Source organism: Nicotiana attenuata, chromosome 7, assembly GCF_001879085.1.
Source record: "Nicotiana attenuata strain UT chromosome 7, NIATTr2, whole genome shotgun sequence".
NCBI classification, from domain to species: Eukaryota; Viridiplantae; Streptophyta; class Magnoliopsida; order Solanales; family Solanaceae; genus Nicotiana; species Nicotiana attenuata.
The window spans coordinates 112038546-112100986 of NC_031995.1; the positions used below are offsets into that span (position 1 = coordinate 112038546).

The 62441-nt window shown below is 39.0% G+C and overlaps 3 protein-coding genes across 3 annotated transcripts; 1 reads left to right on the forward strand and 2 right to left on the reverse strand.

The window, feature by feature from the left end:
* On the reverse strand, positions 1605 to 4290 carry LOC109230367. Its single transcript, XM_019395872.1, has 6 exons — positions 4285 to 4290; positions 3577 to 4175; positions 2950 to 3443; positions 2828 to 2830; positions 2168 to 2772; positions 1605 to 2036 (listed from the first exon to the last, which is right to left on the reverse strand). Exons 1-6 carry the CDS (start codon positions 4288 to 4290, stop codon positions 1605 to 1607), a joined length of 2139 nt encoding a protein of 712 aa, XP_019251417.1.
* On the forward strand, positions 4744 to 19378 carry LOC109230368 (tryptophan aminotransferase-related protein 4-like). Its single transcript, XM_019395873.1, has 4 exons — positions 4744 to 4773; positions 6707 to 6999; positions 7565 to 7845; positions 19161 to 19378. Exons 1-4 carry the CDS (start codon positions 4744 to 4746, stop codon positions 19376 to 19378), a joined length of 822 nt encoding a protein of 273 aa, XP_019251418.1.
* Positions 23563 to 32650, reverse strand: LOC109229720 (probable S-adenosylmethionine carrier 2, chloroplastic). Its single transcript, XM_019395256.1, has 12 exons — positions 32452 to 32650; positions 31191 to 31298; positions 28732 to 28818; positions 28324 to 28396; positions 27253 to 27343; positions 26818 to 26871; positions 26647 to 26742; positions 26349 to 26438; positions 25632 to 25683; positions 24778 to 24839; positions 24606 to 24686; positions 23563 to 24044 (listed from the first exon to the last, which is right to left on the reverse strand). Exons 1-12 carry the CDS (start codon positions 32480 to 32482, stop codon positions 23940 to 23942), a joined length of 930 nt encoding a protein of 309 aa, XP_019250801.1. The 5' UTR covers positions 32483 to 32650; the 3' UTR covers positions 23563 to 23939.

The following is a 62441-nucleotide window of genomic DNA, read 5'->3' on the forward strand; positions in this document are numbered from 1 at the left end:
AACGATTGAGGGAGTTGCCTTCAAGCCCTGATTCAGAATCTAATGTAAATGCCCCGGCGCCAGAAGTTGATGATTTTGATTCTGCTGCTCCTCCTAAAAACTTGCAACCAGAGAGCAGTCGGATGACTCGTTCTCAAATGAGAAATACTCCCACTCCAGTTAAATCTTCGAGTGACTTGCCCTCACCCTCTTCTTCTGAAGCGAATAAGCATGTGCAGGCTGCCGATGATGATGATTTTGAGTCTCCTCCTCCTCCAAAAATGTTGCAACAAGGGAGCAGTCGAATGACTCGTTCCCAAACAAGTAATAGTCCTACTCCGGTTAACATCGTTAGACTAAGGAGTAAGAAATGCGGCAGACCTGCAAAATCAACAGATAAGCTGAAAGATGATTTGTTTAATGAAGATGATGTAGTCCGCAATGTTAAACGGAAAAGGAGAAAGATGAAGGATGATGGTGAGAGTTGCCTTGATTTACAATCGAGAGAACAAAGGGTCGTTATTCGCTTGAAATTGAATAAAAGAAAAGCTAAGTTGAAGGTATTCCCTGTTTTGCTATTTATTTATACATGCTTATACAGTTTTATACAAAGTTATACATCAGTTTATACATCTTTATACAAGCACTGCTATACTTGTATATACAGTCTTATAAAATGTTTTAGTATATTTTTTGTTCTTGATCTATTTCTTGTTATTTTCCTATATCCAAGGTTGGGGACTTCTATATACAACCAGTTGATTATTTCCACAACAGGATTAGTTCCCATACCGAGCCTGATATTGTGAACATTTTGAAGCAATGTTTGACTGACACGCAACTTCAAATGTTCCGTGCTAGTTGTTTTGGGTACTTCCTGGACCTCCCTCAATTTAAAATTCAAAATCAACTTATTCATTGTATATTATTGAGGGAAGTCGTCCCAGGACGTGAAAGGGAGTTGTGGGTGATGATTAATGGTTGCTTGCTGCGTTTTGGCATTGGAGAGTTTGCTCTTATCACTGGTTTGAAGTGCGTAGACGACGACGCCACTTTCTATGACAAACCAGATGTTAATAGGTTGCTGAAAGAGTATTTTCCAGGAGATGGAAAAAAGGCCATAACAAGGGGGGAGCTTCTTGATCGCTTCAAGCAAAAGGAGTGGAAGTCGGATGATAATGCGTTCAAGATGGCCTTGATGGTGTTTGTCCATCATTTCATCTTCTCTGATGCCAATAATCATGGTATCACCAANGTCCTGTTAACAAGTATGTATTTTCATTATGGTTGCAGTTTTGTTAATGTAGCAGGTTTTATACATATGTATACAATAATATACATAGTTATACAAATTTATACAAACTTATACTCTCATTTATACATCTGTATACATGTAATACCAGTGATTGTTTGCAGTCCTGTTTTGTATTTCTACAATCTATCAATATATTTAGTACCATTAAAAACAGGAAGACACTATTATTGGATAAGCAAACACATGTATAATGAAACATGTCAATTGCTTGTGAAACTTAACTAATCAACATTTGTAACTCTATTGTTTGTGAAACTTAACTACTCAACATGACAACAAATGTAATAGGAAGCGTTTTGTTTCCAACTATTTATTTTGGTCGATTCCTACATGTTTTCCTATTGTGACTACCTTGTCCACACACAGAACACGAAAATGCCCTCTTAGACTCTTTCTCTGAAGCAGGCTTGAGTCTTTCCTTTCTTGGCCTTCCTGCATTCCTTCTCCCTTTAGGTGGTAGGACCACATCTTCCATCACCTCTGTTGGGATTACCCATAAACTCTCTTCTGGCATCGGATTCACTGGAAATCCATAAGTGCTAAGGAGTTTATCCTTCTTGTAGTAAAAAGAGCAATACTGGCCAGGTTTCAGCTGCTGGTTCTTCAAAACAGCCCAAGCATGCGGACATGGAAGTTCATCCATTTGAAATTTTCCGCAACTGCATGTTCCCTCTTCAAGGCACACTATGTTTCTCCTTACCCCTTCAAGCACAGTATATAACTGATTCGTAGCAGGCCTCACCTGCAAAAAAAAATTTTGAAAAAAAAAATTTAAAGAACATTATACATTATTATACAGAGTTATACATCCTTATACAAGCAGTAAAATGCAAGTCAGAAGTGCCAGGATTCATTATATTTGATTCATTTTACCGTCATTTGCTCCGATGCAATCAGATTTTTCCGAAGGAGTTTGTTTTCGCCAAGCTCTGTAGATGTCTCCATTGCACTTTTTCTGTTTTTGTTGTTCCACTGTTGTAGCAAATTTGTCATGTACTCCAGCAATCGCATTACTGGTAACTCTCTAGCATCCTTGTTAGCTGCATTAATTGAATCTGCAATATTGGAAGTCATTACCATCGACCTTTTCACTTTGGAATATGCTCTAGACCACCTTTCGTACCCAATTTCGAACAAGTAAGGCTGCACCCTTGGATCAATTTTGTACAACTCTGTCATATGGTACTCAAACTTCTCTATCGTGTAAGCTCTTGCCAAAGCAAAGAAGATATCCTTCAATTGTTTGTGATTTTTCTTGAATGTGCGCTTTACATTCTGCCACAAGTGAAACATGCAAATACAATGTGGTACTTCTGGGTACACAACTTTTGTGGCATTGAAGATGCTTTCATTTCTATATGAAACTATACACATCCCTTCCCTAACTCCAAAAGTACCCTTTATCTGGACAAAGAACCACTCCCAAGATTTGTTATTCTCTGAATCCATAATTGCATACGCAAGTGGAAGGATTTTTCCTGTTTATACAAAAATAGATATTAGGATTCAGACTGCAAATTAGTCTGCAGATACCAACTGCAAATTTTATACAAATCTTATACACAATTATACAGATTTATACCAACTGCAAATTTTATAAAAACAGCAGCTGTGAAATCCTATACACTTTTATACATGAAACTAAAACATTATACAAACTGCAGAAACAACCATTATCGGTCTGCAATGCTCCCAGCCCTTGATAGATGCATATAGCGTAACATATGCATAAAGAAAGCATCCATCTTCTGATTTGTGCAACTTTGTAACCGTTCCTGAATTTGTTTGCTCCAACATATAAAAATACTTCGGCAACTCCTTATATGAATCACTCGGACTCCCTCTTATCATTGCCATTGTTATTTCTTTAGCTCTCCATGCTTTCATGTAGCTCACTTCAATCCCGTGTTGCTTTTGTATGTCCTCTATTATATCATTTGCGGTGTAAACTTTTTTTGGATTAACATACTTGTCCTTGACTATACTAGCAATTATACCCGAAGTAGCTTGACGTTGTGTTAAGTATCTTTCACCATAGCCGCATGTGTGATTATTATTGTAACTTCTCACTTTGAATATGTTTGCCTTGAAAACGGCAGAAGATTTGAAACTCCAAGCACAATTGTCATCCAGACATGTAAGGTGATACCTAGTATTATACATCATTCAACTTCTAAATACACTTGTATACAAACTGCATATATACTAATTTTAATACCTATATACAAATATATACTACTTTATACATATTTATACAACAGAATATTCAATTAATGACATACCTTGTTGCGCCTGATCTCTTCACCTTGAATTGGAACCTCTCGCGTACAACCAAGTTCTTCATCACATTCATAAGTGTCTCTTTATCCTTATAAACTTGATCCTCCTCAACAAATTCGTTCAACATATTATCTATTATACCCGTATTTTTACTAAATTTCGTGTTTTCAATCAATTCAATATCAATAATCTCAGTGCTATCAGTTGTTGATACATCTCTAGAATTTGAATTTGTAGCAACCAAACAACTGGAACTTGAAGCAACCACAGAACTTGTAACAACCAAATGATTTTCATAAATCTCTTTCACTGTCACAAACAGGGGATATTCAGTGAAATTCAAGTTTTTCTTCTTTAATTCTATATACACCTTAACTCCTGTATCGTTGTAAATCATGATCGGTGGCAAACCAGCATTTGGGACAAAGTTAATCTCTATTGTGTTTAAATCACTATCGATCCTAATATGTTCCGAAATAGCTGCAACTAAATTGTTGTAGTTGAATGTGGACTCGATTATTACACAATTACTGACGAAATTCACAAACTTGTTTTCTTCCCATTCACCACTATGAAGAAGGTAAACAGGAAAAATCTCCATCTAAAAAAAAGTTGAAATCAAAATTGCAGCAAAAAGGAGAATTGCGCTGCTTCGTAGCAAAAAAATTGAATAAATTCTAGATGAAGAAGAAATGCTAGGGTTTTCGTACCTGCATTTATCGCAAGATCTCGTTTTTGAAGTATTTGGGGGAAGAAGATTGGAAAGAATCTGAGAAAATCCAGCTGAATGAGAGAAAATCGCATTTGGTAGTCTCAAAATACCGGAAATAACGCCCCCTTTTCAGATATGGGCCTCTAATTTGTGGGCTACTCAATTGTAAAGTTAAATATGGGTTATAAAATTGAAAAGGAGGCAGCCCACTTGTTTTAATGTGAAATTTTCCCTAACTAAAAGATACTAAATATCACTTGAATTTTATATCTTATACTGGGATTATGACGTGACACTCTAAAAAGTAACTATTTAGCTTAATAAAACATATCAAATGTAACAGATTAATTTTAGACCCCCTTCTCCCAATATTTCTCTTGGTAACATTACTCTCCCTTGTGGTTTATGGAATTATATTTATCTCCATATTTTGATTTCTTTATAACAACTCGTAGCCATGGGAAAATATCGAGCTCGTTGGTTTTGTGTTTGTTATGAATTGTTTGATGCTCTCACAATGACTTTTCCGCTAATTCAAAAAGGTGTTTATAAAATTCATTAAACAAATGAGTATAAATTAACAAGGGTAAAATAGTCCAATTATATATTTTTTGCATTAAAGATAATGAGTTTACAAAATTATTATAAAGTAATCAAAATAAGAAAAGCAAACATGATACAAGGGCGGCCCGACCAATTTCGTGGCCTAAAGCCAAACTTTATGAGAGGCCTTCACTTGTTTATTAATAAAAATTATTTTAGTTTTATTTGAAGTCTGTTTTCCTAACTTTTTTAGATGCAAAGTTATTATTAATTTTTTATAATCAATTTCTGCTAATAAGTCTTTCTCAATTGACAATATAACTAATTCATTTAATATCCTTGAGACATTATTGATCTTAGGTAAGATTTTATCAATTTTAATTTTGAAACACTTTTTTCCGTTGAAGCAACGGTAATAGGAATTATTAACATTATTCTATAAGCAATATAGGCATTTGAAAAATAATCCAATCTTTTTATTTGATTGAGTATATCAATTAAATTGTTATCTTCTAATTGTACTATTTTTTAAAAATATTTTTAATTCAGAAAATAAATCTAAACAATCAATATCGGATCGATTATTATGATTTAAGGAGCATTCAAGATAAATGCAATATTTTTACAAATTTCCATCATATAGTCATTTTAGTTTTTACCGCTAAATAGAAAACCAAAAATATTTTCATATGCCTCTAATTGTTCAAATCTATTTTCAAGTGAAAAAATAACCTTGTCTACTACTCTCTCACGTCCATAATAAGTGACTTTTTTGGCTTTTATTTGGCCCAAAATAAGTGTCTTTTTATATAATCGAGAAGGAATTAACTTTATTTTTTCAAAATTTGCCTTTATTTACATATCTCAATGTGTTAAGTTAACAACATATACATTTTAATTAAGGATAACTCAGTCAAAATACATTTTTGTTCTAGGAGTCAGTACGTATTTTCTTAAGGGGCACAACAAATGTTAAAAAGTCATTTATTATGGAGCAGAGGGAGTATGTGTAAAAGTAATCAACTCTAAAGGACTCTTCGAGAGATTTTGAGATTTCACTATTAACATTCTCCTCAAATTGTTTCTTCCTATATATTACAGGTTTCTCATGAAATTTGGGTTCGACATTAATTTCAAATGCAATTTCCTTGGCAGAAATCAAAGCAGTTGCAAATCCTTCATCTCTTTATTTGTTAAATAAAGAAATTAAATTTTTTCACTTCACTTGAAAAAAATTAAAATTTATCTATAGCCTATTACGTGTAAAAGAAAATGGGGCCTCCACAAATGTGGGGCCTAAAGCAATTGCTTTACCTGCTTTATGGACGGGCCGCCCCTGACATGATATTTACTTTTTAGTTACCTTGGCCAAAGTTGAAAGACTTTTATGTCACAAAAAAGGAAAAGTAATTTTTGTATTACAAACTCAAAGTTGAATAATTTTTATGTGACAAAAATTAGAAAAATGACTTTTCTGTAAGAAAATCAAAGTTAAACGACCACCGGCAAAATTCACTCCTATTTATCCATTGATGTTTTCGATCCCTCTTCTATGTAATTATCTTTCTATTATATAAGATAATTTATTTTAGATAAAGTTGGAGGGGAAGCATGATTTTCACCCATTTTTATTTACATTATACTACAGTTTAACTAGTTATAGTATATTACTTGTTCTCTAGGTTAATAATATAGATGGATATTTAGTAGTTACCTATTAAGTGATATGAAAGTAAAAAAGAAAAATTTAACTATCAAAACATAGTTAAATTATTGAAATAATTGTTGTCGTTGGTAACCTTGTGTTTTCCCAATACACTTTACAAACAAAATTATTTCTTGAGTGCACTTGAAACTGATCTGTTTAATTTTCTCAGCCCTATAAGCTACAAACAGAGTTCTTTCAAACATTCCATTATGAATTTGAAGGAGATTCATTCATTTTAAGAAACAAATCTGATTTTGCTGGGGATGTGATTGAGTTTGTGACTTCACCAAATAATCCAGATGGGAACTTGAGAAGTCCAGTTTTAAAAGGAGCCAATGTGAAGACAATTTATGATCATGCTTATTATTGGCCTCATTACACTGCAATTCCAGCTCCTGCTCACAAAGATCTCATGCTTTTCTCAATATCTAAGCTCACTGGTCATGCTGGAAGCAGATTTGGGTAATATATATTCAATATTTAATCTAAATTACTTTTTGTTAATAGAGGCAACCAAATTTATGGATATTTAATCCACATATGCAACTATGTGAACGTTGGACGTGTTCAGAAGCGGAGCCAAGATTTGAAGCTTATGGGTTCATGATTCTAATTCTTTTGATTTTTTTCTTTGGGTTTTCCATCCGGTATCTTTTTTGGTTTCCATCCGGTACCCGCATTGGGACCCGAGTAAATCCAGATTTGCGCCGGGAAGTCTCACATTGGAGGGTAAAGCACTCTCTAACAAAGACGACTCCAAACCCAGGGCTTGAACCCGAGACTCTGGTTAAGGATGAAGGAGTATTTAACCCTCCATCCATCACAACCCTTATGGATGAGTTACTTAGTTCTAAATTAACAATTTATAAATGGAATTCATAAGACAAATACATACTTTGGACAAAAGCTACTGAAGTCTTTGATCCGCCCTCTTCGGCTCTCCCTCCATCATGGGCACATTTTCTATGAAGCGGCTAAAAACATCTCTATTTTTTGTTTTACCTCTCACCGCTATTTAATAATGTAGGTGGGCTATTGTGAAGGACGTGAATGTGTATAAAAGAATGATGGACTATATTGTCCTGGCTGAAATGGGGTTCTCAAAGGATACCCAATTGAGAGCCTTAACTCTACTGAAAGTTGTTGCTGAAGGAGATGGCAAGCAAATCTTCAATTTTGGACATGAAATCATGAGGGATCGTTGGGAAAAAATGATTCACATCTTCTCTTTATCTAAACGTTTTAGCCTCCAACGCATTCCAACTCAGTATTGCACATTTCTTGACGGAGTCAGAGAACCATCTCCAGGTGACTTTTTTTAACTCAAGAAAACTTATACATAAAAAAGATTTTTATTTTACCTTTTTTTAACTCAAGAAATGCCATAATAAGAGAGAAAACAATTACCAATATGTGTGTTTACTCGTAAAACGGTACAGTTGAATTTATAGCGTGATCTATAGACAAGCGAGTCGATTTGATCCCAAAATGACAAATAAATTAAATAAAATGCAAGACTTAGTATTGAAATCAAGATAAAATAGCAGACAACTTGGTTCCAGGAGTAAGACTTCCGAAGACAATAATAAGAATGATGTTAGACAGAAAATAAAATATTATTTAGCTTGGAATGATGTGTAGCATAAGTTTGTCCGAAATCTTCTCCCTTACAATGGCTGTTGAAGTCACTATTTATAGCTATACCTAGGGAACACGGTCCCACGATCAAACCCCTCTTAAATTACAATAATGGGGGCATTGATGAATATGTAACGATAGGTTATGAATGCCAAAATTCACTATAACGGATGTGTATTTAATATTGAAGAATATTCTTCATTGAATGTCATCTGGTGGCAAATATTTGTTTGCCCTCGTTGATAATGTTCCCTTCGGGGTCTACCTCAGGCCAACCGAAGTTGTTGTCCTCGGTCTTGGTTTCCACTCGCTTCGTCTTCCGTCTGTCCCCGGTTCCACGTGTCACTCTGTCATTCGAGTATTTAATGTGAACTGATTTCGCCCTATACAGATTGTCCCCCTGCTTTCCGGTGGCACATCTTTGTGTCACTGGGAAGTTGGTGAAAATTCCTTTCTTCGAGAAAAATTTTCTAAACCCTTCTAAAAAGCTTATGACGCTTGATAAGACGCACATCTCTTCATATTTAATACCCCGAATACGTGTTACTCCACGATTTAGTAATATTTTTGCCGGTTCTTGAAGTAATCATGGCCATGATTTTAGCCGCCTATTCCTTTACTTATACGCCTGATATTCTTTTACACTTAACAGTTTTGTAAACTCTCTCAATTTCTTTGCATTCAAGTCTTTGCTGCTTTCATCTTTCTTTAATCTTCTTCAAAGAACTCTTATCATCTTCTGCTGATCATGGTTTCTTTCACTAACTCTTCCAAAAAGTCTGGTCTTCTCTTCGGTGGGTGCCCGAAGAAGAGCAAAGACAAAGAAATCGACATTGATGCTGACCCTCCCACGGTGAGCACCATTATCCCCAGATATCTCAACACAGCCAAGGACTTCAAAGAGATGTTCCTTACTTCAAACCCTCGTACTTGGGCTGTTGGCAAATTCCCCTCTTCTATTCGCCCTTCCAGCATCCCTGCTGTGAAGGAGGACTACGATTTCCATGACCTCAACATTATTTATCCTGATCTGGTGGAGCGAGCAACCTTTACTAAGAAGGGTTTCACATACGTTTACACGAACCCATTCACTTTGGGTGCTTTTTCTTTGAGCGGGGGACTTGACCCCATGATTTTGGAGTTCTGCCACCGATACCAGGTTCTTTTGCCACAGGAGGGCCCTTTGGCGTGGCGAATGGTGGCCTGTCTATAGCGGTTGTGCCAGGAAACGAAGGAGGAGCTCACCTTGGCTTGTATGATGAATCTCCACTCCCCCAAGATTTTCCGTGGGGGAGTAATAAATTTCATCAAACATGGCCACCATGCTTTGCTCACTAGCATGGATGACAACAATGATCGTGGGTGGATGAAGCGGTTTGTCTTCATTGCCACTAGGGACATCATCCCGGCTACAACTCCGTCTTTCTCTGAATCATGGACTCGTACACGTAAGTTCAAAGTGTATCTCTTTTTTTTTTTTGAAGAAAAGGATGTTGCATGTTGTTCTGATCCCTTTTCTTTCATTATTTCGGTACTCAGTGGACACCACCAAAAGTTGAAGGCCTGGACCAGTGGGTTCAGAAGATTCTGGACATCACGACGCCTGAGACTTGCCGGTGGAAAGAGTTGGCCCCCAAATACAGATGGAGGCCAAGAATCATGGTAAGGTGACTCGTAAAACTGATTCTGCCTTCATTCCATTTTTATATATAAGAAAACGGGTTAACCTCACCTTTTGTTGGATTCAGGTCTCCCGCAGGGTTCTGTTACCATCCCTGAGGAGGACGTATTGGCACATTCCGTAGAGGTTGCAAGGTTATTGAAGGAGGCTCTCACCCAAACAAGCGACGTCGGATCTGCTTCCGGTGCAAGGACATTCTCTCGTAGTCCCCGGCCGGAGAACAAGAAAGCAAAAAGGCGGTGTTCTTCCTCGACCGAGGGCAAGAATAAAAATGTGAAGAAAACCGCAACCGAGCCAGCCGCAGCCACTGTGGTTATTGACAATAATGGGGAAGCCAATTATGAAGGGCCTTCCTTATAATGGAGATAACGATCTTCATTGGCTCAACAGAATGCTCAATCTGAAGAGCTTATAACCCCAACCGAAGACGATGCCCAAGCGCTCTAGGGAGAGTTTGACTTGGTGGAGAATGCCAATTCTCCCTCTCCGGTCCTAGTCGTTGCCCCTAATACTATGAGGCCGAGTATCGAGCCTCTTCCGTCTTCAGTTGGTGAGCAACCAACAAACAACACTACCTTTGTCGCAGATGCTTCTCAACCCATAACACCTTCATCTTCATCTCCTTCCACGCCGGCCACACCTTCATCACCAGCAACAGCTATATCACCCCCACTGGCTGCAGACGCCCGAAAGGAGGATTTCCCTCCTCCCTAGTTCCCAGACCATGGGAATTTGGGGCACAACTACTCGTCCCTTTTTACAGATCCCCAACGGAGGAGGAATGCCTCCCTCTCGATATCTACCGAATGCCATCTATTGTCCCGGCCGGTGGAACTCGTCAATTATCTAAAGCCGTTGCTTCAGAAAAGGATAAAAAGAAAATACACTCTCTTTCTGGAGAGTATTTGTTAAATAACGCCATGCATAATGCGGCGGCAGTAACGTACTTGTTCTCTTTATTGCTTGTTTCTTCTTAACTTGCTATGATAGGGTTTCTAACTGGGGTTTTTGCTTCGCCGGCCAACTTCCTTACTTCTGAGGGCCTTCAGAAATTGATCCCCGATAAAGAAGGACTCCAGTTCGAGCGGGACCAGTATTTGGCCGAGAGGGATCAAATTTCTTCTCGCCTCCCGATGTTGGAAGAAAAAGCTGCTGAGGCGGGTGAGTTAGAGGCTCGGTTGCAACATAGTCAGCAGGAAGTGGTGACCCTCAGCCAAGAAGCCTCTCAGCTAAATGTACAGTTTCAATAAGCCAAGGCTAAATGGTCTGAGGTCCAAAATGATGTGCTCGCTACTGCCGAGCGCGAATCTGCCTCCATTGAGAGAGTGAATAACTTGGAGGCAGCCTTGAACTCCAAAGCTCAAGAGGTTGTTGTTGCTGAGGGGAAGTGTGCCTAGATGGAGGATAGGTATGAGAAGATCATGGAACATAACAAGGTTCATATAACCACTATCCGTAATCTTGATCTTAGCCTTAGCGTCACGAGATCAGAGTTGGATGGCCATTTTATCGAGGTTGATCAGCTTAAATCAGAACTCCAGCATCGAGCGGATTACCTCATCCTTGAAAAAATATATTCTATGTATAGCTTGAGGAGAAAAACCTTGGAAGAGGCCAAAGCGGGCATCATTGATATTGACGATGAAATTGCCAAGGCCCGAGAGCTGGAGTTAACTGCTCAAGATGCCTCCTGGATCAGTCTGATGCAACGGACTCTTTTGGTTCTGGTTCCGAGTTCTCATGAACCGAGAAGGAACTTGAGAAGAATAACGATGAAGGCCAAGATCCCGAGCTGACGGCAGATCCGCCTACTTCTCCCGGGGGCGCTGATGCTTCTCTTCCCCTGAGTTCTGGGGGAGATGCTTTTTGGTTTCTTTTCCTTTGTTGTTTTATTTTTGTATTTTTGTACTTGTGCTGCTTGGCATGTTTGATAAATAAAAGTGGTTTTTGTTTAAGCATTGCGCAAAGTTTACTTTTTTGCGTCGAATTATGCAAGGCTTCAGGTGCATTTTTCCTCGATACCATTTGGGTTCCGGACATAAATTCTTCCGGAACCAACCCTTTACTGTGAGGGTTTCATAAGAGAGGTCCCTCTTATGTTTACGGTACTCTTGAAAAGGACGTCTCCTGTTTATTCCGGCATTATTATTTGAGGTACTTGATTAACTTTCAATTGATAAAATTAATTCATCGTTTGGACAAGAAACAAGATAAAAGTAAGAGGACTTTATTTTATTCCTTCTATCTTCAAAAGTAAATAAGTATTCGTTTAGCTAAAAGAAAAGAAATTACCATTACATGTGGCTAATTTGTACAACTTATTTTTACGGGGCTGGTTGTGCAATCCCCGATCTCGATGAGACATTTTTGTTCCCGGACTTCGTAGTCCCGGTTTCTGTGGCAATCATGCAATTAGGTTGTCGTATTCTCATATCATTTCCCCCAGTATTCGAATGCGAAGAATGCGAATTGGAACACTAAAAGTCTTGCTCCTTTGAGGATTCCACTAGTGAATGATTGGATATCATTGGTTCGATAGCAAACTTCGTTTCCCGTTAGGAACGTTTCTATCGAGCCAAAGATTAACTAACCACCCCTAGTGGCTTGTAGGGAAAACACTTGAAAATGGTTGAATAGCCTTTGGTCTGGTAGCAAGTTTTGCTTCCCGTTAGGAACTGTCCACCGAGCCAAAGACTATTGAACCATCCTGCGGTGGTTTATCGTTTTGATGCCTTGTCGTTTAAAGGTCTTATTTCCGCTGATGGTGTTTCCTTCGTAGAATGCTTTCCGTTGCTTCCTCATTAAAATCATTGGCAACAAATCTAATTGGGACAAAAACTGGACGAAGGGAAAAAGAGTCCAGCATATATTTTCAGTACAAAAGGTGCTCATCAGCAATAATACCTTTTGAGGTGCGTCACATTACAGTTGCTTGGCAATTTGACTATGTCTTGGTTCTCTAGTTCATATGATCCTTTTCCGGTGATGACTGTAACCCGGTATGTGCCTTCCCACGTCGGACCCAGCTTTTCTGTGTTGAGCTCCCGGGTGTTTTGAGTCACTTTTCTTAAAACCAAGTATCCTACATTGAATAATGGAGATTGGCCCTTCGGTTGTAGTAACTTTCCATTCTTTGTTTTTGGGCCATCATCCTTATGTGCACTAAGTTCCTACGTTCGTCAAGTAACTCCAATTTTACTAGCAATGCATCGTTGCTTGTTTCTTCGTCCGCCCAGAAGAATCGCAAGGTCGGCTCTCCTACTTCAGCCAGGATTAGAGCTTCTGCTCTGTATATGAGAGAGAAAGGTGTCTCTCCCATGCTTGACTTGGCCGTCGTTCGGTTTTCCCACAACACTCCTGGTAACTCTTCGGGCTACTTGCCTTTGGCTGCTTCCAACCTCTTTTAGTAGTTTTGACTAATTACCTTATTTGTTGATTTCGCCTGCCCATTTGCGCTCAGATGGTATGGAAAAGATGTGACTCTTTTAATCTTCAATTCTTCAAGGAATTTTGTGACCTTTGAGCCTATGAAATGTGGCCCGTTGTCGCAAGCAATCTCCTTTGGTGTTCTAAACCGGCAGATTATGTTTTCTCATAGGAAGTCGACCACTTCGCACTCATCGATTTTTTGGTAAGGACATGCTTCAACCCACTTAGTGAAGTAATCAGCTATAATTAAAAGAAACATTACCTTCCCGGGAGTTTGTGGCAGCAGTCTCACTATATCCATGCCTCATTTCATGAATGGCCATGGGGAAAATATCGAATGCAGCAATTCTGCCGGCTGGTGAACTAATGACGCATGTCCTTGACACTTATCTCATTTATGAATGAATGCCTTAGCGTATTGTTCCATCCTGGGCCAGTAGTATCATGCCCTAACTAATTTTAACACCAATGAATCTGCACCTGAATGATTTCCACAAATTCCTTCGTGAACGTCTCTTATGACGTAATTAGCCTCGGAGGCAACTAAGCATCGGGCCAACGGGTCTTGGAACAAACTTCTGTATAACTGTCCTCCCTAGAAGCTGTAACGGTCTGCTTTGGTGTAGAGTGCTCGGAATGCCTTGGGGTCTTTGGGCAGCTTGCCGTGCTCAAGGTAGTTGATGATCTCATTCCTCCGGTCCCAAACCAGGTTGGTTGTATTTACTTCATAATAACCGTCCATATCTCGTACCGAGTGCAAGAGTTGTATGACCGTATCGAAATCTAATCCCTTCATTTCCGTGGAGGAGCCCAAATAGGCCAATGCATCTGCTTCTGCATTTTCTTCTTTCTAGATGTGGGTGATGGACACTGAGCAAGAAGAGTTAGAACTTTCATCACATATTATTGCATGCGTTCCTCTTTGTTGTCGAAGATTTCATATACTTGATTTACCACTAGTTGGAATCACGTTTGATTTCAATGATCTCGGAGTCTAGTCCCCGGGCCAGTTCAAGTCCTGCAATCAAAGCCTCATACTCGGCTTCATTGTTAGTCGAGGGAACAGTTTTAATGGCCTGCCTCAGGACTTCTCTCGAGGGTGTGAGTAAGACTACCCCGAGCCTAGACACTTTCACGTTGGAAGCTCCATCCGTGAACAAGGGCCAAACTCCTGATATCGTTTCTGACACCATCATCGCTTACTTTGTGGCCAAGGCAGCAGCCCGGGACTAAAATTGGCCAGAAAGTCGGCCAAAACTTCTGACTTGATCGCAGTCCTGGGTTTTTATTCGATATCAAATTCACTAATTGCGACTGCCCATTTGGACAATCGACCTGACAACTCAGGTCTGTGAAGGACATTATGCAGGGGAAAAGTTGTCACCACAGCTATCGTGTGGTACTGAAAATAAGGCCTAAGCTTTTGAGCAGCGACCACGAAAGCTAAGGCCAGTTTTTCGAGGTGCAGATAACGAGTTCCGCTCCTAATAAAAATTTTCTAACATAATAGATAGGGTATTGCATATCATCGTTCTCCCGGACTAGAACGGTGCTTACCGCTACCTCCGAGACCGCTAAGTATATTAGCAATTGTTCGCCTTCCTCCGATTTTGATAGTAACGAAGGGCTCGATAGATACCATTCCAGGTCTTTTAGAGCCTGTTGGCATTCTAGAGTCCACTCGAAGTTGTTCTTCTTCTTCATAAGTGAGAAGAAATGAGGACATTTTTTCGAAGAACGAGAAATTAACCTGCTTAGAGCGACCAGTCTTCAGGTTAGTCTTTGGGTTAGTCTTTGGACTTCTTTCCTGTTTGTTAGTTGGTCTGGATTGACTTTGATCCCCCTTTGTGACACCAGGAAACCTAAAACTTTACCGAAGCTAACTTCGAACGCATACTTTTCGAGTTGAGCTTCATGTTGTGCTTATTAGGATATCAAAGGTTTCTTGGAGGTGTTTCAAATGGTCACCTGCATTCAAAGACTTAACCCGCATATCATCTATGTACACTTTCATTGTTTTCCCAATTTTCTTTTCGAACATTTTGTTCACGAGCCTCTAATAAGTGGCTCCGGCATTTTTAAGCCCGAAGGAAATCACATTGTAGCAATATGTGCCAAAGTTCGTTATGAACGAAGTTTTTTTCTTGATCCTCTAGGTTCATCTTAATTTGGTTATACCCGGAATAAGTATCGAGGAAACTCATCAACTCATTTCCGGTCGTTGCATCAATCATTTGATCAATATTTGGCAATGGGAAAGCCTTTTGGGCATGCCTTATTTAGATCCTTACAATCTACGCACATATGGAATTTATTATTCTTTTTTGGAACTACGACTACGTTACTTAGCTAGCCAGTCGGGATACCTTACCTCCCGAATTGAACCGATATCGAGCAATCGAGTTACCTCATCTTTAACAAACTTGTTTCTGACCTCGGCAATTGGGCACTTCTTTTATCTTACCAGCAGGATGCTTGGGTCCAGGCTTAGCTTGTGCACGGCCACCTCTAGTGGGATACCTGTCATATCTGCGTGAGACCATGCAAAACAATCAATGTTAGTATTAAGAAATTCAATAAATCCTGACCAGAGCTCGGGGTTTAGCCCTGTCCCCGAGTGGAACTTCCTCTCTAGAAACTTAATTCGAACAATGCCACTTGTTCGAGTTCTTCCCCCCTGGACTTGGTCGCGTCCGTTTCTTCCAGTACCTGAAAATATCTTGGTACCTGATGGGATTCTGACTGCTCCATCCCTTTGTCGTCTTCATTGGGTTCGGTAGAAGGCGTCGGTTCCTGTAATTGCTATACCGCATCTCCCTTGCCGCCAATTGATCTCCTCTTATTTGTTTGATTCCCTCTGGAGTTGGGAATTTCAGAAGTTGGTGATATGTTGATGGTACGACCTTCATCTCGTGTAGCCATGGTCTACCAAGAATTATATTGTAACCCATGTCTCCGTCTACTACTTCAAATAAGGTAGTCTTCATGACCCTATTGGCGTTCGTGGGCAGCAAGATCTCCCCTCGGGTTGTCACACTTGCTAAGTTAAACCCGGCAAGGAGTTTTATTGCCGGATGATACTTCCGGTTCGCTTGGCTTGCTCCAGCACCCTCCATTGAATGATGTTGGATGAACTTCCTAGGTCCACCAAAACACGTTTAATTTTAAAATCTAGAACGTTAAGAGAAACTACCAGGGCATAATTGTGCGGTAGTAGAAGTCCATAGGCGTCTTCTTCTATGAAGGTGATATCGTCCTCAACGACTTCCAGAGTCTCTTGCTATGAGTTACCAAAACTTTTGTCTTTTTTGTTGCCGAAAAGGTTACACCATTGTTCTCGTTTCCCCCAAAAATCATGTTGATTGTTTGTCGGGGAGAGTCTTCACCTATCTTCGAGGACTTTGCGTTGTCCCGGCTACGTCCGTAATTGTTTTTAGTCCGGTCGCTTAAGAACTCTATGAGATGGCCGTTTTTCAACAACGTTGTTACCTCATCGCGCAGATGTCGGCAATCCCCAGTTCGGTGGCTGTTAGTCCCATGATACTCGCACCATAGATAAGGATTCCTCTGGCTGGGATTAGATCTCATCGACCTCGGAACCGTGCTTCCTCGATGTTCCTTATCGCTGATACCAAATTACGCTGACACTGAAACTGTACTCGGATAGCCTGGGATAGGTGGAATCCCGAGAACCCGATACCTCATTATCTTGCAATGACCTTCTATTCCGGCTGTGATCAGTTCTTCTACCGGGCGCGAAACTATCTGCCGAACGGAACCCTCTGTTGCATCCTTCGCTCCTTTCATAGGGTAAAAACTGGCCCTTAGAAGATCGTCGATCTGTCTCAAAATCATTCTTCGACTTATCCCTATTCTTTTCTTGATCCCGACCATTAGTTGATGCAAGGAACCCGAGCTGATTATCTTCTATTCTTATCTTTCGTAACAGTTATGGACATCTACCCATGTAGTTGCCTCGAACTCGAGCAAGCTTTCTTTTAGTTTCCAGGAGGCGCCGGAGCTCCTTAGGTTCAACCCCTTAGTAAACACCTCATCTGCCCATTCATTTGGCACGACCGGTAGCAACATCCTTTCTTTCTGGAACCTGGTCACGAACTCAAGCAGCAACTCGGATTCTCCTTGTGAAATCTTGAATATGTCTACCTTTCGGGCATGGACGTTCCTGGCCCCGTCATGGGCCTTGATAAACGAGTCCGCGAGCATCTCAAAGGAATCTATTGAGTGTTCGGGTAAGAGTGAGTACCATGTCAGGGGCCCCTTCGTGAGGGTTTCTCCAAACTTCTTTAGCAGGACCGACTCAATCTCATGTAGAGCCAAGTCATTTCCTTTCACTGCCGTTGTATAGGTGGTGATGTGTTCCTGAGGGTCCGAAGTCCCATCATATTTTTGTACATCAGGCATTTTGAACCGCTTTGGAATTAACTCAGTGCTATGCTCGGTTTGAATGGTAATTGGGTGTATTTCTTTGAGTAGGGGCCCTTTAGCACTTTTGATCCATTCAAGCGTTTATTTCCCTCATATACTGCATAAGCTCGATTTGAAGGGATCATTACTGTTGTTGTTACTAGATCCTTGCCGATCCCCCCGGCCCTGTCGAAGCAGACCTTACCCATCGAGTGTTGTTATCAACCCTTTGCGCTGTTTGATTTGCGGGAGCACCGTGAAGAAATGGGCATCTTCCATTCGCGTTTTTGGTAGCACCCGACAACGCTTGCCTTAATTCTATCATGGCCTTGTCTTGCCGTGAGAGATGGACCATAATGGCCTTTTGCAGTTCTCTTAAGATCCTCACCATTTCCGCAACGTGCCAGTCCTCAGCATCATCAGGAGTCGCCTCCTGTAGGTGTCGGGGATACCGTCCGCCATGAACCTGCGTGGCTACGTCCTCCTCATTGCGAGTGTCGCTGATCTAACTCTCGTGTTGAGGCAGATTTTCTTGTGTGTCAACGTTGTGTGCGATGAAATCATTAGCTGCCATCTTTAAGAATTTTGCTAAGAAACAAAGTATAAAATAGATTAGTAATATATGCAAGGATCAACTCATTTACACAAATGTGTAAGCCCCACGGTGGGCGCCAAACTGTTTACCCGTAAAATGGTACAATTGAATTTATAGCGTAGTTTATAGACAAGCAAATCGATTTGATCCCAAAATGACAAATAAATTAAATAAAATACAAGACTTAGTGTTGAAATCAAGATAAAATAACAGACATCTTGGTTCCAGGAGCAAAGCTTCCGAAGGCAGTAATAAGAATGACATTAGACAGAAAATAGAATATTATTTAGCTTCGAATGATGTGTAGCATAAGTTTCAAAAATCTCCTCCCTTACAATGGCTGTTGAAGTCTTATAGCTATACCTAGGGAACACGGTCCTAGAATCAAGCCCCTCTTAAATAAAAATAATGGGGGCCATTGATGAATATGTAACGGCAGGATATGAATGCCAAAATTCTCTGTAACGGATGTGTATTTAATACTGAGGAATATTCTTCATTGAATGTCATCTGGTGGCAAATATTTGTTTGCCCTTGGTTATAATGTTCCCTTCGGGGTCTACCCGATGCTAACCGATGTTGTTGTCCTCGGTCTTGATTTCCACTCGCTTCATCTTCCGTCTGTCCTCGGTTCCACGTGTCACTCTATCATTCGAGTATTTTATGTGAACCGATTTTATCCTAGACAGATAGTCCCCCTGCTTTTCGGTGGCACATCTTTGTCCTGCTTAATTGTGAATTGTGACAATATATAGGCCAACATCATTTCCACAAAATTATTCTACAGCACTATGTGCTTCCCTCAATATGTGTGTTAGATGTTTTAAAAGACAAATCATTTTGGTTTGATGGCAGGTTATGCATGGGTGAAGTGTAATAGAAAAGAAGATAAAAACTGCACAAAAGTTTTTAGAGTAGCAAAAATCATAGGTCGTCCAGGTAGCAACTTCTTTGCAAAAGATCGTTATGTTCGACTCAGCTTGATAAAGAGTCAACATGATTTTGACATGTTGATTCGTCGGGTGAAACAATTGGTTGATAAAGAAGGTGCACAAGCCATGTCAACTTTGTAATAGGTGATTTATACATTTCTTCTTCTAGATTTCATCATGAAATAATACACCGCCTATATCATTTAATAATTTTAACTGTCAAGTATTAAATCTCCCTAGACATTCAAATTTTCGTTAATAAAACTATGGTTTAATCTACAAGTATACTGATGAATCTCTAGATTCTACTCATAGCTATGACGATGAAAGTTAAGAAGAAGTAGAGGAAAGCAAAGGAGTAGTTGTGCTCATGGTACTGCGTAACTGCCATAACAGAAATATGGAAAACTACTGTACATTTATACTAAACTACTAAACCGCCTAACTCTCTACTGTTTAACTTCTAACTAACTAGCTAATCGTACGACTAACTTATTACATATAATTAGTTGTACACAGCTGTCGATTGCTCTTAGTTCAACACCCCTCCTGAAGCTGATGGTTGAAAGATATTTTTCAACCTCAGCTTGGACATTAAGTAGTCATGCTTCACTAGACCAAGGCTATTTGTTAGAAGATCAGTCTGCTGCTCTTTGGTGGGCACATGATGTGTTTTGATCAGTCCTTGTACTATCTTCTCGCAAACAAAATGACAATCAATATCGATGTGTTTTGTCCTTTTATAAAATATATGATTGGCTACAATTCCGGTAGCAGCTTTACTGTCACATTTAAGGATTATAGGCAGCTCAATCTCCATACCTAGCTCCTTGAATAGCCCTGTGAGCCAGGTAAGTTCTGCAGCTGCTGAGGCCATGCTTCTGAACCCTGCCTCAGCAGAACTCCTAGCCACTGTCTCTTGTTTCTTTGATTTTCAAGAAATCAGTGCATTCCCAAACTTCACCAAGTAGCCTGTAACAGATCTTCTGATCTGCAGACATCCTCCCAATCTGAGTCACAAAAGGCTTTTAGTTTTCTTGACCCTACAGATGGCATTAGAAAACCTAGTCCTGGAGCACCTTTAATATACCTCACCCCTCGTAATGCAGATTCCATGTGTGACTGCTTGGATTTGTGCATGTATTGACTAAGGACTTGTACTACATATGCACTATCAACTCTAGTTATTGTGAGATAGAGTAACCTGCATATTAGCCTTTGGTATTTTCCAGCATCAGCAAGTAATCTGTCTTTGAAGAGGATTGATCATGAACAAACATGTCATATTCTTCAGATGTGAGTTTCACATTTGCTTCAAAGGACTGCAAGCTGGTTTTGCAACTCTGAGCCCCATTTCTGCAATGAGTTCCAAATCATACTTCCTTTGGCTTATCACAATTCCCTTAGCTGATCTAGAAAACTCAATTCCAAGAATGGAATTAAGTTCACCCAAGTCTTTCATTTTAAACTTGGGTTTCAAATTATTTCTGGTCTAAATAATCAACTCTTGGCTACTCCCAGTTACAAGTAAATCATCCACATAAACAAGCACCACTATTAACTCAGACTTCACTGTCTTAGTGAATAGTGAGTAGTCAAAATGACCCTAAATGAAACCAAGCTGTAGTAAAGCATTTGTTAGCTTTTTATTCCATTGCCTAGGAGCTTCCTTGAGTCCATATAAGGACTTATGAAGTTTGCCGATACTGAGTCTACAATCCATTTAGCCATAATTTTAGTAATATCACCACGTAATGGCATACCTGCTTCCATAGCAAAACCACTGCACTCAGGTTTCTTTCCTAGAAGTTGAAGAATCTGACTGTACTGCTCTTGAGTGAACCGAGGAATTCCAGCTTGGAAGTTCTGACTTGCTTGCTGTATCTATGAGGCTCCTGCAAAGTTAGCAGTAGATCTAGCTTGTACAGAGACAGTGGAAACTTCAGACACATAGTTGCCTATATTGGTCTGAGCATAGTTTACTCTATTACCAAATCCACCTTTCTTTGAAGCTTCAGACACATAGTTGCCTACATTGGTCTGAGCATAGTTGACTGTATTACCAAATTCACCTTTCTTCTTTGGCTTGAAATCTGGTGGATACCCATTCAGTTTTTAACAAGTCTCTCTGGTGTGGCCTTTGAAGTTACAATAATCACAATGCAGATTGCTCTTTCTAGATCTGTAGTTGGGGCCTGATTGATTACCGCCTCCAAAATGACCATAGCCAGCTCCTGCATTCCCTTTGTTATTGAACAAGGTTGTCACCTCATTTCCCAAGAAGTTCTGATTTTACCCTAAGTTTCCTTTTGGATTTAGCTGAACCGGAGCTCCAGAAGATGTTCCCTTGTTACTGGACAAAGTTGTTCCTTCACTGATTTTAGAGACTTGAGAAGAGTGGGACATTGCTCTTCTGCTTTCTTCTGAGATGATCATTGAGTGAGCTTTGTTTATGGAAGGCCTTGGAGACATGTTCAAGATCTCACTGCTCGACTGAGGGTATGTCTCATTTAGGCCCATGAGAAATTGAAGTAGCATTTGGTACTCAAAGTGCTCAGCATATTTCTTTGACTCTTCACAGCCACACCTAGTGCAGGGGATAAGAGCATCAAACTCTGCCCACAACTCCTTCAATTTTGATAAGCAGACACATATGAAAGTCTTTGGGTCAAGGTAGCAATTTGTTTATGCAGATATAACACTCTAGAGCCATTAACTTTGTCAAATGTCTCTTTGACATCCATCTACACCTTGTGAGCACTCGAAGCATAGACCATGCCACTCAGCACTCACAGAGTTCATAATCCAAGACAAAACTATAGCATTACAGTTTTGATAAAGTTCGTGAAGAACAAGAGGAAACTTCTCTTTAGGATACCTTTCATCTACAAACCCTACCTTACTTTTTCCTAACAAACTAACACGCATAGTGTTACTCCAGAAAGTATAATTCTCGGGTCCTGTGAGCTTGACAGAGATGAGAGAACTACCCGGAGTGTCGCTGGGTTGTAGAAACAAAGGATGATGTTGATCAATCACAGGTGTTGCAGCTACAACTCCTGGAGTCGATCCACTGTCCTCGTCAGTAATCGCCATTATCACTAAATCTAGTTCACACAAATGTTGTACACAGCAGATATCGATTGCTCAAAATCGATCTAACCCAAAGTTTTGGGAATCAAAGCAATCACACAGCTATAAAGAGTGAATAACAGAGAGAATTGGAGATGATGAATCTAGAGCTGAAATCGCGCGATGTAGATCATTAACACTTGCTCTGATACTATGATGAATCTCTAGATTCTACTCATAGCTATGGCGATGAGAGTTGAGAAGAAGTAGAGGAAAGCAAAGGAGCAGTTGTGCTCTTGTTACTGTGTAACTACCATAACAGAAATATGGAAAGGTACTGTACATTTATATTACTCAACTACTTAACTGCCTAACTCTCTACTGTTTAACTCCTAATTAACTAGCTAATTATACCACTAGCGTATTACATATAAGTAGTTGTACACATCTGTCAATTGCTCTTAGTTCAACATATACAAATCCGCATGTCATGCTTTCATTTTATTCCTGTGTAGCAAAACCAACTTCGTACTTTATTGGATCATATGTCTTATTCTATCATCCTCTATTTAACTTTTTTGAATAATTTTTGACACTTAAAAAGATACATAAAAATGGGTAATACAAACATAGGATTGCTAATTTCTTTGTCAATAAGATCTTAACATAGAATAGATATAGTTTCTATTTTTTTTTTTTTTTGTAGGTTATGTATTATTTTTTTTCATTTTTTGTTTTTCATCATTATTTGTGTAGGAATATAATTTAAAGATATAAAAACAAGGAGGGCTTGTGTAACATCAGTAAGGTATATGTTACAACTTACAAGTAGAAACATCATAAGAGGAGCGCGTAACTCCCCCTTGTATTTATGTATTCGAACTACTTATCCCCAAATTTTAGATTTATGTTAAAAAAAAGTTAATTTTATGCATAAAAATTTATTTTGGAATATCCCTTGACAAAGGGTTCCATTTAACCACAAATTTAAAATATCCAATACCATTGCTCATGTTGCATATTTCCACCAACATAACCTAATTCTTTTTGGAGTCCGGAGTTCGATTTTGTTTGTCCGTCCCCTTTGCTCAAGATATTTTTGGAATAAAAGGGTTTGTTTAGAAGTCAAGTAACGTTAAGCAGTTTTTACTATCAACAACACTAGTAATAATATTTCGCACATAAAATGCTAGGTCACACCTAGCGGCCATGAGAAACCAATTATTTCACTGCTACCATCTATAACACAGGAAGAATTTAAAATGAATAGATTTATGGAGAAACTCAACAAATACAAAATCCCCGATAAATGACAAAGTGAATGGAAGAATACACCAAAGAAAAAATACAAAGAATATTGAAAAAGGTCTGAGAATAAAAATGTGGAAGAAAACGAAAAAGGAAAAGGCAAACTGCAAAATGATCCAAATTTTCCTGCATTACACTAATCCCATGGGCCGTGGCTCAACATTCCCCGGCCCATGTTGCGTCGCCTACAATTTCATAATGCCATACCCCTTTGTTTTGTAACAGGGTTCAGCCAACCATAATTTTCAAGAAAACTATTTCTGGTCTTGTAGCAACAATTACCTTCCACAAAAAGATAGAACAATTTCGAAGGATTCAAATTTTAATCAACACGGTCTTTAGCAGCAACTAGTTGCTTTACCCTTTCAAGAACACCAAAAAATATGGATCCTCCAATACCTATCCAAAGTACTCTTGGTCCCATTCCCTGCAATATACAATGGACTAGAATTAGCTTAATGTCTAATTAGCTTTTGTTTGGTTGATTATCACAGCTATGTTAAATTAATTATCAACATTATTTACATAGATATCATTTCGCGTGAGAATTCCAGGATAATTCTGTTCCCACATAAAATCATTTCCTGTGAGAACTCCAGGCTGAACCACATTTCAACATTAAAGTCCTGGTGCTTTTTACATGAAATTGTTGAGGAGATTAGAAGGTTCAAAGGAACTGGTATTGTTTTGGAACTTCTTCCCCACCCCCGAGATGAAAGATGTCAGGTATCATGTCACTGCTCATTAGACAAAGCTTTGGATATCAAGCGCAAGAAAAAGAAGAGGGAATGACTGAAGATGATGCTTCTATTACATACAGCTAACATGGAGACTATTCTGAAAATTTGTAGCTCAATCAGTATAAGAAAGTTTATGTCAATCCATCATCTGAACTCTTTTCTTTGCGGAAGGACAAGATAAAAATAGACATTATAGCCACTCTGTTCAAAATCAAACATACAGAAAACACAGGATGCAAAGTGCTGACCTTAAAAAGAGTGGAGGCTCCTTCTTCTTTTACAATACTGCTAACACAATGCAAAATGCCTTCATACTGCTTTGCTGAACCCTGCACGCAATATAAATAAACAAAAGCAGGTGTCATGTTTTCAATAATGAATAAGAGAAGTGTAGTTAGAGAGATGTGAAAGGTGCCAAACCTGAATCATCAATCTGGTTTTTATCACATCAAGGGGAGTAGTTATGGCTCCGGTTATTGCACCTGCAATTGATTTAAGACTCAAATGTAACAGATCCCCGAATAGAAATTATTGCCATGATATTAATGCATAAAGGGTTTTACAATCAGAAGCAAATTGATGAAGGCTCTTTATATAGTCTTGGATAATCCTCGCCTTATAAGCTAACTGTTATGGTAGAGTTAGGCTTAAAGCTTATCTTTTTAAACATAGTATCGGAGTCAAACTGATCCCTATCTTGGTTTACCCAGTGTTGGGCCCCATGTTAATGCCAGCTCCGGCCTACAGTAGCTGAGAATATGTGATGTTGTCTCCTTATATGATCTTGTACAATTCTTACATTGAGCTAGTGATTCAAACAGAGGGAAGAATAAGGATCTCTATAAGGCGTGGCAAAGATAGTCTTCCACTTATAGAGCACATAGATTGTCTTATACCAAAAAAAAAAGGGTAGTTCTTGCAGGGCAAGCATTTTGCTTTCAATAAGGGCCAAAAAAGTAAGAGCTCGCTAGAAGGTAAAGTAAATATGTTTCTCTAGACTTTCAAGTCTCAATTAACACAATTTTTTTATTAATTTTTTTTATAAGCATCTGTCACATAGATTAACCCGTAGGATTTTCCATAGATTACAAGAGCCTTATCCTAATATGTGCCATGTTCATGTTTGTACACATATGGACTATTTCACTCTTTTAAAAATTACAGTGAATATACATGGATTGGTTCTTGATAAAGATTTCCGCATATCACAGGGTCAAGCTCAATTATTAAGATGATATCAGCGAGATTGGAAGTGATATAAGACATGTTGTTACCTGCAAAGGCACCAATCATTGCATTCTCAGGATCTTTAAGGTCCCTTCTTGCCTGCATAAAAACAAAATTATGTCTCTTTTCCGAGAAAAGTATAAAAAAATTATGACTTTGTAATTTTCTTGATAGAAAGAAGTTTTTATATATAATCCTTGGGAAAAAATTAATGTAATCTCTCTCGTACTTTTAAGCCGAATTTAATTGAGCAGTTCTGCTCAATGCATACAGAAAAATATATAAATGGATGAAATCTTCATGATACGCTACTTCACTGGTGCTTCAATTTTGGACAGTTAATGGGATCTTTACACAAATAGCAGGCTGGATTCACTGTTTACTTTTTTCTAGCTGATTTACATAGATTATACACTGATTATATACGGTTATACACATATTGTACATACATACATACATACATACATATATATACATACATACATACATATATATATATATATATGCATTCACAGGCTATTTTTAGAGCAACTATTTAGGTTAATTTTTCTCGCTTAATTACACCATAGAAAGAAAGACTGAGAAGTTTCATTGTAATTGCCAGCTCCTAGTGGTCTTTGTTTTCAAAGATAGATGGTGAATTTTGTTAGTATAGACCTTGGACAACATAATTATGATTTGAATTTGTCGTGAATGACAGAACCAGAAACTTTTGTTTTGATTGAAATTGATGAAGTGTAAGAATCAATAAGCAGCCAACTTACAGCTAACTTATATCCGATCCGCAGTTGCTCGTATAAACAAAACTGGATTGCATCAAAAGGTAAATCTCGTAGTAGAAAAGAACCATAACCCTGCACTCAAGCAAGAACACAATGGAGCTTTCAAAAGGTTGGACAAAGAAATCCATCATTCAACTAGTGAATTTCTCTATCAGATTTCACATATTTATCTTTTATCTTTTTTAAAATTTTGCCTGAAATGTTCCAGATTGTAAATAAACAAGAGTGTTTTAAATGGATGTCAGTTTCTAATAAATTCACCAAAAAGACACCTCCTTACAGCATAAAGGCCTCTAAACCCTTCCTTAGCAACGATTAGCCGGACTGCATCAGGGGCAGTAGCAAATTGGCCAGTCTGCATCCTTTGCTTAACTACCTGTAGGTTATTCATATCTTAAATCTCTGAACCAACATCAAAACCTAAGGATGTGCAAATTAAGGTTTCAATTACCTCAGTGGGTACACGGACAATAGAAGAAGCAGCTCCGCCTATAGCACCTGCAGTCTAAATTAAGTGTAAGTAAGCTTTTTTGCTTCAATATATTTGAAATATGGACTATTTTATTGCTGGCTGTTCTCTTAATTTATTAACTGAAACTGCACAGTAGATTCGAAATACAGCAATGGACAGTTTAAACTTATCATTATCATCTAAACTTGCGTACATGTGTTAATTGCAAAGCTACTTCCAGAAATAAGAATAATGAGTGTCAAGGAGTTCCATTCCATCTTCAGGATGGTATTTTAACCCAGGATTTAATAGTCTAGTAGTAGACAATAATTCGCAGTGCACAGATTTCCTGGCCCAGATCACTGAAAATCTAAAATAAAGTATGACTAAATAAGAAGAAGGTTTGCCTAACAGTTTATCAGTCAAAATACTTACCAAATGAGCCAAGGCACTAAGATTTTCAGGGAAGCTCTCCAGCAATTTTCTCTTGGTAGATTCATATACACCAACAAATATTGCCGACGCACTGAAAAGAAGAATTTTGAGTGACCAATCTACTTTGGTGAGCAAAAGTAATTTATTCCAAGGAAGGCAGTTCAAGATTTCCCAAAGAGTACAACATTTGAAAGCTGTAAGTTGGCTTTAGAAACCCATGATATATAGAAGATTAATTACACAAACAAAGATCTAGCTACCATTCTATTGAAAGATACAAGTGCAGCACAGTAAGTTTTCAGGTTCTTCGTCCACATAAATATTAGAAGGTTTTCTATAACCTAAAAGGTAAATTTTCATCATCATTAACCTGATAGTCAACATACAGCTTACTTTATTCGTTGCCACTATATCACTGAAAATAAATCAAACAATTAGAATAACATGAGTCCTTTCACATTTTCTTCTGCTAAATTGTAGATAACAATCATGTCACATGGGTTCAACAGCAGAATTTGATTAAAAGCGGATAACATAGCAGAGACATAGTCATCTGTTTTGAAAAATAAATTTTAGTCTGTTTCTCCCTCCCTCTCCCTCCCCTTCCCCCCCCCCCCCTCTCTCTCTCCTCTCTCTCTCTCTCTCTCTCGTCGTCTACGTGCGTACGTGTCGGGTACGGGGGGGGGGGGGGGAGGGTTCTGGAGAAGACAACTAGTTTGACTTCAGCAGGCAGCTGGCACTAAACTGAATTAGTTTCCAGCCCTTATATAGCTTTCTGTCAAGTGCACATCCAAACTACTCGTCATTATCCAAATTACTATTTCAAGCAATTGCATACTATTTAGTGATGCTGAAGCTGAATGCATAACCTGTCAGCAAACAAGTTTCAGCTTCACAGTTCAAGGCCTTGTTCAGTTCAATTAAGTCTTGGGACAGGATAAGATTTTGAACACATAACGTGTAGAGTAAGGACCTCAGTGTAATTTTATAATGCAAAATGTGCATTGAAGATAAAGTTCATCCATGTATTCAGATTCATAAAGTGAAGTATTCAAAATCCAGACTTCTTACGGTAAGACACCAGCAAGATTTCCAGCCAATCCTGAATAAAGACCTTTAAAAACGATTTGTCCCCCACCACGAACTGCCTAACATTAAACCATGAACAGCTGGTCAAATCAACTATACTATAAGAGCTGATGAGCTACACTGATCTGAAGGTCAGCAGATACTTGGAGAAATAAAAATAAACTTGAAGAAATTGACGCTCCTGTATGACAGTTTGATGGATGATAAATAAAAGGTTGCAAAGCTGTTAAATTTTTTGTTAAAAGCTAACCTTATCAAAAACTACTCAGAATATCAAGTGAAAAACATCCAGATAAAGAGTCAGTATGTGCTAATGCCTAATGGAGAAAGTAGTAGGAAGGAAGAAGAGAAATTACAGATGATATTCATGAAATGTTAAACAGTATAAACCTGCTTGTAGTCGAGTTTTAATTGTATCAATTGGATACAGAACAGCTTCTACAACAACACCAGCAGCAGCTCCAGCTATAGCTCCCTCTACAAGAAGATTTAACAATAAAAAGAGAGAACATGCACATTTTATTAAATTTATCATTTTTAATGTACACAATCTCTAAATCAACACAGGAGAAGGCTTCGGAAACACAAAGCTGTATAACTATCAACTGCACTACTTAGAAGGTATAACGTCAACCAAGTTCATCTACAATCCACAAGTGCACCTAAAGGTGCCATTCAGCAATAACATGTCAGTCTAGCACAATCATTACTGAGACAAAGCAACCAAAAATATTTACAAGCTATTGCTGATTAGTACATTTGTACTATATATCTAACATTATAAGAAAGAGTATTTTCAGTATATATTTTGAGCAGCCAAGTATGGAGATCAGTTCTTGTAAACTTCAATAATTATTAATAGTCGCATCCCTTTGAGTTGGTAACCCCGTGTGACTCTATATAACATATTGATGACAATTTAGTACTGTTATTCAACACCATTAATTACAATGGTTTTAGAAGACATATTTTGTATTTCAGTACTGAACATAGAAAATAGAGACTTAATGTTGTCCATAATTTACAAAGAGACCAGACTAACAAAATCAAATCAGAGAGAAGGTAAGTGCTAATTCTCAGTAGGTGGAAATAGTTTTAGGCTTTTAATATAATTGTAAGGGGAAAGAGAGTGATGCAATTTCAGTTTAAATGGATATAGTAGGGATGTTTATAGAACACACATGAAGGTCCAGCAAAAGTATGTACCAGATGGTTAATTCCCAGCTTACTGATGATAAATATGTGTTTGGTTCTACTTTCACCTATTTAAGTTAATGTGAGTTTCTTGATCCAATAAAATGTGGCAACTCCGCATGAGAGCACTCATGAAATATTCTTACTACCGTTCTAAATTTGATATTTTTCGTTTCAGATTTCAGAAAATTCTTTATAGTTTCTTCAAGTGATGCCTTTTTACTCACAAAGTAACTGGAGTCGATCTTTACATGTTGAAATCTTATACATGGAGGATATTAGTTCTGGCAAGCAGTAGCTCAAATTAGTGAGAGCCTTAAGAAGTGCTATTTCCAGCCAAATCGGAAAATTGGTGCAACAGAATTAGATGAGAAGCATAAATTATCATCATTTACCCCAAGTACATGCGGAAATAAGATGACAAAGAAGACACAAAGATACAACAACAACAACAACAACAACCCAGTAAAATCCCACCAGTGGGATCTGGGGAGGGTAGTGTGTACGCAGACCTTACCCCTACTTTGAGATGAATTTAGTCTTCTTAAATAGGATTTCTTTTCATCCTTTATTTTCTTAGTCCTTTCAAAAAACATTCCAACATATTCTGGTCAATAAATAAAGGACACAAGTTAGCTTCCCAACACAATGTGCTCTGCACGTGTTTGTATGATGCCTTTGTGCATGTCGGTGACCTAGTGCAGATACTGCAGACAATGTAAGTATGACAAGTCTGTCTCACTTGGAAATTCATAATTTTGTATCTATTCTTGCTATCATTTTGTATCTATTCTTGCTATCATTTTCATATTAAAAGGTTCAGTCGCTCTTTTAAAAGGTAAAAAGGCTTGATCCCACCGGAACTCCAGAAATTACTGTGGTAAGATCTTGCACAAGCTATCAACCCAAATAATTTTTATGGTAACACAGTGTTGTGAAAAGGGCTCGCTTCAGCGCTTAAAGCGCGAAGCGAAGCGAGACCTCGGGCGCTTCTGTGATGTGAAGCGTAGCAGGTTGAATAAAGCGAGCGTTTCTGCGAAAAAAGCGAGAAGCGTAAAAGCGACAGTAGCGACAGAAGCGAGCGCTTCTACATATTAAGGGCTGCCAACGTTAAAAATTAAAAAAGTTCATCAAGTTCAAGCCCAGGTACGTGATTTCTTCCTCCTCCTCCTGCTTCTTCTTCTTTTTCTTTTTCTTCACTGTTTCAGTCCCAAAATAGTAGCAAATGCTAGCAATTTTTTTTTCCCTTCAATTCTTTTTCTTTCACTTTTCACTATATTAGTGATAAATTGCAGCGAAATGCTGCCCAATGTTTTTCGTTTCAGTTACTGCTATTTTTTTGGCCGCTCTTTTTTACATTTCATTTAATCTTGTAGAAGAATAGGATGCTCATTTTGTGCTTTAATTGATGCTACTCTTTAGTTTTTACATTGAAGTATTGAACATTTGCTTACAGTTACATGTGTTGTCTATGCAGTATTTATTTTAATATTTTTAAAAAAAATTCCGCTTCACTTCAAAATAGCGAGGGCTTCGCTTCTCGCTTCTCACTTTAAGCGAAAAGGGGCTTGTTGCTTTTCCTCGCTTCACACTCTTCACAACACTGTGGTAACATCTTGCACAGTCTATCAATCCAAAGAATTTAGAGAACTTACCATATAGTATGCGTAAGAGATCAAGTGGAGTCTGTTGTTTGCTGATTGATGCAACAGGTTTCTTTGACATGTTGTGCAAGTTGAGTGCTCTCGAATTCAGTCTATCTCCTGCAAGAAGTATTATTTTATCATCAAAAGTGGCAAAAGAAAACATCAATTATCTGATTTATCTAAGTGTTTGTACAGGTCTAAGGAATCATTTCAAAACCTGTGGAAGGTATAAGGAAAATTAAATACGCAAGCAACGTAGTCAAGTGAAAAAGGAAAGCAAAGATGCAAACCTAAAGGCACTTTCCAATGCTTTGAAATATATATTTTTTTGATAACCGAGAAATTCCCCACAACCATGGCGCACGATTACTAACTCGGTGAATAATGGGCACGTCCCTCTACCCTTCTCCACTTAAATATCAGGCTTTTGTTTGCGACAAGGTTCAAACTTAAATATTTCATATCACGCGCTTGAAATATGTTTTTTTTTTCCTGTCTTTGTTTTCTACCTCCTAGCAAGGCAGATTATATTTGTGAACTTCATAATAATATACAGGTACATGGCACAAGCATAGATAGAAGGATATATCAATGGAGTTCTTTTTCCTTCTTGTATGCACCTCAGTATACCCCTATATTTCTATCTTTAGAATGCAAATCTGGAAATACAAAATTTAGAACAGCAAACAAGACTTCGTGCTATGGTGATGATTCCACAATCAACTTTAATCATTCTTCAGATACTTTGTGAAATTTCCCTAATAGTGCTGCCTCTAAGTTGTGAAACTGCCTCAACCCTAAATAACTAATACATTACAACAAAAAGCACCAAAATGAAATAGAAAATGTTTGGTCACCCAGAATATTATTCAAAAAATGAGATTCACAACTTTCATAGGGTTAATATAAAATCCTCATCACACTGAACTGAATTGGAACAACGTCATTTAACCTTTCGAGTAGGTGATGAAAATTTTCCTAAATTATATGTATAATCATTGCATATAACAGTAAAACAGTCAATTTAACTCTAATGACAAACATGATTTACATGATATTCGAATGTCAGAATTGAGCAACTCACTGTTACCCAAACCTGGTCAATTTTGTGGGCCAGCGGGAGTTTAAAATTCATTTTTCAACACTTGAAACAGAATGGATGGAGCACAACTAAAAAAAAACAATTTGAGATGCTTTAATTAAGCAAACAGATATAAGGTTCGTCTTAATCCTAAAGTCTAAGGCTAAATTAACAAATAGAGGAAATTACCCGGCAATTCCGTCTTCGAGTTGATAGCCATTCTGTATCCCTGAAGAATAAAAATCAGTTAAATGAGTCTGAACTTCCTCTTATGAATTAAATTATGAACACCTATAGTGCTTGTAGTTGCAAGAACTTTGAGGGGTTTATTAGAGAGTTTGAAGCGCAAATGACCAAAAACTATGTTTCTTTTTCCCAATTTCCCTCTTTGTTACATCACTCTATTTAAACACACTTATTACTTATTACACTTTAGAAAAATTAACCTAAATAGCCGTAATGGGTCAATATACATATATATATATATATATATATAATATATATATATATATATATATATATATATATATATATAATTTCGTCATGACCATTGGGGTTGAATTCAAGTAATAGAAGTAGAGGGAGTGAACAGTAATAACCGAAAGAGATGGAGGGACACGCTCAATTCGCTTTTAATGAGACTCAACGCCTTAGATTAAGCCAGTCTAGTATATGTAGCATAATTCACAGGGAGAGGGGTATGCTAAAGTTCAGGTAATCTAACAACCTTCTCTCTTCTTCATCTCTTAAATTCTCTCTCACACTTTTGGAATTCTCTTCTTCTTCTGCAGATTCGAGCTATAAATGGAGACTCCAATTATTTTCTAAATTCATAGTTAGTTTAGTTCGTTGTAATCGTTTTTCAATTTTATCAATATACAGAAAATCATCCCAAAACTCTTGCAATTTCCATTTCAATTATTAATTTTGTTTTGTGTGACTAAGGTCATAAGAATTGGTATCAGAACCTTTGATTCTGCGACTCTTCGGCTCAAATCATGGCGGAAGGAACGAGAATGAAGTTGATGGATGAGAAGTTGGCTCACTATAATGAGCTACTGTGTGAATTGCGAGATGGCCAACAGACTTTGCGTGATACACAAACTGGAATATAGGGCACCTTAGAGCAGTCATTAGATCAGTTGAGCACGATGGAGAGGAGGCCTAACAGAGGGCTTGAGCAGGTGCAAGGAATTGGGGATGCATTGCTTCCCTTTCTAGTTCCTGATGCTCGACACCCTAGACCACAACAAGAAATTGTTCCTAATCCTAAATGAGAGTTACCCAACTTTGATGGAACAGGCCCTAAGGTATGGATTCAAAAGTGTGATAGATTTTTCAATTTGTATAAAGTTTCTGAAGAACAGAAGGTGGAAGGTGTTGCTCTATATATGAATGGAGATGCTGAGACTTGGTATAGCTCCTTAGTATTGAGTAAAGGGGTGGTGTCATGGGCTGAGTTTAAGGAGGAAGTATGTAACAGGTTTGGTGATGTATTGATGGAAGACGTTGTGGAGGAATTTAACAAACTGGAACAGTCGGGTAGTGTTGAGGAATCCCTAGTGAAATTTGATGACCTGAAAGCACAGATGATAGTTAGGAATCCTACATTGAACGAAGCACATTTCATGTCTAGTTTTATTGGAGCTCTCAAATAAGAGATTAGGTTCTCTGTGAAGATTTTCAAACCAATCACACTGAGCTATGCCATACGATAGGCCAGGGTGCAAGAAAAGGCCATTGAAACTGCCCAGAAGAAGATTAAGGTTATGCCTAATTCTAGTATTAGTTCAGGAGTATCAACAAGTATTAGTGTCCAAAAGGTGGGAGGGGTGGCTGCTTCTAAGCCTAGTCCACTTAGACTAAGCCCGGAAGTCTATGATATAGGAAATCTAACCACCTGTGTTTTAGGTGTGGAGAAAAGTACACACAAGGTCATGGATGTAAGATGAAACAGCAGCAGTGCATAGTTGGTACCACAGATGAGTTGCTTCAAGACCAACCTGGAGAACTGCCTTAGTGCCAAGAAGAAGTGATTCCAGATATTGAGATTGAGCTTGTGGAGGGGGAGGATGTACAAGAAGCTATATGCTGAAGTGCGCTCTCTGGGAAAAATAATGGGGTCGATACCATTTTGGTTAGTTGTATCATTAAGAAGAGAACCTTATGAGTATTGGTGGACTCAGGTAGTACACATAGTTTTATCAATGAATTGACTGTGCAGAAAACTGGGTATCAGGCAACTTACACTAACGCTACTCCAATAAGAGTAACTATAGCTGATGGTGTGAACACGTAATTTTTGCCCTACAAAATACTTCTATAAAATCCAAAAAAATAAAAAAAAATTAATTGTTTTGAATTTTGTAAAATTTCTAGTAATTTCTTTTCAATTGTTTACGTGCATTTAGTTACATTTTTTCTGCATATTAATATTTTAAAATCATAGAAAATACCATGAAATTTTTTGAATCTTCGTTTCATGTCATTTTAGGTTCAATTACATCTTAGGAATTAATTGCTTGTTAATTGTAGAATTAATACACAAAAAAATTATAAAAATACCATAGTCAACTTTTTTTACATTTTTTTAGCTTTTAGTTTTAAATTAATAGTTTTCTTTTATTAGTTTGCATTTTTAAGGTAATTAATCAACTAATTGGTAGATAAAGTAGTAAGAGGGTCAATTTTGTAATTTTAGTTTATACATTAGGTTAGTCTAATTATTGGCTAAAAGTGAATTTAAAAAAAGAAAAGGAGAAGCCATGGCTATTGGGGCTTCATTAGCTCGAATTGGGCCAGTCTGACCCCATTTCTGCTAAATCCAAATCAACCCCCTAGCCCAAACCCAGCCTCATCCAGTCCAAAACCCCTTAATGAACCAAACGGCCCCGTTTTGACTTGAACAATCCCGTCCGTTGATCACCACAGATCGAATAGATCGCAACTAACCGACCCCGTTCCTTATAATTTTCTGAACAAGATTAACCCCCCCTCTCCCAAACGAAATCCCTCATTTTCTTCATCTTCTTCACCCTCACCCCTCTCCTTCAAATCCTAGCCGCCACAAGGTCCACCCCGGTGGAGCCACCCCAAACACCATTCCAAACCGCCCCAAATCCACACCCCGCGATCATCATCTTCCCCCACTCCCAATATCTTAGTTTTAGCCTCCAAAACCCATCCGAATTCACCTAGTAATAGATCTAAAATCCCAGAAAACTTAGTTTTTAGTTCCCTTCTGATTTGTCCAATGGTTTTATTCTATTTGGCTCATAGCTCACGCTTGTTGATTGCTCTTGACATGAGCAATCCATTGACATTAGTTTTGGGTCATGTCGAAGTCGCGGAATCCGGTCGATTTACCCCTAATCGGTCAGAACACTCACGAGCCCGAATTTTCCCATTTTAGTGCCGGTAACCTTTTCTTTCTCATCTTCATTTTCTACTTAATTGTTTAGCTAAGTGATTTTTTAGTTTAATATTGCATGTTTAGGTTAATTCAGGATTAATTGTTAAAATCATTTCATTCTTGATTACTTCCTGTTTTGGTATTTATTTTAATTGATTCGAATTCTTTTTTTCTGATGTCTTGGCCCTGCTTTGGTCAAGTTCAGATTCTGTGGGTTATGGGCTAAGAAGCCCAAACCCAGGTTGATTACTATAGGTAAATACAGGGGTCTTGCATGGTAGTTTAGGAATTGAATTTGAGGGAATCTTAGATAGGCATATAGGAAGCTTTTAGATAATGGACAGCTGTCCAAAGTTGTTAAGAAAAAGATGCTGAAAATTGGATTAAAACATTTGGAAAGGACAGTTGTACAAATTTGGTTAAAAAGATGCTCTTTTTCCTTAATTTTAGGGAGGGCACATGTGAAGTGAGCTCTCAGATTTTTCCTTATAGGAAAGGGCTCTCCTTCTGCATTTTGGGAGGACAGAAAAAGACTCATCTTCATTGATTTTCATTGAACACACTGTTCCTTTGAAAAATTTCCTCATCCTCACTCTTCTTTTTTTCACAAGAAACACTCTGAAAAACGAAAATCAGTAATTGTCAACACTGTTTCATTGATTTTGGTCTACTGCTGGATTTCTGGAGTTGAGGATTAAAGCTATTGTGTGCTGTTTTCTACTATTGTTTACTGTTGTTATCAAGCTGTGTTTGAATTAAACTTCTTGCTGCACTTCTCAACTTCAGAGACTTATTTTCCATTTGATTAGTTCTGCTGTAAATGTTGATACCCAATTTTGCTCAAATATTTTCTCAAATTGTATATATACTCTCAAAATAGCATGTTTGCATCATTATTTAGTTTAGAAACCTATACAAGCATTTTTCATAATTTTTAAAGGCTCTAAATTCATTTCTTTCTATATTTTTATTATATAAACATCTAATAATTATCCTTTAAAATATTTTGGGATGACTTAATCATCCAGACTTATTATTTACACCAACATGTATGTTTTATAATATATTACTTTATTTTTCTATAATTGCATTTGCATTTTTAGGCTAAATGCATATTTTTGCAATAATAACCTATATTCATGTATAATTACATTACTTGTGCCAAAATAATATTTTATATTTTTATAATGTTAGGCTATTATTTTCAATCATTTTAGTGCATAGATAATATTTTTTTTAATTTTATTAATTACTTTTATAAATTATTTTTGATAAATGTTGGGTATTTAAATAACAACCCATTTTTAACCAATTTTCGGACCAAATAAACGGCCCAAAACCCCATACCTCTAGCCCAATAACCCTAGCCCAAACCAAACAACCCCTGACCCAAAACCCGGTCGGTGCTCCATTTCCATGACCCGCACGTTCCAAATTTTTAATCTTGGTCGTTGATCTCTCAAGATCAACGACCTTTATTCACCCTTCCCTTTTAATTATCCCATCACCTATCCATACTCTAATCCATTTCCCCTTTGCCCCGCCGCCTCATTACCCTCTCGTCTCTCCACCTCTCTGAAGAACCCTAAAAACGCCGCCCTCCCTAAATCTTCTCCTAATCCCACCAAATATGGGATTCAATGGATGTTTCTTGCCATATACGACCCCCTTTCTGGTACTGGCTATTCTCCTACAGTGCTTGCCTAAACATGGCAATGAGATCTCTCCGAAATCGAACCAAAAATGGTTCAAATCCCTGATTTTTGAGTGTTATTCTGTCTATTCATCCTATGCTACTGTGAGTCCGATTTTTGTTTATATTCTCTTGATATTTACTTTCCCTAAAACTAGGGTTTACAAATGTCTTCAAAATCGAACCAAAATCGGTTCAAATCTCTAATTTTGAGTATTATTTTTGTCTATATTCGTTGTCATGCCCCAACCTCGGGAGGCGCGACCGGCGCTCAATCGAGTGAACCCAACTGAGCAAGCCTTTTTAACACTTTCTACCCAACTCAATACGATTAAGGAAACCATGCTTTCGTTTATTTAGTCAATTGGAAAGATAGTACATTCAACATTGTTAGTTCAATTCATATCACAAACCTTAAACCATGGTTAAGTTTTCAAGATTTCATACAGTTACAGTTTAGAAGAACTAAAGTTTAGAATTATAACACGGTTCATTGACCCATCCAACACCCATACATAACCCACACAAACATCTACGGAGCCTCTAAAGATACAAAAGACAGTTATGATAACGCTGGCAACAAGGCCCCGGCTATACCTCAAAAGTGAAAATCTATAACAAAATACATACTGCATCACCCCTGAAAGAAGAGGGGCTCACCAAGATTGCTGAATGGAGGATGCTCTGCTATCTACGATCGGCACTGTCCGCTATGGAGCCACCTACATTCATGGAAATATGTAGTGCCCCCGGCAAAAGGGACGTTAGTACCATGGAATAGTACTAGTATGTATAACTAAACACCATCTGATTAAAAGAACTATCATACAAGAATAGGAAAATCACAAGTATAAATCAAAAGCTTTAAACGATCACCACATCATCAAATAAAAGAATCATATAACTTTCACATAATTTCCATAGCTTTAGTTTGGGGCATTTCATACTGTTCATCATTATTCGCAATACCACCGCTATCTTGAGCGGAGTCCGATCACGACCCGATCGACTAGGTTGCCTCATTTGAGACATATACCTCAATCACAATCTCATTCTCCTTTCCCGGAATTAATATCAGCACAATACCACCATGTGTGCGGCATGGCGTCCGATCACGGCCCAATCGGCTAGGCCGCCTTACCAAGGCGTTGTTCCTTTCTCATTAATCATCTCGTTTCATTCTTTATTTCACATATATCAATTCATAGGCACTTCGGGCCACAATTATCACATCATGTTCACTTTCAATACTAACCTTGCATTTAGGACAATAGGCACATACAAAAGCGATTCAAGTTGTAAGCATAGATAAGATTTCACATAGTTGGTATGACAATCTCAATTTTAATCTTGACTTGAGGTCTAGGCATTCCAACACATGGTTTATATTCTTCGCACGTCTTTAAATTATAAAGAATAGTATATTGAACACATTGAGGCACACCTTTGACATATAAATAGTCGCAAAACCAATTCATGTGAGATAACAATCAATTCATCAATCCAATTTCAGCCTTACCACATTTGCACATACACCAACGGAGCTCAATTTCTAATAAGAGGGGTTTTTAGCCATACATACCTCAATAGAGCTTTCCTTAAATTCTTACAAAATTTCGGGACTCTTAGCAACTTCAATCTATTTTATGGGAATTACAAATTGAACCAAGAATTAGAGACATGATTAAGATTCTAGCTCATTTGAGCATATTATCAAGCATTAAGTGTGCATTGTGATTTTAGGACCCTTTTGTGAGAGATTTTCATCATCTTACACCCCAATTGATATCTTTTTAGTTCACAACCTCCCCATACCCTATTATCTTTTATGCATGCAAGAAAATCCATTTTTATACCCATGAACCCACAAGCTAATTACTCATTCTAGTGTGAATTTCGAAACCAAAGGTTAGGGATCAAGTTCTTACCTCTTGGGGTGAAGGCCTAGCAGCTTTACTTGAAATTCTTCAAGGGTTTAGGCAAGGATTGGATGGGGACATGATGAAGATCACTCTCTCTCCCTCTAGAACTTCCTCTCTCACTCTATTTGCAGTAAAATAGCATAAAAGAGGTCTGATGGGATGTTTTTAATGGGAGGGGGTCAGGTTTTAAAAGTTAGAAAATAGGATCCCCGACACAATCTGCGATCGCATATGCGATCGCATAATGGACATGCGGCCCGCAAAAGGGACCGCAAAAATGACTCCAAAAACCAGAACAAACTGCCCGGGTATGCGACAAGAATGTGGTCTGCATACCTGTTCTACAGTCGCATAATGCACCGTAGAACTGCCCCTCGCAAAAATTTCTAGGGGATTATGCGATGATTATGCGGCCCGCATATTGATTATGCGATCGCATAATTGGCTGCATAGTTGACCTCAAAATTAACCATCAAACTGTCTGACTCTGCGGCGACTATGCGGTCCGCATAGCTATTATGCGATCGCATAATGGACCGCATAAATGCACTTTTCTGGAAAACAATATTCCTTAACTTTTTAATGCACAGATCAGTCCAAAGGGTCCGAACCGCGGCGAGCAAGCTCACCACGAAGAATTTTACAAATTTCTAACACATATTCCTAACTTGGCACTACGAGCTTTCGGGTTTTGAGTAGAAATTTTCACGGGGCCTTATATCCTCCCCCACTTAGGATCATTCGTCCTCGAATGAGGATCAAGGTTCACTCATTAGAAATCTTCATGCAACCCCAGCTTTTTACAACATGAAACATATCAACAGCCCCAAATTTGGCTAACTCCTTAAATTGCCAAAAGTTTTGCCAGAGTTTCCTTTGTAACTAGGCCTATCCACCTGTCAGAGAGCCCCAGAAACATATCCTAACAGCATATACACAATCCATAGATATGACATAACTTATAACGACACCAACCATGGCCGCATAGGCAACATATAACCAAAATAGAACAGTTTTTACATAGGCCAATTCAAAGGATACAGAATTCATAGGAACCAAATGCATAAAAGCTATTACATGGCTATAGAAACAAATGTGGGTACTTCTTTCTCATTTCCTCCTCGGCTTCGCAAGTGGCTTCCTCAACCTACTGGTTCCGCCATAACATATTTACGGAGGCAATTTGCTTATTTCTCAATTTCCGGACTCGCCTGTCAAGAATGGCAACTGGAACTTCTTCATATGACAGTTCTTCATTAACCTCAATAGTTTTAACTAGCACAATAGTGGACGGATCTCCCACTACCTTCTTCAACATAGACACATGGAAGACTGGGTGTACCAATGACATCTCGGGTGGCAGCTCGAGCTTGTATGCAACCTGACCAACCCTCTGAATGATTCTGTACGGTCCGACATACCTCGGACTCAATTTTCCTTTCTTTCCAAACCGCATGATACCCTTCATGGGGGAAACCTTCAAATATACCCAATCATCTTCTTTGAACTCTAAATCTCTACGATGAATGTCTGAATAACACTTTTGGCGACTCTGAGCAGTTTTCAACCTCTCCTTAATAATCTTGACTTTCTCCATAGCCTGATGCACCAGGTCCGGCCCTATCAATTCAGCTTCTCCGACTTCGAACCACCCAATGGGAGATCTATATCTCCTTCCATACAATGCTTCAAATGGTGCCATCTGGATACTAGCATGGAAGCTGTTATTATAAGCAAACTCTATGAGTGGCAAATGATCATCCCAACTACCCTTGAAATCAAGAACACAAGTACGCAACATGTCTTCGAACGTCTGAATAGTCCGCTCTGTTTGCCCATCGATCTGAGGGTGAAAAGCTGTGCTAAGATTTACCTGAGTGCCCAAACCTTGCTGAAATTTCTTCCAAAAGTTGTCTGTGAACTGAGCCCCTCGATCTGAAATGATTGAGACAGGAGTGCCATGCAACCTAACTATTTCTCTGATATACAACTGAGCATACTGTTCCGCTGTGTCGGTAGATTTAGCTGGCAAGAAGTGCGCTGATTTCATGAGTCGATCCACGATCACCCAAATTGAGTCGAACTAGCACGGAGTGCGCGGTAATCCTACAACAAAATCCATGTTGATCATTTCCCATTTCCACATCAGAATTTCTATGTTTTGAGCCAATCCACCGGGCCTTTGGTGTTCGGCTTTCACTTGCTGACAGTTCGGACACTTAGCCACAAAGTCCGCTACATCCCTTTTCATGTTGTTCCACCAATAAACTTCCTTGAGATCATGATACATTTTTGTAGAACCTGGGTGCACAGAATACCTGGAAGTGTGAGCCTCTGCCATGATCCTTTCCCGAAGACCGTCAATATCCGGAACACATAGGCGGCCTTGGTACCGTAGGGTACCATCATCCATGCCCAAGGAAAAATCTATGGTCTTGTGTTTACGAATCCCCTCTTTCAGCTGTGCCAACAATGGATCATTGAACTGCTTCTCTTTCACCTCTGCCACAAGCGATGATTCAACCCTATTCTGCACAATTATTCCTCCTTCATTAGAGTCCGCAAAGCGAACTCCCAAACTAGCCAACTGGTGAACCTCTCGGGCCAACGACCATTGACATGCCTTCAAATGAGCCAAAACTTCCCATAGATTTCCGACTAAGAGCATCCACCACAACATTGGCCTTTCCCGGATGATAGAGAATATCGATATCATAGTCCTTGAGTAACTCTATCCATCTTCTCTATCTCAGATTCAACTCCTTTTGCTTGAAAATATATTAAAGGCTCTTGTGGTCCGTAAATACATCCACATGGACCCCATACAAATAACGTCGCCAAATCTTTAGTGCGAACACCACTGCCGTGAGCTCTAAGTCGTGGGTTGGATAGTTCTTTTCATGATTCTTGAGTTGCCTAGAAGCGTAGGCTATAACCTTGCTGTGTTGCATCAGCACATACCCAAGCCCGATCCTTGAAGCATCTCAATACACCACAAATCTCTCTGTACCCTCTGGCAGGGTTAATACCGGTGCTGTAGTCAATCTTGATTTCAATTCCTGGAATCTCCTTTCACAAGCATCGGACCACTGGAACTTAACTGCTTCCTGCGTCAATTTAGTCAATGGAGAGGCAAGAGTAGAAAATCCCTCCACAAATCTTCTGTAGTACCCGGCCAAACCGAAGAAACTGCGAATCTCTGTTGGGGTGTGATGATAGACTATAATTACGTATTTTAGTCGATTATTACATGCTAATTTACTGCACTTTAGTTGAGTTTGCGCTTTAATCGCTAGTGTTTTGCACTAAGTGTGTGTTTTATGCCTTGTAGGAGTGATTCCGAGCTATATAGATGTTATGGAATGAATTCAAGTGATTTGGAGCTTTGAAATCTGAGTAAAAGCCCAAGAAATTAAGTCGGGATCGTATTCGGGGATCAACGGATGATAGAGCAACAAGACGAAGAATCGAGTAGGCATATTGCGCACTGTCTAGTAAAATGCACATAACTTTTTTCTCAGAACTCTATTTGAGCTCCACAATATATGATTGGAAAGCTAACTCAAAGGTATACAACTTTCATGTTTTACGTTTTCCCAAATTCCAAATGGAACAGGGTGAAAAACGCGGTCGAAACCGCAACCGCGGACCTGAGGCGGGCTGAGGCAGTATACTTGCCAAATACCGCGTTCGTACCACGGTTGACCGCGGCCGCGGCTGTTCAGATGTGAAAAAATTGTCCTTTTTTGCGTAGGAGAAGGTATAATAGTTTGGGCCCGACCCTACTTGGTACATATACATGGAAAAATGTTATTTTAAGAGGTTGGACACACTTTTGACATAATTTAGACCTAAGGAGGCTAAGGAGACCGGAGATTCGACCTAAGGAGGCAGAGACACAATAGGAGCAAGGCGGGGAATTCTTCAAAGAGTTTTTCCTTCCTCTTCCTCTTTTTCATTGTTGGTTATAATTTTTAGTATTGTAGTTTTACATACTATTATGAATAGCTAATTCATTTTCTAGAGTTTTGATAGAACCTTTTGTAGGATGAATTCTTGTTATGTTTTTATATAATTAAGTCGTTGGATCTCTCTACTTGTTCAACTATGTGTTTGTTGTTGTTGATTGAATGGCCATCAATTGACTGTGCCTATTTAGTGTGTACTGCTCGAGAGAGTACATATTTAGGTAGTTGTTGAACAACGTCACTCCTAACGTATGTGAGAAATCAATACATTGGGTTTAAAGGTAGGTTTAGAAATAACAAGGCCTTGACGTGGTCATAGTGAGCGGTTAGATGAAGCCAACTAGCGTAGTTCGAGAAAATATGTCTAGTAAATTATTGTAGTTGCTCGAGAGAGAATTATGACACCTAAAGTGCTCATGATCAGTAGAGAATACATTGGCAAAATTGTAGGGAACATAGCTAGAAGGATTCCGACAATTGGGAAAATCATAACTCTAGATCTCCTTAATTTAGTCTCCAACTCTTTGTCTCGTTAGTTGATAATTTTACCGCTTTTTAGTATTTGCTAGTTAATTAGTTAGAAATATAAATCTCAATCTTTAAAATTTAGGAAATTGTTCAAACTTGTCTTCTTAGTGATATTAAACAGATACAGCTAAGCCTTAGTTCTCTGTGGGATTCGACTCCGGACTTTTAGACCGGATTATATTTGCAGCGACCGCTTATCCTTTTTAGGACTAGAGTTGGGAGTGATCAGGGTAGTAGGTCTAGGCCAATTTTTCACTGCTGCAATCTTTTGAGGATCAACCATAATTCCTTCCCTAGAGACGACATGACCCAAAAACACGACTGATTCAAGCCAAAATTCACATTTCGAAACATTCGCATACAATTGGTGCTGCTGAAGAGTCTGCAGAACTGCCCTGAGATGTTTAGCATGGTCCTCCCGACTTCGGGAATACACAAGAATATCGTCGATGAACACTATTACAAAGGAGTCTAGAAAAGGCTTGAAGACTCGATTCATGAGATCCATGAAAGCTGTCGGGGCGTTTGTTTTCCCAAAAGACATCACCAGAAATTCAAAGTGCCCATATCGAGTTCTGAAAGCTGTTTTTGGAATATCCTGCTCCCTTATCTTCAATTGGTGATATCCGGACCGCAAGTCAATTTTTGAGAAACACTTAGCACCTTGCAATTGATCAAACAAATCATCCATCCTTGGTAGAGGGTATTTATTTTTGATTGTGACTTTGTTAAGTTGCCGGTAGTCAATACACATCCGTAGCGACCCATCTTTCTTCCTTACAAATAAAACTGGTGCGCCGCACAGTGACACACTCGGCTGGATGAAACCCTTTTCTAACAAATCCTTCGATTGTTCCTTTAGTTCCTTCAATTCTGCCGGTGCCATTCTGTAAGGTGGAATTGATATAGGCTGCGTGCCTGGCATCACATCGATCCCAAAATCAATCTCCCTGTCTGGTGGGATCCCAGGGAGCTCATCTGGAAAGACATCCGGCAATTCATTAACGATTGGCACGGACTCAAGGCTAGGTGCCTCGGCATCGGTGTCCGTGACCCGAACTAAATGGTAGATACACCCCTTCTTGATCATCTTTGCGGCCTTAAGGTATGAAATAAACTGACCTTTAGGCACTACATTATCTCCCTTCCATTCCACAACGGGCTCATTAGGAAATTCAAGCCTCATAGTTATAGTCCGACAATCAAGCTTGGCAAAACATGAATAAAGCCAATCCATTCCCATTATTACGTCAAAATCGACCATCCCCATTTCAATAAGATCGGCCATGGTATCCCTACCACGCACCGTAACAACACAACCTCTATAAACTCGAGCAGCCGTAATAGACTCGCCAACCGGAGTAGACACCGAGAATGGCTCATGAAGCTGATCCGGTTCTATCCCAAATTCCATAACAACAAAAGGGGTAACATAGGATAAGGTGGAACCGGGGTCAATAAGTGCGTACACATCATGAGATTGGACAGTCAGAATACCTGTAACAACATTTGGAGAAGCCTCTACGGTCTGGCGACCACTCATAGCATAGAACCGGTTGGGTCCTCCCGAACTCTGTGGACCACCCCTAGCTGCACCACGCCCCGCGGGTGCTGGGGTACCTCGAGCTGGAGGGGGGGCTGAAGACGTAGCAGCTGCTGGGCTGGCTGGCTGTGTTGTACCCCTACCCGCTCCCTAGCGGGATACACGACAATGCCTCTGAATATGACCCCTCATCCCACATCCATAGCATACGGGTAACTGCAAGTAGCAAATCCCTGAGTGCATCCCGCACCTGGGGAACGGGGACCTCTGTTGCTGCCGGGATCTCTCTCCTGATCGACCCCGCTGGTAGGATCCCTTGTCGCCCGGACTGAGCCTGAAACGACTCCACTGCTGCTGCTGGCTGGGCCCTGACGGCGGTGCACTGGCTGAAGACTGTGCAACAGACTGGGACGGCCCTGATGATCCTCCCCTGAAAGCTGATCTTCCCCCACCTGGTGACTCCCCCATATTGATCGAGCCTTGTTGTTACCCTCTCTCTCCATCCTGTTCTTCAGTTTACGGTTCTCTGTGGCCTGAGAAAAAGCCACCATCTTCCCATAATTCATGTCATAATTCAAGGCAGCTGTAGAAGCCTCATTAATAGTCAAAGGATTAAGACCCTGAACAAACCGGCGCACCCTAGCCTCCATTGTGGGCAACATGTGAATAGCATACTTGGACAGGCGCGCAAACTCCATATGGTACTCTAACACACTTCTGCTACCTTGCTTCAGATTCTCAAACTATGCGGCACGGGCTGCCCTTGTCTCCGCAGGCAGGAAATGATCCACAAAGGCATCGGCAAACTCGCTCCACCTCGCCGGATTGCTTCCCTCCTCACGAGAATCTTTCCACAACTCAAACCACGCATAAGCCACCCCTTTTAGATGGTAGGCAGCCAACTCTACTCCCTCTGTCTCAGTTGCACGCATAACCCTGAGGGTCTTGTGCATCTCATCAATAAAATCCTGAGGGTCTTCTTCCGTATTGGCACCCGTAAACACTGGAGGGTCTAACTGAAGAAATCTGTTCACCCTGGAACTGGTGGAATCCCCTTGCTAGCTGGATGAACTGAGCGCAACATTTGACCTCTGGGCCTGAAAGGCTACTAGCTGAGTCAGCATCTGAATATCTCCCCTAAGATACCCATCAAAAATACCAGAACCGAAAGCTGGGGCTGGAGGCGGAACAGGAGTATCAATGGGAGGGATAGTGGTACCCCCCGTAGGTGTAGGAACTGGGGTAGTCTACTCCAGAATAGAAGAATCAAGCAGGGTGATAGCAGGGCGACTGTCCTCACCCGCAGTATCAAGTAGGGAATCATCAGCCACTCCTGAGGTGGCATTGGCTTCTTGGCCAATTCTGGCTTTCTTCTTTGGTACCATGTACTGAAAGTTGAAAGAATGCACTAGTTAGAGGGGGAACAGTTTCATAACAAGTTTTGCCGCACGATCCAGAATATCAAAGAAGGATGATATTCCTAAGTGCCCAAGTAGCCTCCAAATTATAGATGTGTTCGACTGCACGCCGATAAGAAGGACTCTACTAGACACGGCTCCGAGACATCCTAGGACACTTTAAAACCTTAGGCTTCACGCCCCAACCTTGGGAGGCGCGACCTGCACTCAATCGAGTGAACCCAAATGAGCAAGTCTTTTTAACACTTTCTACCCAACTCAATACGATTAAGGAAACCACACTTTCGTTTATTTAGTCAATAGGAAAGATCGTATATTCAACATTGTTAGTTCATTTCATATCACAAACCTTAAACCATGGTTAAGTTTTCAAGATTTCATACAGTTACAGTTTAGAAGAACTAGAGTTTAGAATTACAACACAGTTCATTGACCCATCCAACACCCATACATAACCCACACAAACATCTCCGGAGCCTCTAAAGATACAAAAGACAGTTATGATAACGCCGGCAACAAGGCCCCGGCTATACCTCAAAAGTGGAAATCTATAACAAAACACATACTGCATCACCCCTGAAAGAAGAGGGGCTCACCAAGATTGCTGAATGGAGGATGCTCCGCTATCTACGATCGGCACTGTCCGCTATGGAGCCACCTACATTCATGGAAAGATGTAGCGCCCCCGGCAAAAGGGACGTTAGTACCATGGAATAGTACTAGTATGTATAACTAAATACCATCTGATTAGAAAGAACTATCATACAAGAATAGGAAAATCACAAGTATAAATCAAAAGCTTTAAACGATCACCACATCATCAAATAAAAGAATCATATAACTTTCACATAATTTCCATAGCTTTAGTTTGGGGCATTTCATACTGTTCATCATTATTCGCAATACCACCGCTATCTTGAGCGGAGTCCGATCACGACCCGATCGACTAGGTTGCCTCATTTGAGACATATACCTCAATCACAATCTCATTCTCCTTTCCCGGAATTAATACCAGCACAATACCACCATGTGTGCGGCATGGCATCCGATCACGGCCCAATCGGCTAGGCCGCCTTACCAAGGCGTTGTTCCTTTCTCATTAATCATCTCGTTTCATTCTTTATTTCACATATATCAATTCATAGGCACTTCGGGCCACAATTATCACATCATGTTCACTTTCAATACTAACCTTGCAATTTAGGACAATAGGCACATACAAGAGCGATTCAAGTTGTAAGCATAGATAAGATTTCACATAGTTGGTATGACAATCTCAATTTTAATCTTGACTTGAGGTCTAGGCATTCCAACACATGGTTTATATTCTTCGCACATCTTTAAATTATCAAGAATAGTATATTGAACACATTGAGGCACACCTTTCACGTATAAATAGTTGCAAAACCAATTCATGTGAGATAACAATCAATTCATCAATCCAATTTCAGTCTTACCACATTTGCACATACACCAACGGAGCTCAATTTCTAATAAATGGGGGTTTTAGCCATACATACCCCAATAGAGTTTTCCTTAAATTCATACACAATTTCGGGACTCTTAGCAACTTCAATCTATTTTATGGGAATTACAAATTGAACCAAGAATTAGAGACATGATTAAGATTCTAGCTCATTTGAGCATATTATCAAGCATTAAGTGTGCATTGTGATTTTAGGACCCTTTTGTGAGAGATTTTCATCATCTTACACCCCAATTGCTATCTTTTTAGTTCACAGCCTCCCCATGCCCTATTATCTTTTATGCATGCAAGAAAATCCATTTTTATACCCATGAACCCACAAGCTAATTGCACATTCTAGTGTGAATTTTGTAACCAAAGGTTAGGGCTCAAGTTCTTACCTCTTGGGGTGAAGGCCTAGCAGCTTTACTTGAAATTCTTCAAGGGTTTAGGCAAGGATTGGGTGGGGACTTGATGAAGATCACTCTCTCCCCCTCTAGAACATCCTCTCTCACTCTATTTGCAATAAAATAGCATAAAAGAGGTCTGATGGGGTGTTTTTAATGGGAAGGGGTCGGGTTTTAAAAGTTAAAAAATAGGATCCCCGACACAATCTGCGATCGCATAATGGACATGTGGCCCGCAAAAGGGACCGCAAAAATAGCTTCAAAAACCTGAACAAACTGCCCGGGTATGCGACAAGAATGCGGTCCGCATACCTATTCTGCGGTCGCATAATGCACCGCAGAACTGCCCCTTGCAAAAATTTCAAGGGGATAATGCGATGACTATACGGCCCGCATATTGATTATGTGATCGCATAATTGGCCGCATAGTTGACCTCAAAATTAACCATAAAACTATCTGACTCTGCGGCGACTATGCGGTCCGCATAGCTATTATGCGGCCGCATAATGGACCGCATAAATGCACTTTTCTGTAAAATATTATTCCTTAACTTTTTAATGCACAGATCAGTCCAAAGGTTCCGAACCGCGGTGAGCAAGCTCACCGCGAAGAATTTTACAAATTTCTAACACATATTCCTAACTTGGTACTACGAGCTTCCGGGTTTTGAGTAGAAATTTTCACGGGGCCTTACATTCGTCCTATGCTAATGTTTTGTGTATATTCTGTTGATATTTGCTTTCCCTAAAAAAACTAGGGCTTGCAGTCTCCTAAATTGATTTTTCAGACCTATTTGTATATTCATTTTCCTTGTTTATAGCTTAAATCACTCAGTTACTGCTTGGTATTTACTATTATACAAACCCCTCCCCCATTCCCTTCAAGAGAAGATTTCAATCGCTAATTTTCACTGAAAATATTGGGGCTTTTATTCTGTGTTCACTTGTTATCTTGTTCTGTTTGGTTCTTGGCCGGTTGAAAGCCAAGGCCACCGGATTTCCTACTTTCCGACCTTCCTTGGGTGTGAGCACTGCCCCGGGTTCTTGAAACCCTTGGGAAATTGATGCATCTGAGATTCTGGGTCCTGATTGCTGTTCTTTTCTTGTTTGTTGAGCAATAACGGGTTAGTTTCTCAACCTTTGCAATGTTTATTCCATTATGTTTTAATTAGCATATCTATGATTTCTGAAATTGCCTGACTTGATATAATTCCTTGACTCTCATGTGTGATTCTGCCTATAAAACTGTTAGCCCTAAATAATGCATTTTGTATCTAACTTAGGGAATTTGGACAATTCAAAGCATGTTTCTAATATTATCTATAATTTGAGTGTTTGCACTAGTTATATGGCCTAATCCATGCTTCCTGTCTGATTCTGAATTTCTATAGTGGTTTTATGTTATTAGTACGCCCCAATCGGTTTAAACTTTCACTCTAGTTATAATTTGTTCCTATGACTATGCTTGTCACTTATTGTGTTCTTGCCCTATCCAATTCTGTACCTCTAACAATTGGTCTTTCTTGACTGATGCCTCTGTGACATCTGATTCTGTTTGCTTCATCAAGTATAAGTCACACTGTATAGCCCATTTGTTTAGCATAATTTGATTCTTTATGTTTTAAATTTGTTGCATTAGGGACAACTATTTGTCTTACTGGCCTAATGCTCCTTGCCTATTAACTTGGTAATCCCATCAGCTTCAGGCTCCTTGTTTCTTATCAATATGTCACCCTGCCCCAATGTGTTATATGAGAATTTGCAGTATCAATTTGTTTCATGAATTCATGCACCCTCCGTGTCGACATGTTCATTATTTGATCACTTTGTAATGTTTGCAAAATGCACTTTTCCAAGCCTTATTACTTTACTACTATTTTCATTGGTTGCTTCCCTATTCTGAGTCTCTAATTCTTGGCCGGCTGAAAGCCAAGGCCCCCTAAAACTTCTCTATTAACCTCCCTAGTGTGAGCACTGCTCGGGGTCCACTTTGAGGCCCTTGTGAACTCTGACACGCTATGGCCTATGGTTCTTTGGCCACCTTTCCTGATTTCAATTCTATCACTCTCTATGCCTACTGAAAAAGCCAATTGGCTTGTGTAAATGACCGTTTCCTGGATCTTTTGATCAACTATGGCTGTTAGGTATAATCCAAATTCTCTTATGGTTAATGGGCTATGTTGAAATCTGTGTGGAGACGAAATTGAAGGCCTGGCTGGGCTAAGTACACTTTAGGCCTGTCTTAGGCCCACTATACTTATCTGTACCATTCTGTAATTTTATATTCATTATTGGGGTTGTAATAATACAGTAATAACAATTGGGGTATTAGTAAAAATTGGGAAAATGAGTCTATTCTAATGTTTGCATGAAAGGGTAGAAATCCTACCTATAGGATCTGAGTGTTTAATTTGTTCAACATGCTCTGCTTCTATGTGTTTCGTTAGATAACATGCCTATAGGACATAAATAATCTCACTTGTGCACATGTTACATGATGTTTTAAACGTCAATACCACACAAGAGGGGGGGGGGGGTGATTTGTGTGGTACCTAATTTTCGCGTTAGAAGAACCTGATTCTTCTAAGTGTTCTAACTACAGCAGTTTGCGGAATAATAAATACTGAAAGCAAAGTGCACAGAGATTTTTACGTGGAAAACACCTGGCTCAAAAGGTGAAAAAACCTCGACCTACTACTCAGTAGGATTTTCCCAAACTCCACTAAAATCACTGAGCCAAAAACTGCATTTACAAAACTCTTTGTAAACCTAAGGATTAAATCTAATCCCAGTGTAGCACACAGCCTCAACTGTTGCGACACTTTCAAGTTAACTCTAACTTGAATACTCAATATACCTATTACAATTGCTTCTAGATAAAGCTGAATGGTACAATATGAAAACCTACTACAATTGAACTATACTTAGAATAAACACAATGATGAAACTGGTTCTTCTATCTTAGTTCATGTAGCTTCAGACGTGCACACTTGTATCTCGCATATGTTGCTTGCAAATCAGACTTGATCTTTTTGCTCTCAAATATGCTTAACTTCTGCTTATGTGCATTCACCTGTAAAAGAGAACATTCGTTATATTTATAGAGTTAGTAATCAGAGTCTGATAAGAACTCGAATTGTGGATCCTTTGACAATTCGAGTCCAAGAACAACTCTAACTCCTAATCCATATTCTTGATCCGGATGTAATTCTCTTTTCATAAGGAGACTTCAACTCCTTATCCTATATGCAATCTTTTCGATCAGTTCAGAAGATATCCATCAAGATATTGCTGCTTGATCTCAAGGACTTATCTTCTTCACGTGCATCTCATGTGTATAGGCCATAACAACTGTGTCTCCTTAGATGAACCTGGTCCTTTACTGAGTTCGTTTGTCATTCTTCAAAACTTCAACTGATCTTGGGCCAACATTCCACTCTCACGTTATTATCTGCCTGCTATACTACAACACAGTAATTATTCGTTCAAATTGCTTCATGTTAGATATCATGCCTATAGGATTACATTGAGTCATAAATACTTGCTCTTTACAATATTCACATAGATATCATGCCTATAGAAATATAATCAAATTAGCTGCTTTTATTGTTATTGTTCGCCTAGAAAGCATGGTTATAGGAATGAAATGATAAAAACTAGTTTCAATTTCCAATTCTTAGATATCTTGCCTATAGGACCCCATTGCTCGCCTAGAAAGTATGTTTATAAAAACAAACGCTGGTAATTTGCACTATCACACTGCTTCACTGCCTTATTTCGCGAACAGAATTAGAAAGCATGCCTATAGGATTTGCAATACTTGCGATATACAAAGTCGTTAAACTAAGAAGAAACACTGCCTGTACGTTTTAAAATTCAGAATCACATAGAAGCCATGACTATAGGATCTTAAGACTTTATTTTGAAATTATCTACTGCCTCATTACTTGTTAGCGTGCGTTTGTTTTTTACATGTGGAGGCTAACTTTAGCCATTTGTTGCCTTTATGTGTAGTTCTACATGTTTTTAATGTCGCTTAGATTTATTAGTTTTGAGAAACCTAGGTAAAGTCTCGAACCACCCAAAATAGAGGTCCAAATCCTCTTGGGCCATAGGCCATGGGACGGGTAGTGCACGCATAAGGCATGATTTAGAATCAATTAGTGCGCTCTAGGTAACAAACTTAAAGATAATAATCGTGTAGCAGGAGATTATTGTATGTGCCCGCTGAATAATACGAGTAACACCCATCTCGAGGGAGTTACGAAGTATTATTTATGTTGCACGGGGTGATCCTTTAGGATAAAAAACTTAGGACCCCCCATCCTGTCTTTAAATCAAGTTTTTATTCTAAGTTTTTTGATAATAAAACTACCCAAGCTTCTTGTTTCTCTGTCTTTGTTTATCTGACTAATTAATATAATTTGAGTTCGCCGGGACCCATAGTTATGGACCTCGAAGAGTGCCTAACACCTTCTCTTCGAGGTAATTTGAGCAGTTACCCAATCTTTGGTGATGCAAACTAGTTAAACTAGAGTTATCTGCAAATAGGTGCCCTAACACACCTCAAACCCGTTAGGTGGCAACTCTCTCTTTTAACACCTCCTTAACAGAGTTGCCACGTGTCGAAACCTGATTTTGCGAGAAAAATGGGCGCGACAGCATGGCGACTCTGCTGGGAATGTTTTTAGGCTCTTACCATAGCGAAGTTGATTTGTATGAATTAGTCTTCTCTGATAAACGTGTCTTTTATTATTTTTGCTATTACATGAATATCCTGCTCCCGTTTCCCTTTTATTGCTGCCTGTACACCCTTTTCCCCATTTTCTCTTTATTTGAATTGCATTAATATGCAAATCTCTGCTCAATTTGGTCATAACATGCGTTTTCCTTTATTTCTAGTCATGTTTGCTTGCTCGAAGATATTTTTTTTATGAATTGCTACATCATGTCTCTCCCCACCCTCACTCCCCCGTTTACTTTATTACAATTTCCACATTGCGCGAACAAACTTCTTCCTTGTTTTCCTTTCTTTTTGTGTCTTTACGTTTCATTTAATACTGCATTTACTGTTTTCATCATGCAAAATATTTGACAACATATTGTTTTATCTTTGCATAAAGCATGCTCCACATCATATTCCACTCGTGCGCAATTAATACCATAACGGCGCTTGATGAGTGTCCGCGCTCTTCCTAAATCACCCTTTAAATTTGGAAAGGCTTATTTGCGGTAAAACTAGTCGATCAGCGATGCAGTCGACGGTTCCGTGCCTTTCCCTTTCAAGTTGTCCGCTTGAGGGTACCAGTCTAGACTCTTCTAGAAACCCCCACTCTAATATTAACTGTGCATGCATCATGTCCAAACCTAGTATGGGTTAGAACGCTATCCGTGTAATAACTCGCTAATTTTCATAATCCCAATGGACACAATCATGATATGTGCATTATTTGGAGAAAATATGCCAATATGTTGATCATTAACGTGTAAATAGCCAAATCCAGAGGGGGAAAGGGCTAGTTTTATTTGTTTTGCAGAAATGAGGCATGAAGTCCCCAGGTTCGGCATGGTTCAAAATATCCCACCTTTGCTGCTAGATTGGTGGGAAAATCTCTCACCAAGTGACAAAAATCATGTGTAAAGAGTTCTTGGAAATTTACCCACCTTGTTAGAAATTCAGCCAAACAAATGCATTAATTGAGATTGCCACCATGTTTTGGGATGAGAAGAGAGCCATCTTCCGTTTTAGCGACATAGAAATGACTCCCCTTTTAGAAGAAATAGGAGGCTTCGCTAGGCTCCCATGGGATATCCCTGGTTTGTTGGTACCGGAAAACCGCACTTCTCGAGGTTTCTTGAAAATGATGGGTTTCAGGAAAAATGATGAGTTAGTCTGTCTGAGGAAATCTTACATACCATTCGATTTCCTTTATGAGCGTTATGGGCACAACAAGTCATATCGCCTTTATCATGATGAGTTTGCCATCACTTCTTTGGGTTGGACTCACCGTCGAGTTTTTGTATTTATTGTCTGTTTTTTGGGGATGCTGGTATTTCCAATACAGGGAGAAAGGATCCACACTCGCCTAGCTATGGTCACTAAGACCTTAATAGAGGGGATTGAGGGGCAAACTTATACTATTATCCCTATGATTTTGGTTGAGATGTACCGAGACTTAGACCATTGCAAAAAAGGATATAGACATTTCGAGGGTTGCAATCTGTTGCTGCAATATGGTTGTTAGAACACCTTCAAAGAGGAGAATACCATCAAGAACTTCCGCGACGACCATGGAATGACCACATAGCCTATCACCATCCGAAGAGAATGACTTTTATCCCAGACAGGTTTGTACAACCGGGAAACGCTGTGAGCTGGGTACATTTCTTTAGCAATTTGACTGATGACAAGGTACACTGGATGTTCGAGTGGTTCCCTAGCGGCGAATTCATCATCAGGTCGAGAGATGCTCCTCATCTAGTGCTAATCGGATTGAGGGGGATCTATCCTTAAGCTCCTATCAGGGTTATGAGGCAAGCTGGGAGAAAACGGGTTATACCGCGAGTTTCTAAAATGGTTCAGTACAAAGCAGACTTCCAGGGGAACGCCATTCCATTCAAGTTCGAGGCACAACACATGTGTCATCAAAAGATCGTTGTGGAGAAAGATACCATCGAGCCAGATCGGTATCATGCCAGCCATGTGTACTTCTACCCATCATGGTTGGTAGATGACATAGCAAGAGATGTCAAGCTAGGGGTTAATTTGAGGAATAGGGTCATAGGCGACGCTACTGAGGCATAAGTCAAATACATGAGGTTGCGCAAAATGGGTTTCGAGTCTGAATCCAGACATTTGGAACAACATAAAGTGGACATGGAAGTAATCAACGAATGGAGGGGAATCGCTACTAAGTCAATAGAAAGGTTGGAGTATTTGGAGCAAGGGTTGATGGAGCTTGAGGGAAAGATGAGGAAAAGGATCTCAGACTATCAGAATGCAAAGGGCAATGAAGGAGGGCATCTAGCAAGGGCATATCTGCTGTTGGACATGCGCGACCTGGGGAACCTGATTGATGGAGCCAAGAAGGCCAAGCATGGAGAAGGCCCCTCTAGGACCAAATAAATTAGGAATGATATTTTTATTTTCTTTCTAGACTCGTTTTAGACTTTGGTTGTAATAAGGCAAATGCCATTAGTGACTCTTTATAATTATTGCCATTTTAGTAGGGATTTGGTCCATTTATCTCGTTAATGGAATGACGCAATCATTGGTTTTTCTCCAAATCAATATGCCTCTTAGGCCTAGCTCGGACACAATGAGGTCCCCAAATTAGGACGCGAATTTATAATTCTACAATATGTGTTTAATTACAGAAAATATCCCTTTAATACTCCTTACTGACTTGTTTACCTTTTTGTTTTCTTCTTTTCTTTGTTTATTCCCATCCCCTAAGGTTGGTTCGTGCATAATGACATCATCAACATATCATACCAAATCTAGAGGTCCTCCACCTCCTCCTCCTCCAAATGATATTTCTGGATGATGAAGACATGGATTGCAGTGCAATAGTTGAGGAGGAGGAGGAGGAAGGACTTACAATTCAGACAGTGGGAAAATGAGCTGTTCTCAAGAATTAGACTGCTGCACCGTGCTGCACCGTCCCAGGCCCGTCGAGTTACTGGGTAGCCTGGCAATTAGCACAATCTATTTCTTTAAAAAAAACAATTTTAAGTATTTAAGACATTTTTAGTACTTTGTCTTGAACATATTTTGTTTTGAAATAATTGCTCGAGTCATCGAGCCATACTTGTTTGATGTTTTCAAGATTTATTTAATGCATTGCTATTTATTATTCCTTTACATTTTCTCTCTACAACATTATTATTACTTATCCTGATGAACCGACGACTGTGTCATGTAATGAGACAACGCAACATAAGGATAGTGATTTAGAGGATTTGGAAGACGAAATAATACCTGAAGAAATTGTCAGAGAAGTGGAAAGTTTTGAGAACAAGCCTAAGTCCAATTTGGACAAAACCGAGATAGTCGATTTGGGAGATTCCAAAATAGTCAAAGAAACTCGCATAAGCATTAACCTGTCACCATCAGAGAAAGAAGAGTACAGCTGTTTCCTGAAATTCTTCATTTGATGTAACTGAACTACGCTTGACCTGATTCCCATTTAAGAGGGGATATATAGGCAGCCATGTGGGTTCGGTCACAACTCAATAAAATCTTCATTTTCACCATGGTCAAAAACTGGGGCAGAATTTTTGAGGAGGACCCTCAAAATTACGGAGCAAGTCCATCCAATTTCATCATATGCAGAACGGTCAAAGAATCGCTTATTAAACTGGGGCAGAATTTTGAGGAGGACCCTCAAAAATGTAATGCAAAGAAGTCGCAATGTCTCGAAAGTGTCACAATCATTGGTTCATCTAATTTACTTGATACTGCATACTACTATGTTTTAAATAACTACATTCATCAAATGCACGCATATTTTTCTCGAAAACCTTTATTTTATAAACAACCAGATGCTACCCAGGATAATTTGAGAGGGATCCCGATACAGGGCAAAAGCAGAGCAAAGCAAAGCAAAGCAAGCTGGCAAAGGTACGAACCAACCTTCCCCGCAAAACTCACGATTTTTCTTTGGATGCAGGAACAGGGAATATCCGCAAATACGTACACACATCAAAATCACTATCTTCATAATGATAAAGCTGCCAAACGCAAACATATCTACAACTAAGAAATACTCTGCTATCACTCATTACCCTTTCTTGCATGAGGCTAAGCATTGCCTCCCTAATTGCATAAGGCTAAAAATTGCCTTCCATTGCATGAGACTAAGCCCTATCTCCTTTTCTTGCATGAGACTAAGCCCCGTCTCCTATTTTGCATGAGGCTAAGCATTGCCTCCCTAATTGCATAAGGCTAAGCATTACTTTCCATTCCATGAGACTAAGCCCTGTGTCCTTTTCTTGCATGAGACTAAGCCCTGTCTCCTATTTTGCATGAGGCTAAGCATTGCCTCCCTAATTGCATAAGGCTAAGCATTGCCTTTCCTTGCATGAGACTAAGCACTGTCTCCTAATTGCATGAGACTAAGCACCATCTCCTATTTTGCATGAGGCTAAGCCCTGCCTCCTCAACTACATAAGGCTAAGCTCTGCCTTTTCTTGCATAATACCGAACGCTATGCTACTTGAAATCTAGTACTAATTTTGCTTTCCCGGGGTTAAGCTCTGCCCCAATCTTATGCAATACTAGGCTCTTGTTTCGCTTCTCATATGACCCAGCATCATGTCTTTTGCATCTCATGGGCTAAAACATCACCATCTTGTCCAAAGGCGTCATAGTCCAAAGGCATCATCCTCATAGCCTGAAGACACCATTTCATGGTCTGAGGATCTCTCAATATTGCACATCATTATTCAAAGGCGTCATAGTTAAGAGGCATATTCTCATGGCCCGAGAACATCGTTCCGTGGCCTGCGAATCTCTTATCACGCGATTCATGGCCCAGGACATCATTGTCTAAGGACATCATCCTCGTCGTCCAAAGACAATTGTCATGGTCCAAAGGGAATTTGCATCATGTTTAAACTCTCGCAATAATCCCAAATATACTTGCATGCATTGCGTTTAAGTTTTACAAGTAACCTAGGAGGTAACCGTTCTTTTAACGGGGGCAATCTTCGCTCCGGTTTCCGTTTGATGCTCACATCCTAAAACTACCTCAAACACAACCAACCACCGTCCGTTACCCACTTTCACTTGATAACCATTCAAATGCTCATCCATAACCGTTCCAAGATACATCCATTCACAATTCCATATAAACTCATCTGATATCGTCCTATCTAGAAGAGTTGTCTATTCCTATAACAACTTCACCGGCTTAGTTCACCGCTGGATCCAGAACTACACACGGCCTAATTGCCGTAATACCAGGGATATGTAGGCAACTCAGAAACCAGAGTTCGGCCTCCATTTTTCTAATCACCCCATTCAGTCATAATTGGTCATCAATGCTTTGCCCGACAACTCTTTCATCATTCCCGGGTAAAGAGGGGCAGTTGTTGATAAAAAATTTTGCCCTCATATTTTCTCAAATAGTATATATACTCTCAAAATAGCATGTTTGCATCATTATTTAGTTTACAAACCTATACAAGCATTTTTCATAATTTTCTATAATTTTTAAAGGCTCTAAATTAATTTCTTTCTATATTTTTATTATATAAACATCTAATAATTATCCTTTAAATTATTTTGGGATGATTTAATCATCCAGACTTATTATTTACACCAACATGTATGTTTTATAATATTTTACTTTATTTTTCTGTAATTGCATTTGCATTTTTAGGCTAAATGCACATTTTAGCAATAATAGCCTATATTCATGTATAATTACATTACTTGTGCCAAATAACTTTTTATATTTTTATAATGTTAGGCTATTATTTTTAATCATTTTAGTGCATAAATAATATTTTTTTATTCTATTAATTACTTTTATAAAAAAAAATGATAAATGTTGGGTATTTAAATAACAGCCCATTTTAAACCAATTTTCGGACCAAATAAACGGGCCAAAACCCCAATACTCTAGCCCAGTAACCCCAGCCCAAACTAAACAACCCATGACCCAAACCCCGGTTGTTGCCCCATCTCCAGGACTCGCTCGTTCCAAATTTTTAATCTTGGCAGTTGATCTTGAGAGATCAACGACCCTTATTCACACTTCCCTTTTAATTTTCCCGTCACCTACCCAAACCCTAACCCATTTCCCCTTTGCCCTGCTGCCTCATTATCCTCTCGTCTCTCCACCTCTCTGAAGAACCCTAAAAATGCCGCCCCCCTAAATCTTCTCCTAATCCCACCAAATATGGGATTCAATAGCCGTTTCTTGCCATATACGACCCCCTTTCTGGTACTGGCTATTCTCCTATAGTGCTTGCCTAAACATGGCAAGCAGATCTCTCCGAAATCGAACCAAAAATGGTTCAAATCCCTAATTTTTGAGTGTTATTCTGTCTATATTCATCCTATGCTACTGTGAGTCCGATTTTTGTTTATATTCTCTTGATATTTACTTTCCCTAAAACTAGGGTTTACAGATGTCTTCAAAATCGAACCAAAATTGGTTCAAATCTCTGATTTTGAGTATTATTTTTGTCTATATTCGTCCTACGCTACTGTTTTGTGTATATTCTGTTGATATTTACTTTCCCTAAAAAAACTAGGGTTTACAATCTCCTAAATTGATTTTTCATACCTATTTGTATATTCATTTTCCTTGTTTATTGCTTAAATCACTCCGTTACAGTTTGATTTTTACTATTATATAAACACCTCCCCCATTCCCTTCCAAAGAAGACTTCAATCGCTAATTTTCACTGAAAATATTGGGCTTTTACTCTATGTTCATTTGTTATTTTGTTCTGTTTGGTTCTTGGCCGGCTGAAAGCCAAGGCCACTGGATTTCCTACTTTTCGACCTTCCTTGGGTGTGAGCACTGCCCTGGGTTCTTGAAACCGTTGGGAAATTGACGCATCTGAGATTCTGGGTCATTGCTGTTCTGTTCTTGTTTGTTGAGCAATAACTGGTTAGTTTCTCAGCCTTCGCAATGTTTATTCCATTATGTTTTAATTAGCATATCTATGATTTCTGAAATTGCCTGACTTGATATAATTCCTTGACTCTTCATGTATGATTCTGCCTATAAAACTGTTAGCCCTAAATAATGCATTTTGTATCTAACTTAGGAAATTTGGACAATTCGAAGCATGTTTAGCCTAATGTTATCGATAATTTGAGTGTTTGCACTGGTTATATGGCCTAATCCATGCTTCCTGCCTGATTCTGAATTTCTATAGTTGTTTTATGTTATTAGTATGCCCTAATCTGTTTAAACTTTCACTCTAGTTATAATTTGTTCCTACGACTATACTTGTCACTTATTGTGTTCTTGCCCTATCCAATTCTGTACCTCTAACAATTGGTCTTTCTTGGCTGATGCCTCTGTGACATCTGATTCTGTTTGCTTCATCAAGTATATGTCACACTGTATAACCCATGTGTTTAGCATAATTTGATCCTTTAGGTTTTGAATTTGTTGCATTAGTGACAACTATTTGTCTTACTGGACTAATGCTCCTTGCCTATTAACTTGGTAATCCCATCAGCTTCAAGCTTCTTATTTCTTATCAATATGTCACCCTGCCCCAATGTGTTAAGTGAGAATTTGAAGTATCAATTCGTTTTCATGAATTCATGCACCCTCCGTGTCGACATGTTCATTATTTGATCACTTTGTAATGTTTGCAAAATGCACTTTTCCAAGCCTTATTACTTTACTACTATTTTAATTGGTTGCTTCCCTATTCTGAGTCTCTAATTCTTGGCCGGTTGAAAGTCAAGGCCCCCTAAAACTTCTCTATTAACCTCCCTAGTGTGAGCACTGCTCGGGGTCCACTTTGAGGCCCTTGTGAACTCTGAAACACTAGGGCCTAAGGTTCTTTGGCCACCTTTCCTGATTTCAATTCTATCCCTCTCTATGCCTATTGAATAGGCCAATTGGCTTGTGTAAATGACTGTTTCCTGGATCTTTTGATCAACTATGGCTATTAGGTATAATCCAAATTCTCTTACGATTTATGGGCTATGTTGAAATCTGTGTGGAGACGAAATTTAAGGCCTGGTTGGGCTGGGTACACTTTAGGCCTGTCTTAGGCCCACTATAGTTATCTGTACCATTCTGTAATCTTATATTCATTATTGGGCCTGTAATAATTCAGTAATAACAATTGGGGTATTAGTAAAATTTGGGAAAATGAGTCTATTCTAATGTTTGCATGAAAGGGTAGAAATCCTGCCTATAGGATCTGAGTGTTTAATTTGTTCAACATATTTTGCTTCTATGTGTTTCGTTAGATAACATGCCTATAGGACATAAATAATCTCACCTGTGCACATGTTCCACTCTCACGTTATTATCTGCCTGCTATACTACAACACAGTAATTATTCATTCAAATTGCTTCATGTTAGATATCATGCATATAGGATTACATTGAGTTATAAATACTTGCTCTTTACAATATTCACATAGATATCATGCCTATTGGAATATAATCAAAATTAGTTGTTATTACTGTTATTGTTCGCCTAGAAAGCATACTTGTAGAAATGAAAGGATAAAAACCAGTTTCGATTGCCAATTCTTTGATATCTTGCCTGTAGGACCCTGTTGCTCGCAGAAAGTATGTTGATAAAAACAAACGCTGGTAATTTGCACTATCAAACTATTTCACTGCCTTATTTCGCAAACATAATTAGAAAGCATGCTTATAGGATTTACAATACTTGAGATAGGCAAAGTTGTTAACCTAAGAAGCAACACTGCCTGTATGTTTTAAAATTCAGAATCACATAGAAGCCATGACTATAGAATCTAAAGACTCTATTCTGAAATTGTTTACTGCCTCATTACTTGTTAGCATGCGTTTGTTGTTTACATGTGGAGGCTAACTTGAGCCATTTGTTTCCCTTATGTGTAGTTCTACATGTTTTGAATGTCGCTTAGATTTATCATTTTTGAGTAACCTAGGTAAAGTCTAGAACCACCCAAAATAGAGGTCCAAAGGCTCCTGGGCCAGAGGCATGGGACGGGTAGTGCACGCATAAGGCACGATTTAAAATCAATTAGTGCGCTCTAGGTAACAAATTTAAAGATAGTAATCGGGTAGCAGGAGATGATAGTCTGTGCCCGCTGAATCATACGAGTAACACCCCATTTCGAG

Bases quoted from the DNA above. Each gene is read 5' to 3' on its own strand.
- LOC109230367 (XM_019395872.1), bottom strand. The intron at 3,444-3,576 runs GTATGTCATTAA...GTATAATACTAG, and splicing joins AAGAGATCAGGCGCAACAAG to GTATCACCTTACATGTCTGG. The intron at 2,037-2,167 runs GTAAAATGAATC...TTTTTTTTGCAG, and splicing joins TTGCATCGGAGCAAATGACG to GTGAGGCCTGCTACGAATCA.
- LOC109230368 (XM_019395873.1), top strand. From the start codon at position 4,744: ATGGGAAAATATCGAGCTCGTTGGTTTTGT. The intron at 4,774-6,706 runs GTTTGTTATGAA...TAATTTTCTCAG, and splicing joins ATCGAGCTCGTTGGTTTTGT to CCCTATAAGCTACAAACAGA. The intron at 7,000-7,564 runs GTAATATATATT...TTAATAATGTAG, and splicing joins CATGCTGGAAGCAGATTTGG to GTGGGCTATTGTGAAGGACG.
- LOC109229720 (XM_019395256.1), bottom strand. From the start codon at position 32,482: ATGGCTATCAACTCGAAGACGGAATTGCCGG. The intron at 26,439-26,646 runs GTAAGGAGGTGT...GCTTGAGTGCAG, and splicing joins GGTTTAGAGGCCTTTATGCT to GGTTATGGTTCTTTTCTACT. The intron at 24,045-24,605 runs GTCAGCACTTTG...TGTATATTGCAG, and splicing joins GAGCCTCCACTCTTTTTAAG to GGAATGGGACCAAGAGTACT.